General features: G+C 41.6%; 2 protein-coding genes across 5 annotated transcripts; both read right to left on the minus strand.

Annotated features, from left to right (window-relative positions):
* Positions 1-631: 631 nt before the first annotated feature.
* Positions 632-37,777, minus strand: LOC139578752 (influenza virus NS1A-binding protein homolog A-like). 4 transcript variants are annotated; one of them, XM_071406732.1, is made up of 14 exons: positions 37,415-37,777; positions 21,734-22,029; positions 21,322-21,459; positions 19,415-19,584; positions 16,980-17,055; positions 16,703-16,876; positions 9,961-10,086; positions 8,332-8,445; positions 7,657-7,801; positions 5,471-5,695; positions 5,219-5,340; positions 4,840-5,098; positions 1,873-2,046; positions 632-1,657 (listed from the first exon to the last, which is right to left on the minus strand). In XM_071406732.1, the coding sequence occupies exons 3-14, from the start codon at positions 21,430-21,432 to the stop codon at positions 1,398-1,400; spliced, it is 1,956 nt and encodes a 651-aa protein (XP_071262833.1). In that variant the 5' UTR covers positions 21,433-21,459; positions 21,734-22,029; positions 37,415-37,777; the 3' UTR covers positions 632-1,397. The 4 variants fall into 4 exon arrangements, with proteins under 4 accessions (XP_071262833.1, XP_071262834.1, XP_071262835.1 ...); XM_071406733.1 differs by lacking the exon at positions 37,415-37,777 and adding an exon at positions 22,150-22,170; XM_071406734.1 differs by lacking the exon at positions 9,961-10,086.
* Positions 37,778-49,768: 11,991 nt separating this feature from the next.
* LOC139577569 (golgin subfamily A member 6-like protein 4) lies at positions 49,769-51,195 on the minus strand. Its single transcript, XM_071404674.1, has 4 exons — positions 50,602-51,195; positions 50,393-50,428; positions 50,004-50,040; positions 49,769-49,910 (listed from the first exon to the last, which is right to left on the minus strand). Exons 1-4 carry the CDS (start codon positions 50,843-50,845, stop codon positions 49,904-49,906), a joined length of 324 nt encoding a protein of 107 aa, XP_071260775.1. The 5' UTR covers positions 50,846-51,195; the 3' UTR covers positions 49,769-49,903.
* Between the last annotated feature and the right edge of the window lie 11,945 nt (positions 51,196-63,140).

Below are 63,140 nucleotides of genomic sequence, written 5' to 3' on the forward strand. Positions count from 1 at the left end.
AAACTACGTTTAGTGTAATCCTTCAAATTACACCCTAATGGGAACAGAGAAAGGATTTAGGGCTCTATTCAAGCCGTAGCTTTATAGCGCAATTGACAATTAAAAGGCATTGTTCCCACGGTCGCGGAGACTGCATTCACGCTAAACATGTCGGCTCAATCGGAAATTACCTTAATTTTTTTATGCGGTTCTTCCGCAATACGGATTGAATTCAGCCATTAGTGAGGTAGATAATCTGGTCCCAGTGGAAACTAACTGGTAGAGGAGCTATGGCTGCGCAGCCCAATTCTGATATCTTTCCACAAATTGGTCTATTGACCAATCAGATTAGGCAAAGGGTCAGAATTTGGCTGCATAGACCATGCTGCCATACATTTCTGCTCGTGTAGAGAGAAGAGAGATAAATGCTATATTTGAGGACAGTAATTGTGTCCTGGTGGAAAAAATAGTGACTTGCAACATCCAATTGGTGGAAGGTTTATAGAATGTGTATAAGGCAGGGTATTTCATTAGAACCCCAGGGTGGAAATTTCCCAATGCTACCTCAAAGACAGTGAAAGTCACTCCACTTTAACAAACCAGTCAAACCTGACTATTAGTTCTAGTACTGTATTGAACTGGAAAACTAAAAGAGGTTGAAATGGTTTATTAGTTAAGAAATATCAGCTTGTTACAAATGTGATGCAGCACTTTCCAATTGAATCAATCTAAACTCAAAATTAAAGCCAAATATCTGAACCCCTTTTAAAACGCTCAACACAACAAAACAGCATCTCCATAATAGTAAATTAGTCAAAATGCAGCAACAAAAGAGTTGGTTAGCGTGTGTGTGCGAGTGTTACGCGTTACTAAACTGGCACTGGTTTCGTTTCATGACTCAATAGACATGTGCGTCCACTACTTCCTCTATTGGTAAATCAGCAGTGTATAAAAATATAAAAAGGCATTAAAGATTTGTCAAGCAATCCAGCTTCAGTTTAAACTACACAAAAACGCCATGGGAGTTACCTTCTTTCTTTGAATAAGGCTTCAAAATTGCAGATATTTAAATATGTGTGAGCTAAAATGACAGTTCAAAATGACAAAAGATATTCAGAATCACTTTCCTAAAGCAAGTCAACTCAAAGTTTTCCAGTACCGTCACCTATTCTGAACACACCAGTAAGTCCAAGGTAGTCTTGGTGACCAAAACAGTAGGTGTTTCTCTGTAAACCCCCAGAAAACAATAGAAAACGTTCAAAGAAAAACTCAATTGCACTAAAAATGTATTAAAATGTTGGCATTATTAATACAAAAAAGAAAAAAAGAAATCTAAATATATACAGCACGAAAAATAAAAGGCTTGATGTTGCTTTAGGCAACCCCCCCAAAATGATCCCCCCCATAACCCCTGACCCTCAGGCGGAAGAGGAGAGGGCCTCGGCGCAGTCGCTCCACTCGTCCGTCTCAGGGTCGTACACCTCGAGCGTGTTCAGGAAGTTGTTTCCGTCGAAGCCGCCCACGGCGCAGATGACGTCACCCAGCGCGGCCACACCCGCATTGCTCCGTGCCACGGTCATGCTACCCAGCATCTTCCATGCGTTACGGACTGGGTCATACACCTCTACGCAGCGCAGTGCATGGGAGCCATCAAACCCACCAACCACTAAGAGCTTCCCTAGAGAGGGGAAGAGAAGGAGATGAGAGAGAGCAGAGAAAGGAGAGCAAAGGGTCAGCACAAATCAGATTTTATCTGAGTAAATTCCAAGTTTGCAACCTGCATTCCCACCCTGTGAACTGAGTACCCTATACATGGTAATCGTCTCGAGCCCACCCCCGTTTAGAGCAGAACATAGAATTTGAATACTTAATTTCTATGGAGTAGTCTCTTACCATCGTAGACGGCCACCCCAGCCCCCCTGCGAGCTACGTTCATGGGGGCGATTAGGGTCCAGGTGTTATTCTCAGGGTTGTAGCGCTCCACTGTGTTCAAGCAGTTCCACGACTCAGCACCTCCAATCACGTACATGAAGCCATCCAGCTCACATACCGCAGCCTGGTGCCTCTCTAGGAGAACACAGACAGAGTTAACACTGCACATTACCCACTTTTCACATTCACAGAACTCAAAGCTATTCCAGTTCTTCACGAATACAGTATATGCGATACAACGAAATCGGAAAGTATTCAAACCCCTCGACTTTATCCACATTTTGTTACATTACAGCCTTATTCTAAAATGGATTAACTAAATAATTGAGTGCTGCATCAGATGACCTGGCCTCCACAAATCACCCGACCTCGATTCAATTGAAATGGTTTTGGATGAGTTGGACCACAGAGTGAAGGAAAAGCAGCCAACAAGTGTTCAGTATAATGTGGGAACTCCTTCAAGACTGTTGGAAAAGCATTCCAGGTGAAGCTGGTTGAGAGAATGCCAAGAGTGTGCAAAGCTGTCATCAAGGCAAAGGGTGGTTACTTTGAAGAATCTCAAATATATTTTGATTTGTTTAACACTTTTTTGGTTACTACATGATTCCATGTGTGTCATTTCATAGTTTTGATGTCTTCACTATTATTCTACAATGTAGAAAATAGTACAAATGAAGAAAAACCCTTGAATGAGAAGGTCTCAACCTTTGACTGGTACTGAAAGCATTCTGCCCCCTTCCCTTTTTCCACATTTTGTTACATTACATCCTTATTCTAAAATGGATTAAATACATTATTTCACTCAGCAATTTACACACAATTCCCCATAATGACAAAGCAAAAACAGTTTTTTACAAATGTATAAAAAACAAATACTTAATTTACATAAGTATTCAAACCCTTTGCTATGAGACTCGAAATTGAGCTCAGGTGCATTCTGTTTCCATTGATCATCCTTAAGATGTTTCTACAACTTGATTGTAGTCTACATGTGGTTCATTGGACATGATTTGGAAACGAACACACCTGTCTATAAGATCCCACAGTTGACAGTGCATGTCAGAGCAAAAACCAAGCCATGAGGTCGAAGGATTTGTCCCTAGAGCTCCGAGACAGGATTGTGTTGAGGCATAGATCTGGGGAAGGGTATCAAAACATTTCTGCAACATTGAAGGTCCCCAAGAACAGTGGCATCCATCATTCTGAAATGGGAGTAGTTTGGAACCGCCAAGACTCTTCCTAGAGCTGGCCGCGCGGCCAAACCAAGCAAACAGGGGAGAAGGGCTTTGGTCAGGGAGGTGACCAAGAACCCGATGGTCACTCTGACAGAGTTCCTCTGTGGAGATGGGAGAACCTTCCAGAAGGACAACCATCTCTGCAGCACTTCACCATCAGGCTTTCATGGTTGAGTGGCCAGACGGAAGCCACTCCTCAGTAGAAGGAACATGGCGGTCCACTTGGAGTTTGCCAAAAGGCATCTATAGGACTCTGACCATGAGAAACAAGATTCTCTGGTCTGATGAAACCAAGATTGAACTCTGGCCTGAATACCAAGCGTCACGTCTGAAGGAAACCTGGCACCATCCCTAAGGTTAAGCATGGTGGTGGCAGCATTATGCTGTGGGGATGTTTTTCCAACGGCAAGGACTGGGAGACTAGTCAGGGTTAAGCGAAAGATGAACAGAGCAAAGGACAGAGATCCTTGATGAAAACCTGCTCCAGTGCGCTCAGGACCTCAGACTGGGGCCAAGGGTAACCTTCCAACAGGACCACGACCCTAAGCACACAGCCAAGACAACGTAGGAGTGGCTTCTGGACAAGTCTCAATGTTCTTGAGTGGCCCAGCCAGAGCCCGGACTTGAACCCGATCGAACATCTCTGGAGAGACCTGAAAATAGCTGTGCAGCGACGCTACCCATCCAACCTGACAGAGCTTGAGAGGATCTACAGAGAAGAATAGGTGAAACTCCCCAAATACAGGTGTGTCAAGCATCATACCCAAGAAGACTTGAGGCTGTAATCGCTGCCAACGGTGCTTCAACAAAGTACTGAGTAAAGGGTCTGAATACTTGTGATATTTCAGTTTTTCTTTAAATTTGCAAAAATGTCTAAACCTGTTTTTGTTTTGTCATTATGGGGTATTGTGTGTAGATAGATGGGAAAAAAACAATTTCATCCATTTCAGAATAAGGCTGTAACCTAACAATGTGGAAAAATTCAAGTGGTCTGAACACCTTCTGAATGCACTGTACATAAGCACCATTACTAAAGCATCCAGTCCTGTGACAGATCAAAGAACCCCTTTTTGGTATAATCTGGAACCCTTTTTGCTCAGTGTGTGTGATATTGGTACAGCATGTGTGTATAGTACAATCGTATTTGCTTTTAATTTAATTTTGCTTTATACTCCAGCATTTGGGATTTGATATCAAATGTTTTATATGAGGTGACAGTAAAGAATTTAGCCTTTTACTTGAGGGTATTTTCATACATCTGTTTTACCGTTTAGAAATGCACTTTATGTATCTAGTCCGCCCATTTCAAGGTGTCAAGTACTTTGACAAATGTACTTTGTGTATTCAATTCAGTCAAAAGTTAAGTATTTGGTCCCATTTACCTAGCATGCAATGCCTAAGATTGTGAGTCTTCAAACTTGTTGGATTTATTTTTAGTTTGTTTTGGTTGTGTTTCAGATTATGTTGTGCCCAATGAATGGTAAATCATTTGTAATTTTTGAGTCACTTTTATTGTAAATAAGAACAGAATGTTTCTGAACACTTCTACATTAATGTGGAAAAACCTTTAAATAATCGTGACATTCTGTACTGTCGCCTCATATAAAACATTTGATCTCAAATCAAATGCTGGAGTATAAAGCCAAATTAAAATAAATACGTAGGGAAGTGTATGTGTAGTATTGGTACGTACTGATGTTGAGAGGGGCACAGTTGTTCCAGGTCTTGGTCACAGGGTCAAAAGCATCACAGTTCTTCAGTCCTTTCTGCCCACAGGGGTCTGACCCTCCCACCACAAACAGCTTATTGTTCAACGAGCAGACACCTGCGTTGCAGCGATTGGTCCGGAGCTCTGCCACCTGAGCCCACGTGTCAGTGTGCGGATCGTAGGTCTCCCCACAGCTCAGCTCGTCTGAGTGACCGTTGGAGCCACCCATCACATACAGCTGACCCTAAGAGATCAGAGGAAAACAGAGGCAGGTTTAAGTCAGAAAACTCTTGATCAGTCCGGGTCAGACAGGCACCTGTCAATCATATGAAATGCGGGTTCAAAGGACAGGGGTGTGTTGTACCATGAGCACGGCCATCTGGAAGCGAGCCCTGGCAGTCCGCATGGGCGCAGTGAAGGTCCAGCGGTCCTCTTTGGGGTCGTAACACTCCACAGTCCTCAGGCACTCCTCCCGGTTATACCCTCCTGGAGGGAACATACACAGAGGATACCAGGTCAGTAACAGGACAGGGTTGATTTGGACGATCTGAGGCTTGAGACCTGTCAGTGCCAGACTCCAGATAGAGAGGCCCATTGGCTGGTTAACTCTGCATACCTGCAGCGATGAGCCTGCCGTGCAGGGTGGCAGTGCCCAGGCCAGAGCGTGCGTAGTGCATGGAGGTCAGCGGGTGTTCCTCCAGCTCCTCAGACAGAGCCTCAAAGCTCAGGCTCTTCATCAGACATGGTGTGGCAGAGGGAGAACTCTGGGGAGAGTTGCGGCCATGCAGGAAGATCACGCACAACACCCCGTCCAGTACTGCCAGACACAGGTAGGTGTTGTCTGGAAGAGAGAGGGGAGAAGAAGGGAGGGAGGTGATGGTATGAGCGGAGGTGATGGTAATAACTAAATAAAACACTTAAAATGTTATTATCTTAAAACCTCTTGGACTTTGGGAAAAAATCGTGCCCAAATTAAACGGCCTCGTACTCTGTTCTAGATCATACGATATGCATATTATTATTACTATTGGATAGAAAACACTAGTTTCTAAAACTGTTTCTAAAAAACAAGTTTCTAAAACGGTTTGAATTATATCTGTGAGTAAAACAAAACTCATTTGTCAGGAAGTGAAAATTCAGAAAATAGGCCTTGCCTATTCAATTGCCTTATATTTATGGATCTGTATGCACTTCATACGCCTTCCACTAGATGTCAACAGGCAGTAGAAGGTTGAATGGGGTGTCTAGCTTGATGTGAGACCGAATGAGAGCTTTTGGAGTGACAGGTCCGCCATATTGGCAGTATTTTGCTGCGCACTTGGGAGCACCATATTATTTTCTGCAATGCGTTAGGTAGACACGACTAAATGCTCCATCTTGGACGTTATTGGATACATATGAGAAAAACATCATAAAGATGGATTTTCAACTGAGTTTGACCAGTTTCTTCGACTTTTATGACTTTTTGAATTTTTCGTTCCATGCGCCAAACATTCATGGACATGTGCGCTCCACCATGCTAGCCAAAGTTGCTAATTCGACAGAAGAAATGGACATTCTAAAACAAAACAACGATTTATTGTGGAACTAGGACTCCTTGCACTGCATTCTGATGGAAGATCATCAAAGGTAAGAGAATATTTATGTTATTTCGTATTTTTGTGGAATATGTTGGCTCCAACATGGCGGAGAATGGCTGGGCGCTGTCTCAGATTATTGCATGCTGTGCACTAAAGTTATTTAAATCTAACACAGCGGTTGCATTAAGAACAAGTGTATCTTTCATTTGCTGTACAACATGTATTTTTCAGCAAAGTTTATGATGAGTTTTTTGGTTAGATTACATCGCTGTGTAAAATTTCTCCGGACAATTTGGTGTTATTTGTGACCATGGCTGCGTTGTAAAACCCAGATTTGTAGCTATAAATATGCACATTTTCGAACAAAACATACATGTATTGCATAACATGATGTCATAAGACTGTCATCTGATGAAGTTGTTCAAAGGTTAGTGATTAATTTTCTCTCTATTTGTGGGTTTTGTGAAAGCTATGTTTGCGGTGAAAAAATGGCGTTGTATGTTTGGCTATTGTGGTGAGCTAACATAAATATATGTTGTGTTTTCGCTGTAAAACACTTTTAAAAAAATCGGAAATATTGGCTGGATTCACAAGATGTTTATCTTTCATTTGCTGTACAACATGTATCTTTCATAATTGTTTTATGATGAGTATTTATGTATTTCACGTTGCTCTCTGTAATTATTCTGGCTGTTTTGGTGCCATTTATGATCATGGCACCAATGTAAAACCAGGATTTGTAGCTATAAATATGCACATTTTCGAACAAAACATAAATGTATTGTATAACATGATGTCATAAGACTGTCATCTGAAGAAGTTGTTCAAAGGTTAGTGATTAATTTTATCTCTATTTGTGGGTTTTGTGAAAGCTATGTTTGCGGTGAAAAAATGGAGTTGTGTGTTTGGCTATAGTGGTGAGCTAACATAAATATATATTGTGTTTTCGCTGTAAAACATTTAAAAAAATCTGAAATGTTGGCTGGATTCACAAGATGTTTATCTTTCATTTGCTGTATTGGACTTGTGATTTCATGAAATTATATTATATGATATCCCTGTGGCGCTAGGCTAGGCTATGCTAGTCAGCTTTTTTGATGAGGATGATCCCGGATCCGGGATCCGTAGAGGTTAAACATTAGGATATTCATACACATTATTATGCTATACACCCACTCCTTGACACCGAAGGCTTCAAACATTCTTCGACACATTCACTTACTGGTGGACTTCTCGGAGGCGATGTACTTCCACTCTCTCCTGCAGGGTTTGGGTGTGTTGAAGGCCAAGCCGGAGGGTGAGGAGCTGCCGGAGGTGGCGTAGCTTGGCTGTCTCTGGGTGTTGCTGTTCTCACGAGGGGGCTTCTTCTGCAAGAGCAGAAAGCAGCTACAGAAGCCCAGCCAGAGGTAACAGCCACATCATCCCACCACTGGCTAATACACCAGCTGGCTGCAGAGCGCACACTCCACAATCTGGCCTGAAAATTGACTAAACCTGGGTTTAAACCTGCCTAGAAATACATCCAAGCACATTCTTTTAGCAGTGCCAGTCCCCCTGAAATGTTTCAAAGCAGCCTACAACCCATTTTAAACCATCTGAACAAGCTGAAAGACAGCACAGACAATGGGAAGACTTTTACAAATGCAGAAGCAGCTACATACTGAGACAAAACACACAAAAAAGGTAGTAATCACTACCCAATCTCCAAAAGACTATGATCTGAGAACCAGTCTAACATGCAACATGAGCTACGCAAGCAGGTCTGTAGTATCCCCAGGTTCTACAAACTAATTGTTTGCCTTGTTGCCAGGCTACATACGGTGGGATAAAAACCAGGTTGGGCCAAGCGACACTCGGGTAGGCCCAGGAAAGGGCCAGGTAGGGGTGGGTTGTGTACCTGAACAAACTGCATGTGGTCCTCCTCCGCACCAACCCCAAACATCCCATGTTCCTCAATGACGAGTGCGCCATCGAGCAGCTTGTGGTCGGCTGAGTAGTACAACGTTTGCACCTGCAAGACACACAGCGACATCACCCATGTGGCAGCCTGTCTCCATGGCAACACAGCAGCATCCCGGGCAACACGAAAGGGAGGGAGGAAGGAGGACAGTGGGGGAGGAAGGCTGATCTGTTGTCACTGGTAGGAGCCAATGTTTCTTTATCAACATAGACACACAGAAGTAGTTACAGGACATGTAGGAGGCCGCACAAAATCAGCAGTTTCTGCTTCTGTGCTGCCCTCTCGCCATAAGATCTAAAAAAGGAGGAGTCTGGGTTTGGTAAATACGCAACATTTGGAAACTTCTTCTGTCCTCATGACCTCACACCGGCTGCTTGGAAACCAGAAACCACGCTCCTGGCTGGCTGATGAAGTCGGTCATTATAATTGCATTGGAAAACATTAGAAAAAAGGCACTGAGGTATGCTTTCATACAGCAGGTGAAGGCAAAGCTTTGACATACATTAACATTTCATACAAGTAGTCATAAAATAAATAAAAAAAGAGATGTTTTCAAACAAAGTTATAGTAAAAAAAAAAACTGTTCAAATAAGTGATTGGATTATGATGTGGGCATGGAGATGATGCGTAGAATATGCTTGAGCAGAGAAGCATTTCAAAAGTTGGTTTAAATGGCCGTCATTCTGCTCTTTCCCACGTTAAAGGACAAAGCTCTTAAAATGTACTGTGCAATCACTGATTTGGATTAAATATGGTTCATATTAAATGCGGTTCCAAAATAAGGGGTTAGATCAGTGAACGATGAGGGGTGTATCGAGTCTCGGGGGGGGTGGTTGGGTTAATCATGGTTATGTGCTAAGCAGATGTACTGTTCAGTGGATATGGGTTTCTGTGAGTACTCTACTGCATGTCATTTTGTATATCCGGATGATCAATCCGGCTGTATATCCGGCTGTAGAGAGAGGGAGGTGCTTCTCTCCTCCCTCTTTTTCTCTCTCTGTTTCTCGTTCTCTGACTCATTACCCTGGTGGCTCAGTCTTGGCTCTTCAGTCGTCTCCTGCTGCTGTTAATAAACCTGGGAGGACAGAGAAATCAACGGGGAGGAACAGTCATTAGAACTGGAGTGCTCGCTGACACACGCACGCAAACGCACACTTAATGCGCACACACCCCGGCTCAGAAAGAGAAGGGCATCAGTGAGACAGAACAGAGTCAAAGACCTGCTCACTCACTTTGTTTCAATGCGAAAGAGACCAAAAGTCATACTACTGTGGGTGGAACCAACTGATCACTAAAACATAAATATCAAAGAGCGAACAGCCGCACGGCTGTGTCTCTGCTCACCTCTAGTTTGCAGTATGGCCAGGTACACTGTACTGCATAACTTAACACTTAAAAAAAAGAACGAAAAAACAAACAAACAGTCCTAACACAGTGTGTGAAATGACATCATGCCACGTTGAGTTGTAAACAGTGCCTCAACTTGTTAGAGGAAAGTGCAGAAAGGAGGGGAGGGAGGGATATGGGGCGGATGGGTGCAAGCTAGACTCCAGCTACGGTACTGACCTCCTCCATCAGTCTATCCAGTTGGTCGCCATTCTCCCACAGTCTGCGCTGGACCCAGTTAAGCACCTTGGAGTAGAGCTTGCCATTGCTGGGCAGGCTCAAGCTGTCTTCCAGCATTACTTCTAACTGTAGAGACAGATAAGAGGAAACCAGTCAGAAGAGGTGCTAGGATCAACCATGGCTAGGGTCAAATCATAAGACAATGACTCCTTATTGAACCATCATAGCCTAGCTAGGGTTATGATGCGTTCTACCTTAACTGGAGACAAAGAAAACTATTCAATCAAAACCAGTAACTGGTGAATTCTGCAGCACAAAAGTAATAATGCAACTAACTGTATTTGAAGGCCATAAGTAACCAGTTGGGTCACACCCACATTTGCAGATGGTCATTTTCAGGCAGGATCAAATACGGAAGCCATCGATTTAGATATGAACATCAACCGAGAAATGTAACCGTTCAATGATTAGTACATATTGGGTGAGATCCAGAGCGGGAACAGCTAACAATTTCTACTGAGATTATTTATCCACGTTTGTACTCCAACGGTCAATAAAGCAATCAGATAGCCTCCTAGGCAAGGTAAAGACTAGTCTTGTATATTCCAGACCGTGGCGCATCATAAGCTAGGCAACGACACAAGGCCTGGGGAGGATGTCGGCTTCTGACATTTCAAAAGGATTAATATAATTATTTTTCAGGGAGGGTCCTCTTCAGACAATCAACACTCTTAACAAATCACACGTTTGGGTAGGTGGGGCTTAAAATGCAGGCAGGAATTGTGCTCATGTTTAGCTAGGGCAAGAAGCAGATACGGCAGTGTCTTTACTGGCGACGCGCTTCCAATTTCCGAATGTCCCAACTGACGTTGGAACTTCTACAGACATGTTAAGCTGGAGCATTGGTACATTGTCTAGAGAGACTAGGTAAATAGTGAACATGTTTAAAGTATCCCTATATGTCTAACCAATCATTGTAGTTTATTTATTGAATATAATTAAAAATATATTTTTTAAATAATTTATTTCCCTAAGCCTCTGAAATGTTTAGTCCAACTGTGTGGGCATGGGGATACAAATTTGAATATATTGCATCCTGGCCTATACCCTGTCTGCCGTTTATTCAATGCACAAACACCATGATTATCTACAGGCAGACCATAGGACTCTGCATCTGAGGCCAAACAAGTAATACTTCCGAATAATCAAAGTCTACTTCATAATTTTGCCAAATAGACTTTGTAATGAGACTGAAGAATATCATTATTTCTAATGAGTAAACACATGAATTACACATTTTGGAATGTTTTCGGTTGTTGAAAGTAAATAAAATAACAAGACTAGCATTAAAGTGTCATTCTTCAAATTCTCGTAAGTTATTTACATAAACAGATCGCAAACAAGGTTATAATGAAAGTTGAAATCATAGCATGTAAGTATCTTTTTACATGTGTTCAAGCTCTGGAAGTTGTTCCTGTGAGAGGAAAACAGATCATGGTGAAAGTAAGAGGTTGTTCGCTAAACAATCAGATAAGGTATAATCAAATCACATTTTATTGGTCACATACACGTTAATCAGTGGAAGAGTTGCAGTATTGCACACACACAATTACACTTAGCTTCTGACTAACTTGTTTGGCGGAATCTGTTGTGATATGTGATGTTGGAGTGATAATCAACCGTAGAATAGATCTCCAGGAGGTTGGTTGGTGACCACAGCCCCCACACACTACAAATGTGTCTTCAAATAGTCACGTCGCCCCCACCCATTGAATTCCTACTTGGTTATAGACCATGGTTTATTCCACTACTCGCTAAATTAAAAAAATATATATAATAATAATAATCTGACATGGGTGGTGTCGTGAGAAATCAAGCTGCATAGTTTTGAACCATTTGGAGTTTATGGAGCTTGTGTTGATGCCTCAGAGTAGTTAATTACAGTAGTCTCGTTGGGAGGAGATCAATGCATGAAAGAGGATTTTAGCGCCAGGACGGGAGAGGGAGGACCTGACTCCGGAGAGGTTACGGAGGTGGAAGAACATTGTCGGACGTGGTGATCGAAGGAGAGGGTGGAATCCAGGATGACGCCATGGTTGCATGTGTAGGGGGGAGAGAGACAATGGTGACATCAATGTTGCCAACTTTAAGTCTGGATTTGGTACCTTGTACGCAGAAAGAAATGGAGAGAATTTTTATAAATTTTATTTAGTCAATTACAAAGATTGGAAGAAATTAGCCAACATGATTTGGCTATCCAACTTACCAATATTGATAAGTTGGTTAACTTCTTATGGCTGCAGGGGCAGTAATGAGTAGCTTGGATGAAAGGTGCACAGAGGTGCCCAGAGTAAACGGCCTGCTCCTCAGTCATAGTTGCTAATATATGCATATTATTATTAGTATTGGATAGAAAACACTCTGAAGTTTCTAAAACTGTTTGAATTATGTCTGTGAGTATAACAGAACCCATATGGCAGGCAAAAACCTGAGAAGCGGGTAGATTTTCAACCAGACTCCCATTGAAATTACAGCGAGATATGAATGAGTTTTCACTTCCCACTAGATGTCAACAGTCAATAGAACTTTGTCTGATGACTCTACTGTGAAGGGGGGCCGAAGGAGACAGGAATGAGTAACCACTGCCATGAGGTGACCACGCTTTGACCACGCGCGTTCGCGTGAGAGGCAGCTCCGTTCCATCGCTCAACTGAAGTCAATGTAATTCTCCGGTTGGAACGTTATTCAAGATGTATGTTAACAACATTCTAAAGATTGATTCAATACATCGTTTGACATGTTTCTACTGACTGTTACGGAACTTTTGGACATTTCGTCACGTTTTAGTGAACGCGCTTTGTGACTTTGGAATTGTTTACCAAACGCGCTAACCAAAGTAGCTAATTGGACATAAATAACGGACATTATCCAACAAATCAAGCATTTATTGTGGACCTGGGATTCCTGGGAGTGCATTGTGATGAAGATCAAAGGTAAGGGAATATTTATCATGTAATTTCTGGTTTCTGTTGACTCCAACATGGCGGCTAATTTGACTCTGAGCTCCGTCTCAGATTATTGCATGGTTTGCTTTTTCCGTAAAGTTTTTTTTAAATCTGACACAGCGGTTGCATTAAGGAGGTATATCTATAATTCCATGTGTATAACTTGTATTATCATCTACATTTATGATGAGTATTTCTGTTGAAACGATGTGGCTATGCACCATCACTGGATGTTTTTGGAACTAGTGAATGTAACGCGCCAATGTAAACTCAGATTTTTTTATATAAATATGAACTTTATCAAAAAAAACATGCATGTATTGTGTAACATGAAATCCTATGAGTGTCATCTGATGAAGATCATCAAAGGTTAGTGATTAATTTGAGCTATATTTCTGCTTTTTGTGACTGCTATCTTTCGCTGGAAAAATGGCTATGCTTATTGTGGTTTGGTGTGACCTAACATAATCGTTTGTGGTGCTTTCGCTGAAAAGCATATTTGAAATCGGACACTTTGGTGGGATTAACAACAAGATTACCTTTAAAATGGTATAAGAAACATGCATGTCTGAGGAATTTTAATTATGAGATTTCTGTTTTTATTTTTTATTTGGCGCACTGCACTTTCACTGGCTGTTGTCATATCATCCCGTTACCAGGATTGCAGCCATAAGAAGTTAATTACATAAATAGTGAAGTTATAACTAAGTGATTGCAAATGTAAAATCAGGTTATCAATGAAGCACTGATGATGCTGTTACTAAAACATAGCTAGCTAGCCAGCCAGCTAATGACATTTCTCGAAATTACATTATAATGACCTGGAAATAGATGTCGTAAAATAAAAATAAATACTTTGTCATCCCTCTAATGTTGCCATTAGCTAGCCAAGTTAGTCAAAAACAGCTAGCAATGGTAACGTTAGCTAGCTAAAATTCAGTTTTGTCCCCTCAACCTTAGCTAGCTAAAGTTATTCAAGCTAAAGTCAATCTAGCAACTTCACAAGGATGACAAAAGGTTTTCCTATTAATTATATGCCTATTTTTGAAAAGTCATCGTTTTCCTAAGCCCCTTGACAAAATCTTCAACAGCGCAAATCAAGAGTAGAACATTGTCGGGAATCAGTCTTCAAAATAACATTAAAAACGAAAGATGCCACTCATAAATATGTCCTTCAGTTATTTTTCTAAAATTAAAAGTGTCTAGATACTTACTTCTTGAATGGTTGCTGCCGGGTGCAAGATAAAGTAGAAAGTAACTCCGGAAATACTTTGGTCGCCCAACTCTGCATGCTGTCAACAATGAGGAATGGAATGCCAATATGACCGGGCGGGTCCAGCAGCAGTGTAGACGGATATACTCTGGATAAGAGCGTCTGCTAAATGACTTAAATGTAAATGTAATATACGCTAGATGAACGGTCATTGGTCAGTTATAAATCAGAATGACTTTTGACGTTATGCGGCGGGCCAAAACCACTTTTTTTTAACAGCTCATACACAAAAAGGGGATTACAATTTTCACAATTTAAGTGAGTTATTTCAACCGCAAAGTGGAAATATCATTAAAGACTAGGAATCGGCCGATATTAGCTAAACAGATTGTCCTGATTTCCAATTTAACGCCGATGTTATAAACCGATGTCAAATCTAACGTGCATACCTATATAACGTAGGTACATGACGTAATGGCGCCACGTAACATTTGCGCTACACGTGCAACACAGGATTTCTAACCTAGCCCACAATGTCTGCTGTGTAGATCGAGCAGTCATTTGAAAGAGTAAGAACATTTCAGTGGGACAACTCAAAGGCAAAATCCATTAAATCCAAGATAATGGAATTCATTGCCCTTGACATTCCACCGTTCTCCGTCGTAGGTGATGTTGGCTTTCGCCGACTGGTCGAGCACCGGTACACAATACCAAGTGCGCTATTTTTCCCAGATGTTGCCCTGCCGGAGTTACACAGAAATAGCGTCACTGCTATTAGCTTCACGATATACATGCTATGGAACGTCTTTGTGTGTCAAAGATACAGCAGCACTGTCAAAGCTGTTCAAAACAGTCTGCAAACAAGCAAACACTGGCCACGAACGATGTGTTTACAATACCGCATTAGTAATAAAGCATCATTTGTTCGACCGCAACTTCTGGGGTAGCTAGCTTTAGCTTGGTACCTAGTTAGCACCAATATAACCAGCCTGAAAACAATGACCAGTAGAAACTGCAATCATTTTCATTATTCTTAGCAATGATTTAGGAATCCTTGTAAGTATTAACTAGGTTGTCACTTGATGTTTGCCTACTGAAATTGAACTTCAGTTCATGAAAATAAATAGCTAGTCAGCAACTTAACTCTGTTGCCCAAAGCTAACTTTATAAGCAGCTAGCTAGCTTCATCTGGCTAGTGAGGCTTAACCGGACCGGGTTGTGAAGATAGCCACAATAGTGGAATTTGCAGTTTGCCATCAAAATAATAATGTCATTGACAGTGATGCAAATGAAAGTGACGCAAATTAATACAAATAGTAGGATCATTCCATACTTTTATTTTGGAGGCTAACCGCAAAGTCCCTATTGTGGTTAATCCTCATTGTGGCTAGCTTCACATAGATGGGTCCGACCAACATTAATAAAATAAGACCTTATAAATTAGGGTTATTTTAGATGACACCTAGCTATATAGTTAGCTAGCTAACTATAGCTACTGAAACAGATGTCGTTTTGCCATGTTTTAGGGGAAGAACTACATTGCTTGCATCCATGAGCTAGCTAGCTTTTTTTTAATGACCAGCACTGTAGGTGCACAAGACAACTTTACCAGCATCACAGCATACGTATCGATGAATCGTTGTGACATATGAAATATGAGTGATTGTAATCAATGTGTAATAACTACATAAAAAATGAATGAGCGCGTTAAATTATTATTTGACGTGCAGTCATATTCAGGTCCTGATTGGCCAAATCGCGTTATTTGACAGGCCAAATCGCGTTATTTGACAGGCCAAATCGCGTTATTTGACAGGCCAAATCGCGTTATTTGACAGGCATCTTTTTTTGACACGCAAAGACCCAAACGACATTCCATAGAAATCCTGGTTGAGAATGAAACGACTGAACAACGAAACAGCAAGTAAGTGAAAGAAATAGGGTTTGATTATGTTTTACTGGTAATTTATTTAAACATTTATTTAACTAGGCTTAAGAACAAATTCTTATTTTCAATGACGGCCTAGGAACAGTGGGTTTACTGCCTTGTTCAGGGGTAGTAAATGCCAACAAAATAACCCTTTGTGTGTGTAACCTTAAATTTAACAAGGCAAGTCAGCTAAGAACAAATTCTTATTTACAATGACGGTCCGGACGACGCTGGGCCAATTGCGTACCGCTCTATGGGACTCCCAATCACGGCCGGATGTGATACAGCCTTGATTTGAACTAGGGACTGTAGTGACGCCTCTTGCACTGAGATGCAGTGCCTTTGACTGCTACGTCCGTGTGCGTGTTAACTATTTAACTGTACTTGAATGCTTTAAAAGGCCACTTTTTTTCCTTTTTTTTTTTTTATATCGGTGTCATTTAATTAAAAAAATTACAAGGAAAATATCGGATATTGGTATCGGCCAAAATTGTAATATCGGTGCATCACTATTAATGACAACCTGAAAAATCATGTTTTTAACTGCACTGCCCCGTTAAGGTTGCAGTAGAACATTGCTCAGGGAAGGCTCACTTTGAGGCGGGGGAGTTTGAGGAAGTCCTCCTGCTCAGAGACCTCCAGCAGGTGTTCTTGGATGTAGATGTCGATCTTGGACAGCATGCGGCCGTCTCCCATGAAGCTGGAAAAGTTACGAAAGGAGATGGCACTCTGGGATTCCATCTTCGACAGCAGGTAGTTGCCACAGATCTGACCAATCAGAGAGGAGAGAAGTTTAAACCTCTGAACATTGGGACAGCATTTAAACATACAGTATTGCATATCAGTAGTTGAAAACAGAGTAAGATCCTACCTGCTTTACTCGTTCCATCTTTAGCCTTTTGGCTGCAGTGTAGACATCCTTAACCAACTCCTTGTCTGCCTTCAACCTGCAAGACAGAACCATTAGTTAGTCAGACAGACAAACACAGACAGGAGTTGTACGCATGCTTGACAGGTGATGAGCATAGTCAAAAAGAAAGCCTTGAGAGGGGTGAGCAGAGTTAGAGCGGTGAAGGGTCCAGGAAACATTTTTAAAAACCCATGCAGTCTTTTTAATTGTACTTTTAAATCCCTTATTTATTATTATTTATATAACTCCAATATATACACGTTTTCATAATATATTTCCCTGTTCCTCCTAGGGCCACTGAAACGCTCAGTCTGATCGTGTGGGCGTTAGGAAACAAAATTGAATATGAAATTACACAGCTGGAATGGCTAATAGGATGGTCTAGAGCCCACCCCCTTACCCCTTAAAAAAACAAAAAAACAAAGGCACATTGTATTCAACCTGTCAGTTGGAGCTGCACCCTGAAAGCGGCAAACTTTCACACGGCTGTAGGCTACTTTGTTAAAAACAAAAAGGCATACATAATGCATCTAAATTTGCTTTATCGTTGTTGTACTGTTTTCAATAGGGAAACAGAAGATTCAGGACCAGAACAGCCTGTTTGCATGGTGGACCATCTTGGCCTATACCTTGTATGCAGTCTATTTATTGCAGAATACCACGATTATATACAGGGCCGACCATAGGACTCTGGGTCTCAGAGGCAAAACACAGTAAGTCACACTTAAGCCTAACACTGCAAGTAATACTCAGAGGCAATGGCCCATGGTATAATCATCAGTATAACCACAAAGTCCATTTCATCATTTTGAGAAAATATCCAGTATCATCAGTGTCTATAACATTTCAAATGTTAAAGTAAACACTGGAATTATGTTGTTAACTTTTCTAGGATAGGGGGCAGCATTTTCACTTTTGGATGAATAGCGTGCCCAATTTCAACTTCCTTCTACTCATCCCCAGAATATAAGATATGCATATTATTAATAGATTTGGATAGAAAACACTCAGAAGTTTCTAAAACTGTTTGAATCATGTCTGTGAGGATCACAGAACTTATGTAGCAGGCAAAACCCAGAGGACTAACCATTCAGTTTTTTTTCTTCCGTTTTTTTTTTTTTGAGGTCACCGTCTGTTCAATGAGTTTTCATTGGGATACTAGATTTCTAATCAACCTGTTTGCAGTTCCTACCGCTTCCACTGGATGTCACCAGTCTTTGGAAATAGGTTGAGGTATTCCTTTGTGCAATGAAGAAGAACGGCCATCTGGAATCAGTGTAACGTTATGTGTACTGTTTGAGAGTTGCGCAAGACTAGAAAAGTATCGTTAGTTTGTTGTCATCCTGTATTGAAAACAGATAGACCCGTCTTCAATTTGATCGATTATTAACGTTTACAAATACCTTAAGTTGTATTACAAAAGTAGTTTGAAATGTTTTGGCAAAGTTTAGAGGTAATTTTTTGGATATTTTGTAGTGACTTTACGCAAATTGGAAGCTGTTTTTTTCTGGATCAAACGCGCCAAATAAATGGACATATATGGACGGAATTAATCGAACAAAAGGACCATTTGTGATGTTTATGGGACATATTGGAGTGCCAACAAAAGAAATTCGTCAAAGGCATGATTTATATTTATCTTCTGCGTTTTGTGTTGCGCCTGCAGGGTTGAAATATGCTACACTCTCTTTGTTTACTGTTGTGCTATCATCAGATAATAGCATCGTATGCTTTCGCCAAAAAGCCTTTTTGAAATCTGACATGTTGGCTGGATTCACAACGAGTGTAGATTTAATATGGTATCTTATATATGTGTGATTTAATGAAAGTTTGATTTTATATCTTTTATTAAATTTGGCGCTCTACATTTTCCCTGGCTATTGGCCAAGTCCCACATATCCCAGAGAGGTTAAAGGTAAATAAAGAAACCAGACTGCAATGAAGTTATTCTTCATGCATTCTCCTCAGTTATTTACATCAAATACTAAACAGATTCACAGATATTCAGTTCTTTATTGTCAACTGCCAGTGTGCCATTGTGATATGGATGGGTTTTATTTACACACATACATCTCAGATTGTAAACAAGGTTATAATGAAAGTCAAAATTATGGCATGTAAGTACCTTTTCAAGTTATTGTTTTACAACTTAAAAGCTCTGGAAGTTAACTCATTCACAGAAAATAATATTTATATTCTGATCCTTACCAAAATAAGGACATCCAGGCCAAAGCAGGTTTAAAAAAAAATACTTATGTAGTGGCGAAAGTTGAAGGACATCACTTTAACAAAGCCTAGGACTCATTGCACAATGAATGTCTTAGAAGATGTACACTCACTCACTGGGCAGCGTAGGCATAGTAAAGGGGTCAGAGGGTAGAGGTCATGGCACTTACTGGGCAGTGTAGGCGTAGTTAAGCAGGATCTCCACAGCCTCTGGGTCAAGGTCTTCGAAGGTGACGTGGGACACGCCGTGAGGTTCGATGTCGCTGTTGAAGATCTCAAACAGGTAGGGGCTACAGCAGGCCAGCACGGCACGGTGAGCCATCAACTCATGACCACACACCTACAGAGGAGATTGATCAGAGGTCAGGGCTCAAACTAGAGACCATTCTTCAGAGGTGCTATAATTTATGCTGAACAAAAATAAAAACGCAACATGTTGGTCCCAAGTTTTATGAGCCATAATAAAAGATCCCAGAAATGTTCCATATGCACAAAAAGCTTATTTCTCTCAAATGTTGTTTACGTTCCTATTAGTTAGCATTCCTCCTATCTCCACAGAGGAATTCTAGAGCTCTGTCAGAGTGACCATCAGGTTATTGGTCAACTCCCCGATGAAGGCCCTTCTCCCCAGATTGCTCAGTTCGGCCGGGTGGCCAGTTCTACGAAGTCTTAGTGGTTCCAAACTTCTTCCATTTAAGAATGATGGTGGCCACTGTGTTCTTGGGGATCTTCAATGCTGCAGACATTTTTTGGTACCCTTCATCGGAGCTCTACGGACAATTCCTTCTACCTCATGGCTTGGTTTTTGCTCTTGACATGCCGTGTCAACTGTAGGACCTTATATAGAAAAGGTGTGTGACTTTCCCACTCATGTCCAATCAATTGAATTTACCACTGGTGGACTCCAAATCAAGTAGTAGAAACATCAAGGATGAGCAATGGAAACAGGACGCACCTGAGCTCAATTGAGTCTCATAGCAAAGGGTCTGAATACTTAAATAAATAAGGTATTTTTTTTATATATTTTTTATACTTTTGCAAACATTTCTAAAAACCTGTTTTCGCATTGTCATTACTTTCCTCAATGTATTTTATCCATTTTAGAATAAGGATGTAATGTAACAAAATATGGAAAAGGGGAAGGGGGCTAAATAGTTTCAGTACCAATCAAAAGTTGACACCTACTCATTCAAGGGTTTTTTCTTTATTTTTCACAATTTCCTACATTGTAGAATAATAGTGAAGACATCAAAACTATGAAATAACACACATTGAATCATGTAGTAAGTCTAAAAGTATTAAATCAAAATATATTTTAGATTCTTCAAAGTAACCACCTTTTGCCTTGAAGACAGTTTTGCACACTCTTCGCATTCACTCAACCAGCTTCACCTGGGATGCTTTTCCAACAGTCTTGAAGGAGTTCCAAAATATACTGAGCACTTGTTGGCTGCTTTTCCTTCACTCTGAGGTCTAACTCATCCCAAACCATCTCAATTGGGTTGAGGTCAGGTGATTGTGGAGGCCAGGTCATCTGATGCAGCACTCCATCATTCTCCTTCTTGGTCAAATAGCACTTACACAGCCTGGAGGTGTGTTTTGGGTCATCCTGTTGAAAAACAAATGATATTCCCACTAAGCACAAACCAGATGGGATGGCGTATCGCTGCAGAATGCAGAGGGAGCCATGCAGGTTAAGTGTGCCTTGAATTCTAAATAACATCACTGACAGTGTCACCCAAAAAGCAGAACCACACCTCCTCCCCCATGCTTCACCGTGGGAACCACACATGCAGATATCTTCCATTCACCTATTTTGCATCTCAAAGACAGCGGTTGGAACCAAAAATCTCAAATATGGACACGTCAGAACATGTGTTCTTGTTATTTTTAGTCCCACCCTTCAGCTCCATTCAACCCCTACCCATCCATCTCTGAACACCATCCAGTTGATTTCTATTTGCCATATATTTTTCCACTGTGCTCTTTCACAAAAGTTCTGAACCTTTCTATTCTCATAGTTCAAGATCCAGTAATGGGGGGGTTCGAGAGAGCGAAAGAGAAAAACTCCACGTACCTGCAGTCTCACGTCACAGAACTGTCCACTCTTTCTCAGGGCGTTCATCTTTGCTATGGTGGAATCCAAGAGACTCTCATCTTCAAAGAGCAGATAACCGTTGGGAATCATCTCACTGTTTAATGTTGGGGGCTGAGCCTGACCAGCAAGGGATGGAGGGGAGAAAGAAGGGGGAACATGAAAAAGAGAGAAAAAAAAGTGTATCTAAATTTCTATCCCCATATGACTTACACTTCAACCATCAGTCCCACACACAGTAGAATGGCATGATGCTGGCATCGTTCATAAAAGCTTGTTTGATTAATTCATGATCACAATGAGGACTTGGATTAGGCACATGTGCATTGTGTGTGCGCGTGTGTGTGTAATCCGCCCCTTGCATTAATAATAATAATAATAATAATGGTCTTACCTAATACAGGATTATGTAACTCCAGGGACTGCTACTGGTGTCAGTGGAGAACAGGGACCGATGGAAGAGAAGACAGGCAAAGTAGACAGACCACAAGGGAACCCAAGTCTTATGAACCAATGGAGGAGGAAGGGGGCTGTCAGAAGTAATGCCAGTTGACCAAAGGGGTGTGAGCCAGGGGTAGTGGGGCAGCCGCACCGATGCAAACTATCAGGCTTGAAGCGACTGTAATCAAGTCCTCGGGATCCCGTTGGCTATAGAGTCAAACTTTTTCTGTGTTGGTCGTGCATTATAACCTGGAGGAGAGAGGAGAAAGTTTGTCACAACTAAATTACACCAAACTGCAGTGAGATCAATAGATAGGATATAAGCACATGCATATAAGCACATCAGAACAAGGTCTGAATTTAACCCACGTGTTTAAACTAAGCTACTTCATGGCATCTCCAGCAGGCAAGCAGAGTGACTGCTGCAGTCAAGTAGCACACTGACAGTCCAGTCACTAAAATAGTCTCTCAGTAGCATTAACCCCCACCCTCCCATTTTCCACTCCTTCAGTGTCCCTCTCTAAAGTCTTAAGAACAGGCACTCTGATCCCTGCCCCCTCCACACCTGCCACACAGCCCAGACACTACCGCTGAATCCGGCTCAAACTCGTCCTCGGCAAAGCACATCCATTAGGACTATCCCCTGTCTTAAGACTGTTAGCACACCCGGGAATCCATGAGCTCCCGTCTCAGGACCCTCCCCTGTCCCATCTAAATCCACCAGTAAGGCCACACCCACAAGACCACATCCCAAACCATTAACTACCTCCATCGTAGTATGCATTTGCATTACACCAACTATGCTATTGGGTGGAATGGAGACATACTGCTGACTGACTACCTAGCCCTTTGTGATCACTGCTATGCTTATGCCATGCTATCCCCACCTCTGTGTGCATTAATCCACCACTGTCTTAGTGAGGAGTGTTACTGTACCATACACCCAGCAATACACCAGAGACCTTCACAGCTCAAACACATAGGATAGGAGCCAGCCAGTCTCACGCTACCCCATCTAGCACCCTCCCTCACTCAGCTTCACAGGATTCTCACGCAAAGTCACTGAGGTGGCAGGGAGAACAGGGGGGGTCCTAGTTGATAAAACCATTGGAATTCCTTTGTGATTTATCACTTCTCTTCCCACATGGAGACATGGAGGAAGCATAGCAGCATGATGAAATACCATACATAAATAAGTGATGGCGGAAGAATATATATATTTTTGATAGCTACATATCAGGATATTATGTTTGCTGATACATCATATCGTTTTGACAAAAACGCAATATTATTTTTGCACTAGTTGGTGTACCTGCACCAAAACTGCAGTATTGTTCCTTCATAGCTTGTTCTCCATGACCGATCAAAACACATTTTCTCATGCTCCCTCTTGGTGAGCAATATGTTTGGAATATCAAATCGCAAAAATAAATTTTTGAATCACAATACATATCGTATCGGCACCCAAGTATCGTGATAATATCGTATTGTGAGGTCCCAGGCAATTCCCATCCTTAATACACAACAAGAGAAGGAAGAAACAGTTACCATTCCAGGGAATCTGCCATTATGTGGGGGATGTGTGAGATTCTCACAAGGCAACATGGAACTACCCTTGCTATTTTACTAGTGTACATCCAATGTTATAGCCAACCTAACCGCTGTCACTGGTGCTGACAGCTACAGTGCTGTGAAAAAGTATTTTCCCCATTTCTGATTTTCTCTATTTGTGCATATTTTTGACACTGAAAACCAGATCGTCAAACAAAACCTAATATTAGATAAAGGGAACCTGAGTGAACGAATACAAATTGGATACTTATTTAATAAAATGTGGGTGTGGGTTTCTGACTATGAACTGTTCATTTCAGCTCCTAACACAACAGGCCTGGACTTTTGACTAGGCCATTCCAAAACTTCTTATCTGTTGCTTTTCTGCCATTCTGATGTAGACCTGCTTGTGTGTTTTGGATCATTGTCTTGCTGCATGACCCAGCTGTGCTTCAGTTTACAGACTTGATGACCTGACATTCTGCTGTAAACACAGACCGTGATCTAAATACATTTTTCCATTGGTAGCACTTGTGGTCTCAACTTAAAGTTAGGCGCACCACATAAAATTTAGGAGCACCAGAAAATATATATTTTTTCAAATTTGATTGAGATGCAGCCTATATGATTTCTAGCTACTTTTGAAGCACATATGAAACTTCAGCACTTCAGTTTATTATAAAAGCTAAGATGTTGAACGAATAACATTGAAATTACCAAGTCATTTGTGAAACAGTAGGCTTCTACATTGTGTAAAAGCACTATTTTCCTATTGAGACGCATTACATTCAAAATTGTACACCGTCTCTACAAATGTACATTTGTGATAATGACATGCAAGCGATCCGTCATTCATTCATTGCTATGATCATTGTTCTCCTGAAGAAGCTATCCTTTTTCTTTCTGTGCCCCAAAATGTTTGGATATACTGGTTACCAGGTTGTTAGCTAGCCAATCAGGTAACATGACTAAACAAAGAAATAATAATACATTTGTAAAGCGCTTTTTGATATACAAAAGAAACTCAAAGTGCATACATTTTTTTTGCATAAATGAAGCAATCTTTTATAAATGTGTGCTCTGTTTCTTAAAAAAGTTCCCAATGCAGAATGTGGCTGTGGAATCTGACCTTGTGGCTATAGAATCTAGTGGAAACCAGACGGGAGGAGAGGAAGACAAAGAAGTGAATGAGTTTAGTGGCAAGGGAGACTAAGTTAATTAATCATCTTTTCGGTCACAATCAGCTCAGAAAATAGCACATTTTGCAAGGAAAGCCTACAATTAAAGCTGGAAGCTACCGCTACCGTCTTGCATTGCAAAGTGTGACTTCTAGCCTGTATGGGCATTGATTTGTGAACAGTAATAACAGTTTCTACCATGCCGTGTTGGTTGCATTATTCAAGTTCAACTTTCAGCATGAGTGGGGAGCCAACAATGCAGCCCAGACAGCTCTAGCAATTAATGAGTAAGTGGAGCAGGCACTTCCTTTTATAGCCCGAAGAGCAGCTGCACTGATGGACTTGATAGGCGCAGTCACGCAAGAAACATTTGACAGAAATACCAAATGAACGTAACAAATTCTAGTATCAAACAGTTTTTCCTTTTTTTGACAAAGTACATAGGTTTCTGTATACTGTGCACCACTAATCTTTTTTACTAATTTAGTTACAACACTCCTCTAGTTCACTCACTTGCTCACACACCCCGATTGTAATGATACAGTACAAAGAAATGAGAGCTCTGTTCACAACGGCCTATTTTGTTTTTCATAGTCATGAGTTAAATTAACTTAGGCTGCAGTGACTACTGACACTTGTCCTATGCTTAGGTTACTCATCACATTAAGAATTGTATTTTATCATTAGACTGCAAATGCTTTATTATAAAGGATAATTTTTTCCCAGCACCCCCTACTCATAAGATCTTCCCGTAGCTATGCATGGAAGGACGGAATAGAATGAATAAATTCAAATAACAATCATTATTTTAATATGTTGGTCACCATTGTATAAAAGTGATAATTCCCTCGAAGCCGTGGTTTGGCCAAAGCTTCTCTGGCATTAAATCACTAATGGATATACCATTGATTCCCCACTATCAACTGAAAACAAGCTATAAAACCCTTTGGATCTCCCCGGTGGAGTGTGTAGCCACATGCCAGCCATGGCCATTTGAAACAATAGCTCTTAAACGATTACACTCAGGAGGATAGAGAAGTGGGTCTTTATGTGAAACAGAATCCCTGAATTAAAAGCCGTATTCTACTCTGCCTGGATATAGATAGATAGATGTGGATGCAGCCTGCATCATGTTGTGGGGGTGCTTTGCTGCAGAAGGGACTGGTGCACTTCATAAAATAGATGGCATCATGAGGGAAAACATTTTGTGGATATATTGAAGCAACATCTCAAGACATAAGTCAGGAAATTAAAGCTTGGTCGCAAATGGGTCTTCCAAATGGACAATGACCCCAAGCATACTTCCATTTTTGTGTCAAAATGGCTTAAGGACAACAAAGTCAAGGTATTGGAGTGGCCATCACAAAGCCCCGACCTCAATCCCATAAATTTGTGGGCAGAACTAAAAAAGCATGTGCGAGCAAGGAAGCCTACAACCTGACTCAGTTACACCAGCTCTGTCAGGAGGAATGGGCCAAAATTCACCCAACTTATTGTGGGAAGCTTGTGGAAGGCTACCCGAAACATTTGACCCAAGTTAAACAATTTAAACGCAATGCTACCAAATACTAATTGAGTGTATGTAAACGTTTGACCCACTGGGAATGTGATGAAAGAAATAAAATCTGAAATAAATCATTCTCTCTACTATTATTCTGACATTTCACATTCTTAAAATAAAGTGATGATCCTAAATGACCTAAAACAGGGAATTTTTACTGGGATTAAATGTCAGGAATAGTGAAAAACTGAGTTTAAATGTATTTGGCTAAGGTGTACTTCTGACTTCAACTGTACCTATGGGGCTAATAGGGGACAAAGTTAAAGCAAATTTACCGCAGGCATTACGTACCAAATGTATTGTTACTTGAGTGCTGCCAGCTGTGGGCAGGATTGAAATAAAAGGAAAACTGGCGTACACTTCATTCCGTGACACATTCTTTTTCCTAAACTCAATTTAGAAAGAGACTATTACCCAAATTACACTATTTACACAAAAATAAATGCTTGACTCAAATGCCATATAGGCCATTTAACGAGAGAAGGTGGTTTTTTGGTTCAGCTACACTTTAAAATAGGGGTTGCTGGTTTCTTGGCAGTGTGGTGGCAGAAGGATTAGAGAACTAAAATGATAAGAACCTGGCTCGATTAGCTTCATGACCTTAACGTGCCTGGACTGTGTTTACTTGGAACAGTCAGATGATGACTGTACCAAGACATATCTGCCATTGCTACCCTAGCGGTCTGTACAGAGTGCCTGTGTGTGCACAGTGTCTCACTACAGACCCAATACAGCTCTATGCAACAGAAAGAGACCGACCAACAGTCCGACAGACAAACTGCTCTTTGTGTGCTGCTGGAAATAATGACGACCATGTCTTCCTCCAGTCCAAGACGGTTCAGACAGAAGAAACAATACACGCGCTCGCATTCTTAAAACCGCCACGAAGGCCATGTGTGAAAGAGACTTTTGTAAAACTTTTTCTGTTTTGGGCATCTTGTGCTCAGCTGGTTTGGAAACTGTACGAGTGTGAATGCATAGTTTGTATGTAGGGGCGAGGGTCAGCAACAGGTCAAAAAACATCCTACTAAAGTATTTTAGTTTTTAGTCCAAAAATACTAACATCGCCAGGAATTCTGCCTCCAAAACATTTTAGCATTCAGGAAATCTGATCAAGCACTCCAACAAATAGAAAAAAAAGACCTGATCTTGTCTCAATATAGTCAAGGAATTAAGTGATATTGCATTTGAAAGTAACTCTTTTTGGGCCTGATAGTGGTGAATTTGTAGTGTATAAATTATTATAATTATGTTCCGGCTACCCAACCATCCACCCGACAAAAATCGGTCTGCGGTTGTTGCCTACCCCTGGTGTAGGGCAATGTAGCATTTTAGTTTAGCAAACAACACTTCAGGCACTGCTTTTCCACCGTTTAATCAAATACCAAATAATTAAATTAGGTGCCATTTGCCAAATTAAACCATTAACCTTGGCGTATCATGATAGCGCAATTGCAGCCAAGCCATCACCCGGTAGTTCTTTGAAAGCTCTTTAGTTAAGATCCCTGGCGGACTTCAAAACCACCCAACTGTCATCTGAAGATAAGTGTCTGTCTGGGATCTCAATTACCATAATATTACCCACAGGACAGACAGCTATCTTCTACTTAACACAAACATATTCCTACATTGTCTTGGTTGCGTGCTTAGAGTCGTTGTCCTGTTGGAAGGTGAACCATTGCCCCAGTCTGAGATCTTGAGCAGGTTTTCATCAAGGATCTCTGTACTTTTCTCCGTTCATCTTACCCTCAATCCTGATTAGTCTCCCAATCCCAACAGCTGAAAAACATCCCCACAGTGTAACGCTGCTACCGCCATGCTTCACCGTAGGGATGGTTCCAGGTTTCTTCCAGGCGTGACACTTAAGCGTTCAGGCCAAAGAGTTCAATCTTGGTTTCATCAGACCATAGAATCTTGTTTCTCATGGTCCAAGACTCCTTTAGGCAAACTTCAAGCCGGCTGTCATGTGCATTTTGGTGGAGTCTTGGTGTTTCCAAACTTCTCCCATTTAAGAATGATGGAGGCCACTGTTCTTGGGGACCTTCAATGCTGCATTGTTGGTACCCTTCCCCAGATCTGTGCCGCGACACAATCCTGCCTCGGAGCGCCACGGACAATTCCTTCAACCTCGTGGCTTGGTTTTTGCTCTGACATGCACTATCAATTGTGGGACCTTATATAGACAGGTGTATATCTTTACAAATCATGTCCAATCAATTGAATTTACCACAGGTGCACTGCAATCAAGGATGATTAATGGAAACAGGATGCACCTGAGCAAACAGAAACATGCAAAGCAGATTTCTCCACCAAGTCTTTTAAACAGAGGCATCACAACAGAAAACGACTTGAATAATTATTATGAAGTGTGTATGGGGATCAATGACACTCCAGCCAGGAGCATCCAGTGCAGTTCTGTTCAGCAGCCAGACCCCACAGAGGCATGATAAGACGAAAGAACACGCAGATCAGATTCATCTCTCTGCCTGCCTTCCTTATTAATACAATGAATGATTCACTCTCACTATTGTTGATCACATGCCTTACACAAGTCTTACACAAGAGCATGTTGACTGGAGAGAGGGGGAGTAAGGACAAACTGTACAGGCAAGGAGGGGAGAGAAAGGGGAAGTACAAAGGGAACTATGAAAAATGTATTGCATTGCTGTGGAACAGAACAGAATGTCACATGACTAACGCTACACTACTGAAATCTGGAAAGTGTTTTTGAATCTGGGTGCATCTCCCGCCTACTCCGTGTGTGTGTGTGTGTTAGGATGGCGGATATGCTATAGCTTGCATGCAGAATAAGTGACAGAGTTGGCCAGGCGGGTTATAAAATTGAATGTGTGCCCAACTGCGTGTGTGTCCGTGCATAGGTATGTAAGCAAGAGTTGAATCAAGGATCTGTTTGTAGGACAGCCATAGCCCCTGTACATTTGTAGCAGCAGCCTTAGCCCCTGTACCTATGTGGGTCGGTTGGCCCACTTTACTAGCGGTTATGCAACATAACATCTGGCAGAAGATCCTTCTGAATGCTCCACTGGCTCTCTGCTCCTTTAGGTCCCCCCACCCCCATACTCTAATCTCCATTTACTCCCCCTCCATCTCTCTCCTCTATATCCCCCTCTCCATAGCTTTCTTTCCCAATCAGAGACACTCTTCCTGATTCCGATAAGCATTTTGACTGATGCTATCAAGGCTGCTCTACAAAAGCCAATGAAAAGGTGAATGAGGAGATGCACATTTAAAGTCTTCATAAACCACAGTGAGGTAGAGACCAGTTAGTCTGTCTATATTTCGGGGATAGATTTAGGGCCGTTTCCGACCCCAAAAAATGTTGGTCAACAGAGCCAGTTTGCGTATTTTCCCCCCACATATTTTCCACACATTTGAATAAAATCAACTATATGTAGGCTAGAGCTTGTCTGATGGTTTAAGCACTGCGAATAAAAAAATGAAGACAAATTACTATATCAGATTGATATAGCCTAACCAGAAAAGAAATGTCCAGATGCTTCTCCTCCCGCTGGTCTTCACATTGTGCCTTTACGCTCCTAAGTTGCCAGTAATAGGCTACACCAGCAGTCGGCAACCTTTTCCACTTGGAGTGCCAAGTTATAATACCATTTCTACTGATCTGTGTGCCAGTTATTTTGTTTGAAATGCACATTCATTTAACTCATAATAAAGTCTTTGATTGATATATATCAAACTCAATGTCATGTAGTTAATCAAAATGCTATCTAAAAGTAACTTCTAGTGCCATTGCCGATACGTAAAAGTCGCCGACATAATGCCAACAAATAAAAACATTGCAGTCCACAGGTATAAAATATCCTGATAAAAATAAATATCCTATAAAATCCCATTGACTATGCATGGCCTGTTTGAAACATTGTATCAACAAGTAACTTGGTCTGGCCTAAATCTTGTGCTAGCAAACTTGCCTTTGAGGTGTCTCACTGAAATTTTCTTACTCTTTCAAATGACTACTCAACTTGTTGACTGCTCGATTCACACAGCAGACATTGTGGGCTAGGTTAGGAATGCTGTGTTGCACATGTAGCGCAAAATTTTACGTGCTGTCATTACGTCATGTACCTACTTTATATAGGTCGTTTCAGTTGGCCATTGTGAAAGATTAAAATGTGATGTCACGAGTGATATGCTAACTACATCGCAGGAATCGAAATGGAACTATGAAGATGTGAAATCATGCTTAGCAACGTAGCTACCTTGTTAACTACATCGGCTCTACGAGTCATCAAAATATATAACACCCCTTCAAATGACTGGATTTGGCTATTTCAGCCACACCCGTTGACAGCTGTATAATAAAATCGAGCACAGACATGCAATCTCCATAAACAAACATTGAAAGTCACTGAGCTCTTCAGTAAGGTCAAAGTGGCACCGTCATAGGATGCCACCTATGCAACAAGTTAGTCAAATTTATGCCCTGCTAGAGCTTCCCCGGTCAACTACAAGTGTTGTTATTGTGACGTGAAAATGTCTTGGAGCAACACCAGCTCAGCCGCGTAGGAGGTAAGCCACACAAGCGCACAGAACAAGACGGCCAAGTGCTGAAGAGCATATCCTGGGTTGCGACACTCACTACCGAGTTCCAAACTGCCTCTAGAAACAACATCAGCACAAGAACTGTTCATGAAATGGGTTTCCATGGCAGAGCAGCCACACACAAGCCTAAAAATCGCAATGTCAAGCGTCGGCTGGAGTGATGTAAAGCTCACCACTATTGGACCTTGGATCAGTGGCAACGCGTTCGTTGGAGCTAAGATTTACGCTTTACCAACTGGCAGTCCGACAGACGAATCTGGGTATGGCGGATACCAGGAGATCGTTACCTGCCCCAATGCACAGTGCCAACTGTAAAGTTTGGTGGAGGAGTAATAACGGCCTTGGTCTGTTTTTCGTGGTTCAGGCTAGGCCCCTTGGTTTCAGTTAGAGTTGCACATTCTGGGGAATATTCAGAGGTGGAAACATTGTGGGAATATATAGGAATTAACATAAATATATGCAAATTAATACCATTTAAATGTAGATGTTTTTTGCATTGGATATATTTACCATATCATATGGAGACAGAAACATAAACCTTATCATAACTAGACATCATTGCAAATGATTAAATCCTTCCAATAGAAATAAAAAAACTATTTAGTTATGAATTGAACTTTTAATTAAATGAGTTGACTCTTCACATGGGATGATCTCACTGAACAACAAAAGGGAATATTGAATGATACCAATGATCCATCGCATCTCGCAAAAGCATTTTCAACATACATCTGTAAAATTACAGTCTAGAAACTGAAGCTTTGGTTGTCTTCCTCTCAGGTCTTCTCCCTGGAACATTGAATGTTCCTGAATGGCCTAGTTACAGTTGACTTAAATCTGCTTGAAAATCTAATGGCAAGAATTGAAAATGGCTGTCTAGCAATGATCAACAACCACCTTGACAGGGCTGGTTATTGTGTGTATATATATATATATATATATATATATATATATATATATATATATATATATATATATATATATATACAGTGGGGAGAACAAGTATTTGATACACTGACAATTTTGCAGGTTTTCCTACTTACAAAGCATGTAGAGGTCTGTAATTTTTATCATAGGTACACTTCAACTGTGAGAGAAGGAATCTAAAACAAAAATCCAGAAAATCACATTGTATGATTTTTAATTAATTAATTTGCATTTTATTGCATGACATAAGTATTTGATACATCAGAAAAGCAGAACTGAATATTTGGTACAGAAACCTTAGTTTGCAATTACAGAGATCATACGTTTCCTGTAGTTCTTGACCAGGTTTGCACACACTGCAGGAGGAATTTTGGCCCACTCCTCCATACAGACCTTCTCCAGATCCTTCAGGTTTCGGGGCTGTCGCTGGGCAATACGGACTTTCGGCTCCCTCCAAAGATTTTCTATTGGGTTCAGGTCTGGAGACTGGCTAGGCCACTCCAGGACCTTGAGATGCTTCTTACGGAGCCACTCCTTAGTTGCCCTGGCTGTGTGTTTCGGGTCGTTGTCATGCTGAAAGACCCAGCCACGACCCATCTTCAATGCTCTTACTGAGGGAGGAGGTTGTTGGTCAAGATCTCGCGATACATGGCCCCATCCATCCTCCCTTCAATACGGTGCAGTCGTCCTGTCCCCTTTGCAGAAAAGCATCCCCAAAGAATGATGTTTCCACCTCCATGCTTCACGGTTGGGATGGTGTTCTTGGGGTTGTACTCATCCTTCTATTCCTCCAAACACGGCGAGTGGAGTTTAGAGCAAAAAGCTCTATTTTTGTCTCATCAGACCACATGACCTTCTCCCATTCCTCCTCTGGATCATCCAGATGGTCATTGGCAAACTTCAGACGGGCCTGGACATGCGCTGGCTTGAGCAGGGGGACCTTGCGTGCGCTGCAGGATTTTAATCCATGACGGCGTAGTGTGTTACTAATGGTTTTCTTTGAGACTGTGGTCCCAGCTCTCTTCAGGTCATTGACCAGGTCCTGCCGTGTAGTTCTGGGCTGATCCCTCACATTCCTCATGATCATTGATGCCCCACGAGGTGAGATCTTGCATGGAGCCCCAGACCGAGGGTGATTGACCGTCATCTTGAACTTCTTCCATTTTCTAATAATTGTGCCAACAGTTGTTGCCTTCTCACCAAGCTGCTTGGCTATTGTCCTGTAGCCCATCCCAGCCTTGTACAGGTCTACAATTTATCCCTGATGTCCTTACACAGCTCTCTGGTCTTGGCCATTGTGGAGAGGTTGGAGTCTGTTTGATTGAGTGTGTGGACAGGTGTCTTTTATACAGGTAACGAGTTCAAACAGGTGCAGTTAATACAGGTAATGAGTGGAGAACAGGAGGGCTTCTTAAAGAAAAACTAACAGGTCTGTGAGAGCCGGAATTCTTACTGGTTGGTAGGGGATCAAATACTTATGTCATGCAATAAAATGCAAATTAATTACTTAAAAATCATACAATGTGATTTTCTGGATTTTTGTTTTAGATTCCGTCTCTCACAGTTGAAGTGTACCTATGATAAAAATGACAGACCTCTACATGCTTTGTAAGTAGGAAAACCTGCAAAATCGGCAGTGTATCAAATACTTGTTCTCCCCACTGTATATATATATATATATATATATATATATACACACACAGGGATATACAATATATATATATATAGTATGCTTTTGGGTAGTAGTTAATTGTCCAATTGCTGCAACTCCCGTACAGACTCGGGAGAGGCAAAGGTCGAGAGCCATGCGCCCTACGAAACATGACCCTGCCAAGCCTTGACACACTGCTCGGTTAACCCAGAAGCCAGCTGCACAAATGTGTTGGAGAAAACACTGTACAACTGGCAACCAGTCTGTGTGCATGCGCCCGGCCCGCCACAAGGAGTCGCTAGAGTGCGATGAGATACGTAAATCCCAGGCGGCCAAACCCTCCGCTAACCCGGACAACGCTGGGCCAATTGTGCGCTGCCTCATGTGTCTCCCGGTTCAGACACAGCCTGGGATCGAACCCGGGTCTGTAGTGACGCCTCAGACCTTAGACCGCTGTGCCACTCCGGAAGCCCCAACAGAGCTCGTTTTAAAAAGAATAGTAGGCAAATATTGTACAATCCCTGTTTCCAAAGCTCTTAGAGACTTACCCAGAAAGACTAAGATTTAAATCGCTGCCAAAAGATTATTTTAACATGTATTGACTCAGGGGGTTGAATACTTATCCAAATATATTATTGCTTTATTTTCCAAGAATTAAAAAAGGTTCTACATTTTCTTTCACTGAGAGTATTGTGTAGATCGTTGACCAAAAAAAGAGAAGACAAATCCATTTTAATCCAACTTTCTAACAAAATGTGGAAAAAGTAAAGGGGCGTGAATACTTTTTAGCAAAATATAACTCAAATTGTATTTAGAATTTAAATGTAATATCTTACGTTGTTCTTTTCTATAACCGTTTTGTACTTCGTCATGTATTTGTACATTTTATGTGGACTCCATAAACAGTAGCTAACAGGGATCTTAATAAACTAAACTGTAAAGGGATAATGTGTTTCTGTAAGGAAGTTATTTACTTTTCCCATGATTCAATTAATATTTCACCAAATATGTATTTCTCATCTTATTTTAGTCCAGAAGACAAAGGATCTAGGCATTGAAAATAAAGACCTACATGTACACCCCAGACCTCCAAAGAGCTATTTTGGGGGAGTGAGGAACATCTGACCAGGGGATGCCAAGAAGAAGCCTAGGCCTAAAAACCTTACTTATGAGACAGGACAACTAGCTACTGCCACATTGTACAACATAAATGTCACTCACTCAGATGACAAGATGGCAAGACTACTGTTACTGCTACCACAGAAAATATCTCAATGGTTGGAAATACTAAGACTGAGTTGGCGGGTTTGATGATCCTTTGTTGTGCATCTCTACAGATTTGAAGAAAAACGGCAATGGTTCAGTTTTCGCCAGCATGCTAGGCTAACTAACACTATAACAGCCCATTGGATGCGACGCCTAGCATTGGGGTGAGTAGCTACCGGAAGTGTTGTTGAAACCAATGGGTTGCTTCACTATTAGCATTTTTTTAAAGTGTCACATACACCAGATAGGTGCATTGAAAGGTGCTGTTTTACAGGGTCGGACATTGTAGTATGGTACCCCTGGAGTAAATTTGGTGCCTTGCTAAAGGACAGAGATTTTTCACCTTACCGCTATGCTACATGCCCGCCCCCTAGCATGCTGACAAAAACAGAAGTTTAATTCAAAACTGAAATACTACTAATCTTCTCAATTCACCTCTCATCATTTCGGGATGATTAGGAGTGCAACAACATATTCCATCCCTAGATTGAGTTAAATTTGCCAAAAGTCCAGACCAGTAAACTGTACCTTTCATTTAATAATAATAATGTAGAAAGCCATGATAAATTGTAGCAACCTATCAATCTCAAAAAGGAAAAAGACTAATTGTAGACCTACCCGTGTTGCCATGCTGCCGACCCAGTTGGTGGGCAGTGTCAACGAGTGTAACCACCGCCCCTCGCAGATGATGGGTCCAACACCCAATCTGAAGCAGTTCTATTGGCTGGCTCAACATGTCTGTCGCTGAGACTGGTCTCTGGGCGTGCACATAGCGTACAGTGGAGCATGCTTGCATCAGATTGTGCAAGCGAGAGACATCAGACCACAGCGCTGTGACTAGCTTGTCAGTCTACCCCAGTCCCATAACACAAGCATGTAGGTCAGCGGAGACAAAACCTCATTAGCTGGCATGACTTCACACTACCAACTATGCACACACAAAAACAAACACAAAGGACATGGCAATTACTGTGTATTACGAAAGAGGCCTCATCAGGAAAAGATCACAAACGGATATTTTTGTTTGGTAGCCTGCCTGCTAAACTTGCCAGGGCCTCCCGATAGCAATGGAACTTAGCGTTTTAACGATGCATCTTTCCTACAACGGCCGAATATGTAATATAGTTTCACAAAAAACACCACACAGAGAGAACGTTCACTAAGTGCATCGTTGGGAAAAGCAGCGCTGCTCTCGGATCAGTTTCCCCCATTAAAATCTTACCTTAACATTATAATTTTCACAATACTGATGACGGATCAGCTCCTAGGGAGATCTCACATATGGATGCAAATATTGAGGGGTCTAAATCTAATACTTACCCTATAATAATGCTCTAAATCAAGATTTGGCACAACATTGTGGACATTTCGTTACATATCAAAATATATTGAGGCAAAATTCACAGCGAGTAGCCTAGAATTAGCAAAATTGAACTCAATTAAATGAATAGGAAATGTACTTAAATATTATTTAATTATATAGGCCTATGTAGCCTATTCTTATTTTAATGCAGTCATCTCAGTTCTCATTTGAAGCATATTCATATCCTTTGCTTATTTGTAACAGTTGCAAATACATTGGCAACTTTGTATTTGTTGTCAGCTTCCTTGTGTTTGTGAAGTTATCAGCAGTCAGTGACAGATCTTGATTCTACGTTTAGCGGATATCTGCATATAAAGGGTTTAAGGAAAAAAATATATCTAACGGCGCACTTAGCTGTTCCACATGTGGTCTGAGGCAGTGGGTAAATAACAAGCGTTTTCAATTGCAACTTTAACAATGGTATCGGTAATTACTCTGACATTTAATGATGCTCCTACATAGGTTCTAACAATACATTTAGCCTTGAGATGGCTCAGCTGACAATTTTTTTTCTTTGCCAGCCAGTGATGAGGACATGCCTAACCAGCAGATCCGATCCACTTGCTTAGAGCTGCACTAGGGTCAGACAGGATTCCTGAATAGATTAAGACTGCAGAACTGGCACAGATATGGCTCTGAAAAACGTACCTCAATCCAGGGATAAGAAATGCATTTTACTACGAATTAACCCAACTGTTACACCAATATGATTGAACAACTGCTAGTTTAAGTAAACTGCTTTTGTTGTCCTCATGCTAGCTAACAGTAGCATTATGGAATGGCACGTGGCTTTGAACAACAAAGGAGCTGATTGGCTGACAATGGATTCAAAAATGGCAGCTGTGGCTTCTGCTACCTAACATGAGGACGAAAAGGACAGTTTTGTGGAAAAATGTCATTCCTTCAATCTTCTCGGTGTAGCAGTTGGGCTAATGGGACAATTCGGAGTACACTGCATTTCTCATCCCTGGATTAACGTACGTTTTCAGAGCCATATCTCACACAGAAATCCTCTCCGACCCTAGTGTAGTTTTATGCAAGGGGTCGGATCTGCTGGCTAAGGACATGCCTTGACAAAAGCACATTCACAAATCAAGCTATTTCTCATTAAAACAGGAATAACTTTCTAGATACTAATTATAGACTAGGTAAAAGCTGCAAACAGTTAAAACAATTGGTATGCGGTGTAGCACAGTCCATCGACATATTTCAGATTTTTTTTTAAATGTACTCGCGCTAACCACTGTCACTGCAGCCAACGACAAATTGTAGATATTCATTCTGCGGTTGTCCACTCACTACAAAGCGGGAATATGCAACATCAATGATTCAATGTAAAACATGTAGACTACAGTGCGGTAAAACCAGTCTAGATTTAGAATAACTTGCCGACAGAGGTCAGCATATTAAAAATAAAACAGGCAAGCAAGCAACCTCGTGTTAAATGTAACGTTACACATTTCCCAGTAGGCTAGCCTTGGCCTACGACATAACGTTACAGTACAACATCTACCAACAATGACAATACGCTAAATTCGAAAGAAATAAAACCTTACCTGGGGCTTTTGACAGCGGGTGGTGGTAGACATATTTAATGGAAATTCAGAGTTGTGTGGGTACGGTACAGTTTTCGGACAGGTCCCACTCTTTTCTCTCCAATGCGACGGAAGAGAAAACAAGGCGCGACCGACTCGAGCACGTTCACAAAAGCCAGGGCGAAGTGCCAACAAAGGTAGTGGAAAACTGACGATAGTTCACTCAGGCCGTTTACCATTTTTGGAAAAAATGCAATGTTAGTTCTGGTGTGTCTCCCATAAAACCCAATGCAATAGCAGATGGGTCTGGTCTACTTAGTTCATTGAATCAGAAGTGCGAGTGGGGTGTCCCTCTTCCGTCTCTGGGGCCACCCCCACACGTACCACACGTAGCAATACCCAAGATGGAGCAAGGAGCCAGAGATTCCACCGAACGTATAACTGTGGAGCATCCGGTTGGCGTTTCCACACTACCAAATATGATGATGAGAGGAAGCCCAGCGGCCGGCAGTAGGATGTATTTATTAAACTTTTTTTCCTCACCTTTATTTAACTAGGCAAGTCATTTAAGAACAAATTATTATTTACAATGAAGGCCTACACCGGCCAAACCCTGATGACGCTAGTCCAATTGTGTGCCTCCCTATGCTCTTTTTTTTCATCGATGAAACATTTGATATCAATAGTTTTCTGTTCCACCCAACAAATCTGTTACAAACAGAGTAAACTAGCTTGTAAGATCTCAGTAGCTTGTGCTTGGCTCTGCCCCCCTCGTTGCTTGTTCTGCCCACTATGACTACTTTGTTCCGATTGGAAATGACAGACTGTGGTCTATCTTGGGTTAGTTATAAAAGTCTTTGGTTAAAATAGCCTAGCCTCCCTATAGACAATTACAACTGCAAGATGGGGCAATCAGTTGGGTAAGAGATGGGTTGCGTTCCAGACACAGGAGGTTGGTGGCACCTTCATTCGGGGAGGAAAGACATATGGTAACGGCTGGAGCGGAATGTGTGGAATGATATCAAAAAAAGGGTTCCATTTAGAAAATTGAAAACGACTTTCTGCATTTTAAAGGCCCAATGCAGCTGTAATTTAAAACAAAAATCTCAATATCAAATAATTTCTGGGTAGCAACGATGTACCTTACTATAGTAGTTGTGGTCAAAAATAAATAATCATGTTTTTAAGCAAAAAAAAACGATTTGTCACGTAAGAATGTCCCTAGGACTGTATGTAAGTGATCTGAGTGGGGAGAAGAAGGGCACCAAAGTGGTACATTAATCACAGTGTGAAAAAATCCACCAGAGCAGAAGGGCCTAATGAGAGGGAAATGTAGCCTAACCTGAAAACAAGCTTTTATTGGCAGAGAGGTTTGGAACTGATCTATTATGCATCATACCAACTGTATTTCTGTATTTTGAAAGTTATATATCTTCAAAACTTGATTGCTGACATGCAAAACATTTTAGGACTATATGAACAATGCAATAACGAATCACATACCAAAATATAGTTTTGGGGTTGAATTTTCTTTAATGCTGAGTGTCAAGCAGAGTGGCATCATGTCCAATTCTCAACTAGGCATTGAACCCCAACCTTTAAATCTCGGGGTGTACTTTTTAACCACAAGGCCAAGGCAGTTATTTAAAAATATATAGGCCATTATAATTTCTGCATACTTTCTATCAAGTTTTATACATTCAATAAGGGATGCACCAATTTGAATATTGAGGGCCAATACCAATATCCTATTTCCTTTTTCATTTTATGGCTTTTCTAGCACAGATAGAAATTGCAATCACGTTTATTCGTAGGCTAATAAGAAAAAATGCAAAATTATTTGATTAAATTTTTTTTATATGCATCCAAAAGGATTTGGAAAGTTCACGAAAACATTAGGGAAGATCATCAGGTAGGATATCTGCCTTTGTAGAAACGTGGTCGGAGTTTATATCTGTGCTAGAAAAGCCATGAAATTAAAAAGGCAACATGAATGGCGCTGGAGGAGATGCCTGCCGTATTACGGTCTCCTAACCAATTGTGCTATTGTGTGTGTCTTTTTGTGTTATTTGTAACTTATTTTGTTCATAATGTTTCTGCCACTTTCTCTTATGACCGAAAAGAGCTTCTGGATATCAGGACAGCGATTACTCACCTCGTACTGGACAAAGATTTTTTCTTTAATGAGTCGGACGCGAAGGATTTACTTCAGACACTCGACAAGGCCCAAATCCCTGTCATTCGCATGAGAAAGAGATGGAGATATCGAGGACATAGGTTGGGGTGCCTTGTAAGGATCCGACGGCAAGTGGGTAATCTGCCTCTACCATCAGTCCTATTAGCCAACGTACAATCATTGAATAACAAAATAGACAAGCTACGATCATGAAAATCCTACCAACGGGACATTAAAACTAATAGTTTATGAGTCGTGGCTGAACGATGACACGGAAAACATACAGGGTTTACGCTGCATCAGCAAGATAGAACAGCTGCCTCCGGTAAGACAAGGTGTGGCAGTCTGTGTATAACAGCTGGTGCATGAAATCTAATATTAAGGAAGTCTTGTGGTTTTTCTCTGAGGTAGAGTATCTCATGATAAGCTGTAGACCACACTATTTACCAAGAGTTTTCATCTATATTTTTCATAGCTGTCTATTTACCACCACAAACCGATGCTGGCACTAAGACCGTACTCAATGTATTGTATAAGGCCATAAGCAAACAGGAAAACGCTCATCTAGAGGCGGCGCCGTTTCACCTCATTTCTACCAGCATGTTAAATGTGCAACCGGGGGAAAAAACACTCCAGACCACCTTTACTCCACACACAGAGATGCATACAAAGTTCTCCCTCGCCCTCCATTTGGCAAATCTGACCATAATACTATCCTCCTGATTCCAGGTTACAAACAACAAAACTAAAGCAGGAAGCACCAGAGACTCGTTCAATAAAGAAGTGGTCAGATGACACAGATGCTAAGCTACAGGACTGTTTAGCACAGACTGGAATATGTTCTGGGATTCTTCCAATGGCATTGAGGAGTACACCACATCAATTCATCAGTGCATCGATGACATAGTCCCCACAGTGACGGTACGTACATACCCCAACCAGAAGATATGGATAACAGGCAACGTCCACACTGAGCTAAAGAGCAGAGCTGCCGCTTTCAAGGACAGTGACTCTAACCCGGACGCTTATAAGAAATGCCTCTATGGCCTCTGACGGAACATCAAACAGGCAAAGCGTCAATACAGGACAAAGATTGAAATGTGCCCTCAATGCTCATCACTAAACTAGGGACCCTGGGACAAAACACCTCCCTCTGCAACTGGATCCTGGAATTCCTGAGGCTGGGTAGGTAACAACACATCTGCCACTTTGATCCTCAACACGTGTACCCCTTAGGGGGGGCGTGCTCAGTCCCCGCCTGTACTCCCTGTTCACCCATGACTACATGGCAAGGCACGACTCCAACACCATCATTAAATTTGCTGACGACACAACAGTGGTAGGCCTGATCACCGACAACAATGAGACAGCCTATAGGGAGGAGGTCAGAGACCTGGCCGTGTGGTGCCAGAATAACAACCTCTCCCTCAACGTGATCATGACAAAGAAGATGATTGTGGACTACAGGAAAAGGAAGACCGAGGACTCCATTCTCATCAATGGGGCTGTAGTGGAGCAGGTTGAGAGCTTCCAGTTCCTTGGTGTCCACATCACCAACAAACTATCATGGTCCAAACACACCAAGACAGTCGTTAAGAGGGCACAACAAAGCCTATTCCCCCTCACAAGACAGAAAAGATTTGGCATGGATCCTCAGATCCTCAGAAAGTTCTACAGCTGCACCATCGAGAGCATCCTGACTGGTTGCATCACTGCCTGGTATGGCAACTGCACGGCCTCCGACCGCAAGGCACTACAGAGGGTAGTGCGTACGGCCCAGTACATCACTGGGGCCAAGCTTCCTGCCATCCAGGACCTATATACCAGGCGGTGTCAGAGGAAGGCCCTAAAACTTGTCAACGACTCCAGCCACCCTAGTCATAGACTGTTCTCTCTCCTACCGCACGGCATGGGGTACCGGATCGCCAAATCTAGGTCCAAAAGGCTTCTTAACAGATTCTACCCCCAAGCCATAAGACTCCTGAACAGCTAATCAAATGGCTACCCAAAGTATTTGCTTTGTTCCCCCACCCCCTCTTTTACGCTGCTAGTAGCGTTATCTATGCATAATCAAATTAACTCTATTACCCCAATTATCTTGACTAACCGTTTCAGTGTACAAAATAACTGTAAACTAAGATGACATGAAAATAAAAAATTATATTATCCACTGGACACAGACGTCAGTTTAACTTCTAGTTTAGATTTACATTTGATTGAGTTGACAACTAATGTGAAATCAACAAAATGTAAACCATGTAATTGGATTTAGATTAAAAGTTGTGTGGAAAAAAAACATTCCTGAAATTCCTTTACATTGATGACATTTTGCAAATCCAAGTAGTTTTCCATATTGATTCAATGTCATGTTATAAAATAGATGATTTTTTTGTGGAAAGAAGGGTGATTCAACCAGTTTGTGCTCAGTGGGTCTTATGTGACACAGCAATTCATAATGCTGCACCCATCCTCTTACCTTTGCACTGCTGGGTCTGAGCACCAGCTGAAAAGATGGATAAATCTTTCGGGTGAGAGAGGTGGGCAAGAAGAAAGATTGATAAACATACTGAGGGAATTCATGCTCACTTCACAATCTGAACTTCTCCTTATCATCTTGTTCTCTCTCTCTCTCTCTCTCTCTCTCTCTCTCTCTCTCTCTCTCTCTCTCTCTCTCTCTCTCTCTCTCTCTCTCTCTCTCTCTCTCTCTCTCTCTCTCTCTCTCTCTCTCTCTCTCTCTCTCTCTCTCTCTCTCTCTCTCTCTCTCTCTCTCTCTCTCTCTCTCTCTCTCTCTCTCTCTCTCTCGCATTTTGCTGGCTGGAGCTTTTCCTTCTCTTGGTTTATGATGTCTCTCTCAGCTGTATTTCCATCATGTTGGAGTTGTGTACACGCTTTCTTTTCCAAAACCATAATTAGTAAAGTTGCAGTTGAAAATGCTGCCTCAGACCACTCGTAGTACAGCTAAGTGCTTTGTTAAATGCTTTTTTGCCCTTCCGCATCACTTTCTACGTAGAAGATTTCCCCTAAACATAGAAACAAGATGTTTGTCTGTCTCTTTGTGACTGACGATAACTTTGGCACGAAGTTGACTACAAATAAACATTTGCCAATGTCTTGACAATTCAACAAGCGAAATTCAGTAGGCTACATAGGCCTGTATTTCAATCATATTGAAATCAATTTAATTTTCAGTCAATTGACTTCTATTTGTAGACTACACGGTCTGTAATTTTTGCCTCAATATATATTTCATGATGTTTAACTACATGTGCCAAATGAATCTGTGATTTAGTGCATTATTATAGGGTAAGCATCAGAATAAGCCACCTCAATATTTTACAGCCGTAAGGTCTAGGAGCTGATCCGTCATCAGTATTGTGGAATAATTCTAATGTTAAGGTAAGATTTGAATGGAGAAATCTGATCACAGAGCAGCCCTGCCTTTCTTTCAATCAGTATCGACACCTACTCCAACGATGCACTTAGTGAACGTTCTCTCTGCGTGGTGTTTAGTTGAAACGCATGTGACATCTTCGGCCGTTATAAGAAAGCTGCATCACTTAAACACTAGTAAGCTTCATGTCCATCGCTATCGGGAAACCGGGCTTTGGTCTTTACCTTTACACTTTGCTGGCTGGTCCTCCTGAGGGTTCAGAGTCTTTGACTCAGCTGCAGCAACCAAGGAGACATCTAACAAGAAATAGGAAAATTAAGGACATTAATACCAACAGGGGGGGAGGCGGGTGCAGTTGTATAACACTTTCAATGTACAAAAGAACTGTAAACTAAGATGACCTTTGCACTGGGTCTGTTTGACCTCAGCACCAGCCAAGAAGATGGAGGAATCTGGAGGAGAGGGAGGTGGTATACAGACAGTGTAAGTGAAAGTGTTGAAGCTACCCTCACATATCACACTTTATTCTCTGTCTATCCCCTTTTTACCTTTGAGCTTTGCTAGTTGATCCTTGTCAGGGCCCTGAATCTTAACCTCCTCAGCAACAGAGATGGAGTAGTCTGACATTTGAAAAAAATGGTGTGTGAAAATGTGGATGAAAAGGTAAGTGTTAATGATATCATGGGAGTTTCCTACAATTACAAAATATTAGTGATGATTTTCACATGCTGTCAAACAAGATCAGCATTCCTCATTGTAATTCCACTGACTGCCTCATTGTAATTCCACTGACTGCCTTCTTACCTCCGCACATTGCTGGTTGGTCTGTTTCCTCATCAATCTCAAAATCAGCTGCAATTTCCTCAGTCTCACTGTCACTCTCTGACCAGTCAATGTCCAGGTCCTTTTCACCTTTGACCTTTGCTGCCTGGTCTGTCTGAGTGTCGTTAGTCTTTCCTTCAATTTCTAGTTGATCCTCGTCTGGGCCCTGAGTTTTAACCATTGCCGCTGCGAAAATTGAAAAATCTGAAAGAGATGACAAAGGTGTGAAAAGGTAAGTGTCATTGATATCAGTGGAGTTCACTACATTTAATGACAGATCAGTGATAATTTACATATGCTGTCAAACAACTGTATTTTTTTTACCTTTGCACGTTTCCGATTGGTCTTCCTGAGGATGCTGAGTCTCCCTCTGCTCCAGCAAGTATCCTGTCCTCCTTCTCCTCCTGACTCTCTAACTGTCCTTTGTCCTTTTGGTCATCCTTTTCTTTCTCTTGGTTGGATTTGACACTCTCACTGTCATTGCTATCTGACCCCTTTCCAGGAGCTAAAGTGAGCTCGTCAGATTCTGTCGCTCCATTGGTTTTGTATGTCTCTGTGTCTTGGCTTTGACCCTCTTTTCTCTCACCCTCCTCTCTCTTTGGGTTGTTTTGTCTTTCTCAATGTTGTTGTCCATATTGTCTTTGTCAACCATGCCTTTCTTCATGTTTGGTTTCCCACTCTTATCATCATCACATTCACTTCTTATCACATTTCTTCCTGTTCTCTCATCACTCTCAATATCTGTCTTATCTTCAACCTCCTCCTCCTCATTCGTTTCCTTTATTTCTTCACTAATGTCCTCAGTGTCACTGTCGATTATTTCCTCAATCTCGCTGTAGTCACTCTCTGACCAGTCTATATCACCTGCCAGGTCATTTTGAACTTTGACTTTTGCTGGTTGATCATTCTGACAGTAATTTGTAGCTGCCTTCTCCTCAACAAGCATATTTTTATGTCCATCCTTTTGTTTCATCTCAGTGAAACCATCATCATCATCACTACTGTTACATTTTTCCTCAGTCAGGAGTGCTTCCATCGTTTCATTCTTCTCTTTGTCTGTCTTCTTTTGGTGTGTTTTGGCACTTTTACTGTCATCACCATCTGAACATTTTGCATCACTTCTGTGTTTCTTCCCATCACTCTTGGGGTCATCATTCTGGTCGCCATCCCTCTCTTCATGCTTTGGGTTGATTTCCTCGATCACAGATGTGTCACTACGTTGCCGTACAGCTACACTGTTGTCTTTCTTCTCATCTGCACTGTTTTCCTTCTCAACCTTTTTGGATGTTTTGACAATTGCAGTATCACAGTCCTCATGCTTTCTTTCCTCTTCTCTTTTTCTCATATCTTCTCTAATCTGAGTAATTTTTCTTCTTCACGATTGGCTGATCCGCCAATATGACCGTTGGACATGACTCCAACAAGTTCACCAGGAAAGATCAGCCAATGAAGTGGAAGTCCCACCCAGTTGACGACATTGAAATGGTGGAAGCCCTCAATGGCACTACCCATGCTAATACGAACTTTTAGCCTCTATCATTCTCATTTGGGAGCAAAGCGTATCCACATGGGGACGTATGGAATGTGCTTACATTTGACATTTGAGTAACTTAGCAGATGCGACTTACAGGAGCAATTTGAGTTAAATGCCTTGCTCAAGGGTACATCGACAAAGATTTCATCTAGTCGGCGCAGGGATTTGAACCAGCAACCTCTCGGTTATTGGCTCAACGCCCCTAACAGCTAGGCTACCTGCCGGCACTGTTTAACTCGGTATGGTCTGTTGAATTAAATGTGGCAGTAGGCCTACCACCCCTGAAACCAGACCTAAATGGAAATGGACTCTACTAAAAGCCTTTTGGATATTCAAAGCATCTTATTGTGGTGAATTCAAAAGCATAGGCTACACTAGAGATATGAGAGAAGATAGCGGGTTCACGCTCCTTATGGTCAATGATAGGCCACGTAGAATCTATAGGAATCCACGGACAATTGTCGTCAACCAATCCAAACAATTTAGATTTCCAAGTCAGGAAATCAACAATATAACATGTTTGATGCGAATTTTTATATTTAATAACTTATCTAAAAATATTACGGAATTCTATGATTTTTATCCCACAGTCTGACAGCAGTCTCTGTTTATTATTTATTAATACCCTTGAACCACCCCCCAGTAGCTCGAACAGTATCACCTTTGCAGTTTAGTCGATCACTATCACAGATTGAGTTGCAGTCTTGTCTGCAGCCTAATTCTGTAGTAGACCCTGTGCCATTCAGATTCTCTCATTCTAACAACGGACAGGACAGCCTCACCAAAAGCAAACACATCCATCACTTTCACTGTCAAGGGATAGAGGAAGGCCTAGCACGGGTCTTCCACAATGTAGTTCCTGGCACATGTTTCCATCAGATGTTGTAATGTTTCAAACAGTCCAATGCAAACCCATCCATATTTGTATAAAGATGAACGGTTGTTACGGATACAAGTATTCTGTGTGTATCCTGTGTGTATTTCTTTTCTCTCCTTCTCCCCTACTCACAGGTGACAATCATCATTCCCCAATCAGTCATCAATCAGTTGCTAATCAGAAGACACCTGCTCCTTTTCTCCTACCCAATCACATTCCCTTTCCCTTGGTTTAAAAACCCTGTCAGTTGTTTTCGCTGGAGCTTGATCTCTTTGTGTAGCAATCTCTCTGTAAATGCCATATGGCTGTAAATCTCTTGTGTGGTTTAGCATCTACATGTCACTTTGTCCGCACCTGTGAGTATTGTTTTTGGTTATGGTGTTTGTTTGATGATGGGAAAAGGGGGTAACCAGACAGGTCGCCCATGGGCTTACATTTACATTTAAGTCATTTAGCAGACGCTCTTATCCAGAGCGACTTACAAGTTGGTGCATTCACCTTATGATATCCAGTGGAACAACCACTTTACAATAGTGCATCTAACTCTTTTAAGGGGGGGGGGGGGTTAGAAGGATTACTTTATCCTATCCTAGGTATTCCTTAAAGAGGTGGGGTTTCAGGTGTCTCCGGAAGGTGGTGATTGACTCCGCTGACCTGGCGTCGTGAGGGAGTTTGTTCCACCATTGGGGTGCCAGAGCAGCGAACAGTTTTGACTGGGCTGAGCGGGAACTGTACTTCCTCAGAGGTAGGGAGGCGAGCAGGCCAGAGGTGGATGAACGCAGTGCCCTTGTTTGGGTGTAGGGCCTGATCAGAGCCTGAAGGTACGGAGGTGCCGTTCCCCTCACAGCTCCGTAGGCAAGCACCATGGTCTTGTAGCGGATGCGAGCTTCAACTGGAAGCCAGTGGAGAGAGCGGAGGAGCGGGGTGACGTGAGAGAACTTGGGAAAGTTGAACACCAGACGGGCTGCGGCGTTCTGGATGAGTTGTAGGGGTTTAATGGCACAGGCAGGGAGCCCAGCCAACAGCGAGTTGCAGTAATCCAGACGGGAGATGACAAGTGCCTGGATTAGGACCTGCGCCGCTTCCTGCGTGAGGCAGGGTCGTACTCTGCGAATGTTGTAGAGCATGAACCTACAGGAACGGGTCACCGCCTTGATGTTAGTTGAGAACGACAGGGTGTTGTCCAGGATCACGCCAAGGTTCTTAGCACTCTGGGAGGAGGACACAATGGAGTTGTCAACCGTGATGGCGAGATCATGGAACGGGCAGTCCTTCCCCGGGAGGAAGAGCAGCTCCGTCTTGCCGAGGTTCAGCTTGAGGTGGTGATCCGTCATCCACACTGATATGTCTGCCAGACATGCAGAGATGCGATTCACCACCTGGTTATCAGAGGGGGGAAAGGAGAAGATTAATTGTGTGTCGTCTGCATAGCAATGATAGGAGAGACCATGTGAGGATATGACAGAGCCAAGTGACTTGGTGTATAGCGAGAATAGGAGAGGGCCTAGAACAGAGCCCTGGGGGACACCAGTGGTGAGAGCACGTGGTGCGGAGACAGATTCTCGCCACGCCACCTGGTAGGAGCGACCTGTCAGGTAGGACGCAATCCAAGCGTGGGCCGCGCCGGAGATGCCCAGCTCGGAGAGGGTGGAGAGGAGGATCTGATGGTTCACAGTATCAAAGGCAGCCGATAGGTCTAGAAGGATGAGAGCAGAGGAGAGAGAGTTAGCTTTAGCAGTGCGGAGCGCCTCCGTGACACAGAGAAGAGCAGTCTCAGTTGAATGACTAGTCTTGAAACCTGACTGATTTGGATCAAGAAGGTCATTCTGAGAGAGATAGCAGGAGAGCTGGCCAAGGACGGCACGTTCAAGAGTTTTGGAGAGAAAAGAAAGAAGGGATACTGGTCTGTAGTTGTTGACATCGGAGGGATCGAGTGTAGGTTTTTTCAGAAGGGGTGCAACTCTCGCTCTCTTGAAGGCGGAAGGGATGTAGCCAGTGGTCAAGTATGAGTTGATGAGCGAGGTGAGGTAAGCGAGAAGGTCTCCGGAAATGGTCTGGAGAAGAGAGGAGGGGATAGGGTCAAGCGGGCAGGTTGTTGGGCGGCCGGCCGTCACAAGACGCGAGATTTCATCTGGAGAGAGAGGGGAGAAAGAGGTCAAAGCACAGGGTAGGGCAGTGTGAGCGGATTGAAGTGTCTTTGAACGGGGTATGGTAGTAGGTGCCAAGCAGGTGCACCGATTTGTGTCAAGAACTGCAATCCTGCTGTGTTTTTCACATTCAACAGTTACCTGTGTGTATCAAGGATGGTCCACCACTCAAAGGACATCCAGCCAACTTGACATAACTGCATTGGAGTCAACATTGGCCAGCATCCCTGTGGAACACTTTCAACACCTTGTAGAGTCCTCCCCCAGCAAATTGAGGCTGTTCTGAGGGCAAATGGGGGTTGCAACTCAATATTAGAAAGGTGTTCTTAATTGTTGGTATACTCAGTGTACATACACAGGTTTAGGAGAGGTGCAGGAGGCTGCCACACTGGGCGCTGCTGTTGTGGGGGATTAAGTGCCTTGCTCAAGAGCACAACGGCAGGATATGGCATCTAGGATTTCACACCAGCAACCCTCCGGTTACTAGCTCACTTCTTTGCGTCTGACCCGGGATTCGAACTGGTAACCCGCTGGCTCACCTCTTTTACCGCTAGGCTACTAGCTGAAGCTTACACAAAAATGGGGGAATCAGTAAGATTTTACTATTGGAAAGGATGTATCAGTTTAAATCACCACAAACATAAAAGTATTTTGGGCCACAAATGAAAGCAATTTATTAGTGTAAAATATATTTTGAGTCATATTGAGTCATTTCACGGGACATGCTTTTTCACAAAACTGGATCTCGGGAGCGCGTATAACGTGGTGCGTATCTGGGAGGGAGATGAGTGGAAGACAGCGTTTAGTACCATTCTGAGTACCTCCTCATGCCGTACGGCTTGAAGAATGCTCCAGCAGCCCTGACACACATGTGCAACTCCCGACTGAAGAAGGGGTGGACATGGGTCGGAGATGCAACCGCTCCTCTCTGTCTTTCTGCCTCTCTCTGCTGCATGTAGTCCAACCAGACCGAGAATTGATGATGTAAATCAAATGTTATCAAGTGTTAATCAAATGGTATGCTGCTGGGGCAGTACTGTTGATATTTAAACTAAGGTGCTCAGGCACAGGTAGACCCCTATCTGTACCACAAGGTTTCATTTCCAGTTTTTAGGACTACAAACTGGCAAGCTCTATGGCCACAACCATCTGTGACAATCTAAAGAGAGAACGAATGCTTTGAGTACAAAACTGTCGGTACATTAGAGACCATTAGAGGCCATTTTCTCTGGCACGCTCAATTCTGTTAGCAAGTCTGTGACAAAAGTTGTGGAGAATCTAAGGCTGGTGAATGTTTTTTTTAAAGACTTTGCAAACCCTAGTGGTTAGGAATCTGGGCTAATATCCGTACTGTTTCTCTCTAGCAAAACACACAACACAAAATTGGTCTTGACCTGACCCTTAAAAACAATGTGCACACACAAACCATTGATGCTAAAATGATTTTATTATTTTATAATGCTTGAAGAATTTAAAAATGTATATAGAAAACAAGGGAAAGAATGAAAATGAATTTCAGAAAATTTGTCAAATTGCAGAGGTCACTTCTTCGCAAGGAAAACGTCAGGAACTGAAAAAAGACAAAACAAGTATCACTGTTAGAATCATGTAATACGGTGTCAAATAAACTTCACTTATCAGTTTTAACATTCTCCTCTCTTACCTATGCATCAAGACTTTAGCCAAACGATTTTTCCCAGCTGCAAATAGAGACATGAAAATAAGAAATTATATTATCCACTGGACAGACGTCAGTTTAACGTCTAGTTTAGATTTACATTTGATTGAGTTGACAACTAATGTGAAATCAACAAAATGTAAACCATGTAATTGGATTTAGATTAAAAGTTGTGTGGAAAAGAACATTCCTGAAATTCCTTTACATTGATGACATTTTGCTAATCGAAGTAGTTTTCCATATTGATTCAATGTCATGTCATAAAATTTATATTTTTTGTGGAAAGATGTGGGATTCAACCGGTTTGTGCAAAGTGAGTAGTGGGTCTTATATGACACAACAATTCATAATGCTGCACCCCTCCTCTTTCTTACCTTTGCACTGCTGGGTCTGCTGAGTCTGAGCACCATCTTTCGGGGGAGAGAGGTGGGCAAGGGAAAAGATAGATAAACATACTGAGGGAATTCATGCTCACTTCACAATCTGAACTTCTCCTTATCATCTAGTGGTCTCTCTCTCTCTCATATTTTTATGTCCATCCTTTTGTTTCATCTCAGTGAAACATCATCATCACTACTGTTACCTTTTTCCTCGGTCAGGAGTGCTTCCGTCGTTTCTTTCTCCTCCTCCATCGTGGTCTTCTCTGCATGCTGTCTTTCCATCTTTATCATCCTCTCCTCCAACTCTCTCATTTTTCCAAACATTTCATTCTTCATGTCTTCCAGTTTCCTCATTTTCATTTCCACCTCGTGCTTTCTTTTCTCTTCTCTAATCTGACTCTCAAATTCTCTCTTCCTCTCCTCCAACTCTCTAATTTTTCCAAACATTTAATTCCTCATGTCTTCCAGTTTCCTCATTTTAATTTCCTCCTCATGCTTTCTTTCATCTTCTCTTTCTCATATCTTCTCTAAACTGACTCAAGTTCTCTCTCCCCCTCCCCCTCCCTCTCCATCATTTGTTTCTCCATGTGTGTCAAATTTTCTTCTGCAATCTGTCTCCGCCTCTTTTCTTTCAGGAGCTCTCTCCTGTCTCTTTCCCTTGCTTCCTTAACACACTTTTCTCCCATATTATTTTCATCTTCCTTTCTCTCTTCCAGGTCTCTTCTCTTTCCATCACTCAGTGTCTCCGTTAGACTGGCTTGCTTTTTCAGCATCTGTTGTTCTTCTCCCATCTTTCTCTTTCCTTCTTCCACCTTTCTCTTTGCCTTCCTTTCTGCTTTCATCCATTCCTCTTCATTTCGGTAGTCTTCTTCCTTCCTGTAAAACTCTTTCCATTCCTCCATGCTCTTCTTTTTAGATATCTCCCACTCATCTCTCTCCTCCTGTCTCTTCTTCTGGAGCTACATCTGTTTCTCTACCTTCTGCCTCTCAGATTTCTCCCTGAACCTCCTCCACCTCTCTCTCCCTTTCCCTCATTCTAATTTCCATTAACAGCAACTCTTCATCCTTCATCTGATTTATTTTTGCAAGCTCCTTCTTCTCCTCCCTCTTCATCCTCTCAAGTCTGTCCCTCTCCACCTCCTTCAACATATTCTGTCTATTCATCTCCAGATGCTGGTTATCCTGCTGTTGTCTCTTCTCCATCTTCTGTCTCTCTATCTGTCTCATCTCCTCCATGCAGGCCCACCTCTTTCCTTAGCAGGCCCACCTCAACATGCCAGTCGCTCTGACCATTACTGTGCACTTCCATAACGAATGAGCTCTAAAAGAGAGTTTGTAAATGTTAGCATTTAGCAGAATGCTGCTAAAGTAAAACAAATCCTTAAACAACCTAAAGACGGCATCGGCATCAAAAGGCATCAAGCACATCACTTTTAACAGTTCCATCTTTCCTTTTTACCCAATTGCCAAAGATGAATTTGACCTTAATGTACAGTATATTCCAAATTGACAGAAATTGTATTATTGTTAAAATTACAGACAATTTTCCCTGCAGATTGTCAATTGGAAGTTTATTTTACTTCTGTGTCTTTGTGCAAACTTCTAAAACCCTTCTGTAAACTACTCTCATATAAATAGAATGTGTAGAATGGAAATATCCCCTCAGACCCCGGCAATTTGACTGCACCCTCTCACGGTTACACTCAAAATGGCTAGCTTGGCATTGTTATACACAATTGCCATGGTTATTTGAAACGCCATGGCAAGGACTTCTCATTGAAATGTGTGTAATGTCAGTTGACATTAAATAATGAGCACAATACAATCCTGTACTTCTTGGTTAATGGAGGACACTTCCTGCTTTGCTAAGGGTGCACCCATCAGCACGACATTGAATTGAATAGGGATGTCCTTTCTAGCAATTATATTTCTATGCCTACTCTAACCATCTCACCTCTCAACCATATTATGACCATAGAGATCCTATTAAATTAGAGGGGCTATGTCAAACTATCAAAGTTCCATTATGGGGTGAAAATGGCAGCCATCTTGGCCAGGGAGAAAACCAAAACCAGTCTAATTGGAATGAATGGCTGTAGCGGCATAGGTGATGCATTTCCTGCTTTTACTTATGGAGGAAAATAAAAGCAAGGCATGTGATGTAATGAAATTATAGTCAACCTAAAATGTTGTCATATAATTAATTGTAAATACAGTTTCTATAACAATTGTTTTACACATTATCCTATCACAGCACTGGGAAACCATGGTTAACCAACTCCCTGACCAACATGGCTGACTTTTGGACAATCATAAGAAGGTTCATTTCCATTCTAGTATTCTAATTCCTAATTCTATGAAATTGACATTGTGTTTCACACTGTGACATCACACATTGTGTCTCACACAATAGCAATGTAACGTTTGGCTGAATTGGCTCAGTAGTGTGAAAAGGGTATATAGCCCTCTGTACCTCTAACCTCTTAGCAGTAAGAACCATAGCACCCTGTCATGGATGAGGAAAAATGTGTGGGCGGGTTCTGAGGAGTATTTGTCTCCACTCAAATAGCATAGTACACTAATTTGGTGGGAAAATAAATTTGTAATAATAAAAAATAAAAAATGTATTTATTATTACAATTTATCAGGGGGTGCTGCAGCACCCTCAGCACCCCTACTTCCGCCGGCTATGTATCCTGTGATTATAGTGACAGTATTTCCAAAAAACATAACCTCCCAGTTTCCCTAAACACAATTGACATGCATTCATTATAGCCATTCAAACTACTATTAAAGCATTTAACCTATGCGGTGTCTTTCATCAATGCCTACATTTCTAGTGCCTCTAATATATTATCTTGCATCTCACCATAAGACAGCCCTGTATCCAAATTTATAAAGCTGTGACCAACCAATTATGCAAACTTCTCTTTATACTATAGATTTTGTGTAAATATTTTCTAAATGTTTATAGTATAGAACACTATGCTGTTAAATGTGTTTTAAGACATTACTAATCAATTGAAACTCCTCAGTAATCAAGCGGAGGTTCGGTAATCCAGATTATACAGTTATCAGTTTAGATAAATTAATGCAAACCAATCTTAACCAAGAAAATATTAATTTAAACATAAGACAGGAGTTAGATACTTGCAGTAGGCTACGGATTTCTATCATATTTGCCTAAAACCGTCCTCCATTATAGTAGATTCACCATAACTTTTGGGAAAATGTATAAACATGACTTACCAATATGATGACCTTCAACTAACCTTCTCTCGGAATGTTCTCCCACCTAAGATTCTAGCCTAATAGAGGATTCTATCTTCTTATGACCGCATGATCCATTATGACATCACTCTAAGAACGCAATTACTCATCCTCAATGCTTCACTGTGTACAACTACAGACTCCAAGTTCATTGTTTTATTTATTTCACCTTTATTTAACCAGGTAGGCCAGTTGAGAACAAGTTCTCATTTACAACTGCAACCTGGCAAGATAAAGCATAGCAGTGCGACAAAAACAACAACACAGAGTTACACATAAACAAACGTACAAATCAGATATTTTCACATTAGATATTTTACAGGTCAAAAGACCATTTAGTGAAAAAAAGATCAGAATTGGGCTGCCTGTGTAAACTGAGCCATAGTACGACATCCCTTGTCACCTGAGATTCAGACGAGGAGCAAACATAGAGACAGGGGACTCCTCTTTGTGTCTGTGGCATTATAGCGTCTAACAGCATTGGCAGTGCCATTGAGGCTATCTCCATTTTGAAGTAGTAATTTTTCTTCTTCATGATTGGCTGATCCGTCAAGATGACCGTTGGACATGACTACAACAAGTTCACCAGGAAAGATCAGCCAATGAAGTGGAAGTCCCACCCAGTTGACTACATTGAAATGGTGGAAGCCCTCAATGGCACTACCCATGCTAATACGGACTTTTAGCCTCGATCATTCTCCTATGGGAGCAAAGCATATCCACATGGGAACGAATGGAATGTGCTTACGTTTGACATTTGAGTAATTTACTGTATGTCTGCCTCTATCTCTGTCTGTCTGTCTTGCTCTGTCTGTCTGTCTTGCTCTGTCTGTCTGCCTTTCTCTCTTTTCCTTTTTTGTCTCCCTCTATATCTCTCATCCTTTTTACCTATACCTCACTGTGCCATCAAATACTTTGAAAAGTCTGTCCCTCTCTATCCCCCTTCATGTTTTACCTTTGCATTTTACTGGCTGTTGATCATACGGGTCCTTGCTCTTTAGCCCCGATGCAGTGAAAATAGAGTAATCTAAGGACAGAAAGGATTATACATGAATGGAGATTTGATAGGACAATAACACACAGCAATAAAAGTATAGTTAAGGCCTATAAGCTTTTTCAATGCACTAGAGGAGTACTGTGTTAATAAACTGCAGTCACACATAACTCAGTACCTTAGTGAGATACACTGCTGTTACTTAAATGTAATAGTTTTATTAGCCTCCCCATTTGGATTAAGATGGCGTCGTCTGAGTGATGCTAAACCACCCTGAAGAAGGCTGCAAAGCCGAAACATCTGTGTACGCCATCCCTGATGCAGTTCAAATGTATATTTTTTAAATCAAAAAAGTACGTAAGCTTTATGCGACATCGTTTCAAGTTCAGACCATCGCACTGTTTTACTTATTTGAATTTACGGGTTTTACGCACTAACCTAACTTTTGGGGGAGAGCAATGGTGCTCTTCGCTATTAAACCACAGAGAATGAAATGTTTTGCGTTCTGGTCTGTTTGCTTGTCCCTTCCTGATTCTCTACACTGTCCAGGTGATCCTGAAGGGCCTTCTCATTCCTCAGCCTGCGCTGCTCTTCTTTAGACTCTTTGGCCATGTCTTTATCGCTCCTATCCTTCTGACCAGGCCCCCGTCTCCCCTCTCCCACCATCCTCTCATATTTTTCCATAATGAGCTCTGCATCTGTCTTTGGCTCTGTCACTTTGTCATTCCCATCTTTCTTTTGGACAATCTCACTTTTATTACTCACTTTGGCCTGCTGAACCGGGGGGACCTTGGCCACGCCTTGACTGCTCAATGAAAAATCTGAGAGAGAGAGAGAGAGAGGATGGGAAGTAGGGACTGGACTATAAGTGTCTTTTAGGAGGTGAAGCCACGTCTTGAATTTCCACACTGTATGACCTGGACACTTTTTAATGATGGCTAGAAGAAAGGATGAGTGATGTGGTTCTCTCACTGAGATGAAAGGATGAGTCTGGTGTGGTTCTCTCACTACGAGATGAAAGGATGAGTCTGGTGTGGTTCTCTCACTGAGATGAAAGGATGAGTCTGATGTGGTTCTCTCACTATGAGATGAAATGATGAGTGATGTGGTTCTCTTACTATGAGATATGTTAGTATATGATGGTTTGCTAGAGTGTAGACTACCTGTGTTGCTGCTGCCCTGACACACATGTGCAACTCCCGACTGAAGAAGGGGTGGACATGGGTCGGAGATGCAACCGCTCCTCTCGTTGTCTTTATGCCTCTCTCTGCTGCGTGTAGTCCAACCAGACCGAGAATTGATGATGATGTAAATCAAGTGTTATCAAGTGTTAATTAAATGGTATGCTGCTGGGGCAGTACTGTTGATATTTAAACTGTGTCAAATAAACTTCACCTATCAGTTTCAACATTCTCCTCTCTTACCTATGCATTCTGCCTTCATTTATTTGCACACAAGGGGTTTCAAGACTTTAGCCAAACGATTTTTCCCAGCTGCAAATAGAGAGACATCTGAGAGAGAGACAGACAGAGATATAGAGATTAGCATTGGCTATGTACAGACTAAGTGAGCATAGCCTTGCTATTGAGAAAGACCGCCGTAGGCAGACCTGGCTCTCAAGAGAAGACAAGCTATGTGCACACTGCCCACAAAATGAGGTGGAAACTTAGCTGCACTTCCTAACCTCCTGAAAAATGTATGACCATATTAGAGACACATATTACCCTCATATTACACAGACCCACAAAGAATTCAAAAACAAATCAAATTTTGATAAATTCCCATATCTATTTTGGTGAAATACCACAGCGTGCCATCACAGCAGCAATATATGTGGCCTGTTGCCACAAGAAAAGGGCAACCAGTGAAAAACAAACACCATTGTAAATACAACCCAGATTTATGTTTATTTATTTTACCTTTTGTACTTAACACTGTACATAGCCATAATATGATATTTTAAATGTCTATTCCTTTGAAACTTTTGTGAACGTAATGTTTACTGTTCATTTATTATTGTTTATTATCTATTTCACTTGCCTTATGTTTCCCATGCCAATAAATCCATTTTAATTGAATTGAGAGAGAGACGGGGGATAAGGGGGAATAGACTGGGGTTTTTGAAGATTATTAAAACTGGTTGCTCTTATTGATGAGGCAATGAATCAAACTGCTCTTGTTATTACCTTTGCAGGGGGAGGTTGTCTTATTCTGCTGGGCTGGAGGGGACTGTGCAACCCCCTGTTGGCCCACAGAGAAGATGGAGTAATCAGAGAGAGAGAGAGAAACAGAGTGAACGTGTGTGCATGCGTACCTGTTACGCCCCTGAAAAATGGGAGAAATGATCACGAGTGTGATACGGAATTGTTTCTTCAATGAAAAGTTTAGTGCAATCTTTACATAAGTAACACATTTTACAGAATAACAGATCTACAGGAAATAGATAGTTTTGTAGGGTACAAGGCTTATTCAAGTCACAACAGTATGCAAATACTATTTTCAATATAACTGTCAAGCACAAAGCTTTAACTCATTAAAGCAGCCAAAGCCAAACTGAATTTGGACTATACTCGGGAGATTTAAAAAAAGGTTTTCTTTACTAAACAGAAATACCATGAGTAAAACAATAGGCCTTGTAGATTACATGCTTATCAATTAAAAAAAAGAGCAGTCAGAGCGTACAATTATGGCTATCCAAACAGCAGAGGACGAGGTCACATATGACCCAAAAAATATCAATTTAACTTTTCATGATTTTTACTGCAAACTATATACCTCTGAGAGAAAACACACGGAGGCAGAACTCCACTCCTTCCTAGAGGGAATCTCGCTACCTAAACTATCAGAGACCGACCAAGAAGATCTCAACTCCCCCTTCACTCCTGAGGAGGTCCAGGAGGCAATCACCTCCATGCCACCTAACAAGTCCCCAGGCTCAGATGGATTCCCCAGAGAGTTCTACAAAGCTTTTTAGCCCAACGTAGCCCTATTTTCATGCCAATGCTGGAGGATTTTTGCAAAAACGGAGTTCTCCCAGAATCAATGCACACAGCTCGCATTACAGTGTTGCTCAAAAAAGACAAGGACACCCTATCCTGCTCCTCCTTCCGGCCCATAAGCTTGTTGGATTTCGACTACAAAATAATTACCAAATTGCTCGCCAAAAGACTAAACACTCTTCTTCCCAAAATAATAAAAGTGGACCAAACTGGATTTATTAGAGACAGATACTCTTCTGATAACATTCGCCGTCTTTTTGATATTATTGATCAAGTAAACGCACAGAAGACCCCTGTCCTGCTGGCTTCACTGGATGCTGAGAAGGCGTTCGACAGGATGGAGTGGCGCTTTCTGTTCTCAGTCTTAGAAAAGTTCAATATGGGCCCAAACTTTATTAAATGGATCAAATCACTATACTCTCATCCAAATTTTCGCTTTACGCGGATGATGTCTTGCTCTACATATCCAACCCTGAGAAATCCCTTCATCCCATTTTAGACACAATTGCTCAGTATGGCACGTTTCCAGGTTGTAAGATTAATTAACAAATCCACTGTCTGCCCTCTCAATATTACACTCACCAGTTCTATGAAGACACTATGTCCATTCCAATGGAAGACACAGGGGTTTCAATACCGTGGGATATTCATAACACCAGATCTGAATAGGCTTTTCAAGGAGAATTATCTTCCACTCCTGGATCGAATCAGGAACGATCTCCAAACCTGGATCTCCCTCCCAATTAGCTTAGTAGGAAGAATTAACGTCATCCGTATGAACATCCTCCCTAGACTGAACTATTTATTTCAGATGCTACCATGCTATCTCCCAGCTTCCTTTTTCAAAACAATTAACCAAAGCATCACCAAATTTATATGGGGCAATAAAAAACCTAGGATCAAGCTCTCCACTCAATCGAAAGCTGAATCTAAGGGCGGTCTTGCCCTTCCCTCCCTTCAATTGTACTACTGGTCTGCCCAAATCTGCAACATGCTAACATGGATCACAACAGACAAGCGTCAACGTGGATCCAGATAGAAGCCCAATCCTGTGGTTCATTGCCACTAAGCTCAACTATATTCATTAATAACTTTAGTGAAGTGGGCAACATAGCCAAAACCTTTGTGATTTACAGCACCCTACTAGCGTGGAGGGACTGTAAGAAATACCTGGGCATTTCCTCCCAAAAATGTTCTCACTCGCCTATAGTAGGCAACCCAGACTTGCCAAAAGCCCTGAGGGATGCCAACTTTAATCTTTGGCATACTCTAGGAATCAGGACCTTTTCAGACCTATTTCATCAGAAGACCACTACACTGAAATCCTTTCAAGAGCTCTGCAGTGAATTCAATGTGCCAAGATCTCATTATTTTTTAAATATCTTCAAACTAGACATGTCATTTCCTCATTTACTTCCAAGAGGGGGTTTAGAACTCAGTTGAATGAAGTTGAAACCCTTCTTGTCACAGCACAATCCATTAAAGGCAAAATATCTTATATCTATAGACTCCTTTCTGAGAAAGGAGGCTCCTCCTTTGAAAATAATCTGGGAAATGGACCTTGGTCTGACTATCAGTGATGAGTTATGGGCGGAGGTTTGCGACAGGGTATACTGCTCCTCTACTAATGTAAAAATGAAAGAATCTAATTACAAATTTTTGTACAAATTTTATTACACTCCCTTGAGACTCCATAGAATGAAAACAGACATTTCTCCTAACTGTAAAAGATGTACCTCTGAAAGTGGAACCTATATGCATGTATTTTGGAGCTGTAGAGAGATTGCCAGATTTTGGCAATCTATACATGCTGCACAGAAAATACTAGATGTACAGTTTGATATGACCCCGTGTATCTATCTTCTTAATGCCCAGCAGGACTTTGTTCTTGATCCTGACAGAGAAAATTTGCTTATGACCATTACATACTTTGCTAAGAAATGTATTCTTCTATTATGGGCCTCTAGTACCTCTCCTACATTTAAAATGTGGATTGACCAGATTGTTGACTTTCTCCCTCTTGAAAAGCTCACTTTTGACCTCCACAAGAGACAGCCCAAGTTTGATAGACTCTGGTCTCCACTACTCAACTATATTTCAAATTGGACAGAGTGAATGGGGTGATCAGGGAGATGAGCAGATGCGTGTTGTGTAAGGTGCTGTAAAATCTAAAAACTAATTATTGGCGTCATCTCAGCTAAGGCTGGAAATAGCTAATAAAGAACCTTGATAGTGCTGCTGCAAGTTCTATATTTTAAATTTTGTAATAATTATTCTTTGTGTGTGTGTATATATATATAACAATTTTTTATTATTATTATTATTATTATTTTTTTTTTAAAGTCTGTCACATCTGTGAATGTGGAATGTGTTTGGTTGGTTGATTGAAAAACAAACTTTAAATTGAAAAAAAAATATATATAAATAAGATTCTATATTGTCAAGACACCAAGAGAGGAGAATGCTTGCAGATGGCATGTATAGAATGTGTACATGCATGTGCTTGTGAATGTCTGCGTGTGGTCTTGACAAACCTGCGGATATAATGCCGATGCGGAGACTACAGGGTACCAGCTTCTCCTCCGGGCTGTTCTGGTCCACTCAGTTATCCCTGTGTTCGAGAGACCAGGCCGTGAACTATCTCGCTGAACATGCCGTCCCCGCCCACACACTACTCTGCATAGAGGTCAAAGGTCATGTAACACAGAGGTCAGAACAACAAAACTGATCTTTTTGTTTGTTGTTTGAGATGAATATACTTGACCAGGGGTGTTTTTAGTTCAACTGTGATTGGTTGAATATGATTTAGTGACGGTTGAGCTGAAAACCAGACTACAAAGAGGTCTTTAAAACAGACCTTTGATTACTATAGCGACAATGACATTGAGAACATCTCCATCCTCGACTCACCCATCATATTTCTTTAACTCCGCCTCTGTCTTCAGGTGGTCCCTGGCATGATTGGCATGCTCTGTAACTATGACAACAAATGACCAGGAAAGAGTTAGACGTCTCAGCATGCTTCACGTTTGTCTTTCAAGTGCTTCCTGTAGTTGGGATACACTTGAAATGTCAACTTGAACAGGTTTACAATTAATTAATTTATATCGCATGATGTTTCCTAATTTGTTGCATAAATCGATATTTTGGACTTAAGGCGTAATCATTCACTTGCTTGGAGCAATATATCGACTAAGCATTTTCCATAAAGAAGTCTGAGATTGCAGAAGTCCTAAAGTAGACATTTTCTCTTCTCTAATTGTTAGACATTGAAACAAATTGAAGCTAAAGGAATAGTTTGACTTTATGTGCAAACATTTTCACACCCACCTTAGATTTTCTTTTATATATATACATATATATATATATATATATTTTTTTTTTTTTTACAATTGTTCAAATACTGTATCAATATTTTGATATCAACCCAAGCAGCTGTATAGTTAAATGCAATTCGTCAAAATATATGACTTTGACAAATGTCCACAGTCTTTCGCTAGTCTGAGAAGTAAACGGGATGTAAAGGAATCCAGTATTCATCGACCATCATCCTTTCCAATGAGGAACTAGGATGATAGATGGCGGCCGTAAATTATGTCATATTCCTGTGCGGCCTGAGAGAGCTTGTGCCCATTTGCCTAGAGTGAACAATTTGACTTGGCCCATAAAGACTCATCTTTTATTAAAGCATGTTTAATGTCTTTGGCAGGAACTCACCAATCACGTCCGTGGAGATGGAGGCACAGGCGAAGAGAGGCGCGACTTTCTGCTCATAAATGCACTTGCTGCTTGCCCCCATAAGGGTTGATGTACACCAGCAAATGCTTGGGTCTGCTAGCTGCAAAAAGTCAAGTGAAAGCAATAGTACTGAACAATTAGTGCTCTTTGAGGTCGGTTCGGTTAGATTATTGAAAAAATAATCATGGTTTTCACTAATGTATTTAATGCTTTAAAAATGAAATAACTGCCAAAACATTGAACATATTCCATCGTCTCTGTCAGGTCCACATTGGTAGACATCAATAGAAAAATAGGAAATGACTATGAAATCAAATATCAGTTGTGTATATTAATTCCTTATTTTTCATTTCTTAAAGTAATCTCATCTCTACTCAGGTAGTAGCAGTCAGCGAGGCAAAACGAATGTTCTCTGTGCTCCCCATACTGTACTGTCTAGTCATTCTATTTAGGTAGCCTATGTTGCAGAGCTGTCTGACGAAATCATTTAACTAGTTCTTCAAAGTAGATAAGGCATACTTTCAAAATGTCTGTCACTCAGCAATTTTTTTTCTTCATCCAGGATGAAATAGCAGTCAGACGTCTTTTTGTCCTGTATTGTCGTGTCCCGTATATATATATATATATTTACACCTATCTTTTATATATATATTTTTCCCAAAAACTCAACTTCAAAACGCTTTCCTGCAACCCGCCTCACTAATTACAAAAAAAGTATTATTTACCTCAAATCTGAAAATCCACAATAGAAGCTAGCCAGAAGCTAGCCAGATTACTGGCTAACGTTAGTATTTCAGCTAACCACGGTTTGTGGTCATCAGCTATTCCTTTAGCTCTATCGCCACTTTTGTACAACGCGACTCAGACCAGAACATACCGAACCTATTTTTCTCCATATCCCCGGGTTTCAACCGCAAGCTCTGGACATTTACACCTGGATCTCGCAGCTAGCTAGCTGCAAACCGTGTGTCTATTGGCTTACGTCGATCCCGGAGCTAACATCAATTATTCCGGAGCTAGCCAGCTGAAGAGTTCCATCAGCCACTCCAGGGCTACAATCACCTATCGGGACACGTTTTACTGCCAATGCGGAGCCCCACAGGGCCTTCACGACTGACTACCGACGTTATCTGCCCGAGGGAGTTAACCAACTGGCACCTCCGTCGCGACGTTACCTGAACGCTCATCTGGGGCCCGCTAATCATTAGCTGTCTTATCGGCTGCTATCTGAGTAAGTCTATCGGACAATTTTTTTGGGGTCACTATATAACTATATCGATTTTGCCAATTGGATTGATCCCCTCTACCACACAGAACCCCACTAATCTACCGACGGAAACGCACGAGGCGGCAAAAAACAGACCTCCATCCTATGCTAGTGTAGCGTGGTTCATTCTGCGTTGTGTACTTTTAATTGGGACGCTGCCACAACTGACGGTCTGCTAGTTGAAATCTTTTTATTTGCCCTGCACACGGAGACAACACACATTATGTTAACCCTTGGCGCAGTCACAGCTCTTAGGCACCTTGCTAGCCGAAGGTCAGGCAAAAGAGCGCCAAAAGGAAATAACAGGTGCTGCGTGTACACATTCGATGCACAACAGCACACCATACAATAAAAGTAAAATTATACAGAACATAATTCGGACAAAATTAAAGACATACCTGCACACGAAGAGACAACACACATTATGTTAACCCTTGGCGCAGTCACAGCTCTCAGGCACCTGCGCGATCACAT

Source organism: Salvelinus alpinus, chromosome 6 (genome assembly GCF_045679555.1).
Source record: "Salvelinus alpinus chromosome 6, SLU_Salpinus.1, whole genome shotgun sequence".
NCBI lineage: Eukaryota > Metazoa > Chordata > Actinopteri > Salmoniformes > Salmonidae > Salvelinus > Salvelinus alpinus.

Excerpts from the sequence above, each read along its gene's own strand:
- LOC139577569 (XM_071404674.1), bottom strand. The coding sequence starts at position 50,845 with ATGTTTGGAAAAATTAGAGAGTTGGAGGAGAGGAAGAGAGAATTTGAG. Across the intron at positions 50,429-50,601 it reads ACTCCTGACCGAGGAAAAAG|ATGGTGCTCAGACTCAGCAG; the intron begins GTAACAGTAGTG and ends CTCCCCCGAAAG. Across the intron at positions 50,041-50,392 it reads GCAGACCCAGCAGTGCAAAG|CTGGGAAAAATCGTTTGGCT; the intron begins GTAAGAAAGAGG and ends CTCTATTTGCAG.
- LOC139578752 (XM_071406732.1), bottom strand. The coding sequence starts at position 21,432 with ATGATTCCCAACGGTTATCTGCTCTTTGAAGATGAGAGTCTCTTGGAT. Across the intron at positions 16,877-16,979 it reads AGATGGAACGAGTAAAGCAG|ATCTGTGGCAACTACCTGCT; the intron begins GTAGGATCTTAC and ends CTGATTGGTCAG. Across the intron at positions 5,696-7,656 it reads CGCCTCCGAGAAGTCCACCA|ACAACACCTACCTGTGTCTG; the intron begins GTAAGTGAATGT and ends TCTCTCTTCCAG.